A 72,089-nucleotide genomic window follows, 5' to 3' on the forward strand; every position below is an offset into this window, starting at 1 on the left:
ATCAACTGAACTGCTCTGTAATAGGCCTGCACGTCAGGCAACGCAATGCCTCCATCGTACCAACTCCTTGTGAACTTCTTGGTAGCTATATGTGCAGGGGCTGTGTCCCAGAGCACGAAAATAAGAGACAGGGATGGGGTAGAGTGTGTTCTGGAGAGCATCCAAAAAGCGAGGCAGAACCATCATTTTAAATAAGGCTGCCCTGCCTAGCAATGACAGTGGAAGGGAGTGCCAACGTTCCACATCTTTCTGTAGGCATATCAGATGGGGTGTCAACTTGTGGGCTCTAATTGCACACAGGTCAATAGTGACATAGCTGCCTAAGTATCGGAACCCCTCTGTGACTACTTGGGTGCAGCTTCCGTCCGGCAGGCTCAGAGCCACTGCACTCCGCAGAGAAGGTAGATAAGAGACTTATCCCAATTAAGGGTGTAACCTGAATAGTGGCTGTATTGCGTTAGGGCATGGAGTATTCTGTCAAGTGTACATGTGGGGTCCGCTACATACAGTAAAATGTCCTTCTCATATAGGGATATCCTGTCCTCCCAGTCCTCTGTCCATTTCAAGCCTCAGATCAGGGGGTCACCAAGTATCTAGACCATGAGAGGTTCCAGAGCCAGGGGGAAGATCAGGGGGGATAGTGGGCAACCCTGTCTCGTGCCCCACTGTAGTCAGAATGGTGTTGATGTACTTCTATTCATAGTTACTTGAGCCAGGGGCTCTGTGTATAGGGTGTGCACCCACTCCATAAAACGTGCCCCAAAGCCATCCTTGCATCGAAAGAAAAGACTAGGGTGTCTTCACAGATTCGAGGCACCAGACACCGGACACCATAAAATCGTCTCAAGCTAAGAGCTGTGCTTCGTCCTGGTGTAATGCCGACTGGTCTGGGTGGACCAGAGAGGGGATCACCTTGACCAGGATTTGCACTTTAGCGTTGAGGAGCAAGATTGGTCTATATGAAGTACATAACTCAGGCGGTTAGCCATCTTTAAGTATTACCGCTATGATAGCCAGCCTCTGATCTCTGTGTAGAAGTCCTTTGTTGCGGCTTTCAAGGAACATCATCAGGAGATGTGGGGCAATCATGGTAGCTGTGAGTTTGAATATTTCGATGGGCAGGCCATTAGGCCCCGGTGCCTTGCCAGGAGACAAGTCACCTGTAGCTTGGGTTATTTCATCTGCTGTTATCTCCTGGTCCAGTAAAGTATTGTCTGGTTTAGACAGGACTAGGAGTTTGACATCTGCCAACAATTTCCGAGCCTCGAATGCTGTAGCCGACAAAGCAGGGGAATATATTTGCATGTAGTGGGCTGCAAATGTGTCTCTAATCTGCCGCCCTCCTTTCACACGGTCCCCACTGTCAGTTGCGATTTTTGGTACCCATTGATTTGCCCTTTCCTTGCCGTCTAACCAGGCCAGTAACTTTCCAGCCCTGTCACCTATGTATAGGCGTCTTTGTTGTGCTATGTATTGTGAGCGGGCCGTGTCTGTCGCGACATCCCTAAACTCTTTCTCTTTCAAGGCCATTTGATGGCACACTGTTTCCGGTCCAGACCCTGTGTGTCTGGCCTCTAGGTCTAGAATCTCCTCCTCCAATGCCTCTAGGCATGACCTCTTATATTTCTTGTGACCTGCAATCAGTGAGATCCCCTGACCATTTATTACTGCTTGTAGGCCTCCCATAGTGTCTGTGCTGACTCTACTGAGCCTATGTTTTCCTCGAAGTAGTGCTTTGCTGTTATTGTCAGACCTTTACAAATAATTGGAATTTGGAGGTACCAGGGGTTGATCACCAGACGGCGCTGCTCCGAGACAGGTGGGCCCCCAAATATCAGGCAGATCGGAGAGTGATCTGATATGCCTCTCAGCAAGTGGTCAATCTTTTTGATACAAGGGGTCATGTGTGGAAGGACAAGGACATAGTCAATTTGTGACATGCTTCCGTGGGCCCCGGAATGTAATGTGTTTTGCAGCTCATGTGGATGGCAGGTGCACCACATGTCTACCAGCCACATGGCCCCCAGAAACTCTGACAAGGAGTGGCAATAAGAATCTGGCCCCCGGGAGGGCCAGCGGTCCTTAATCTCACAGTATGTCTGATTAAGGTCCCCTCCCAGCAACAGTTCCCCTTCCAGGAGTTTGAGTATGAGGGTGCTCAGTGTGGTAAAGGCAGTGTCATGTAGCCTTGGAGGGATATAAATCGAGACTACATTGAATGTAGTGTTCTCCCATTGTCCCAAAGCTGCTGTATACCTCCCATACTGGTCCTCCCAAGTGTTCTGAACCCAAAAGGGTGAGGTCTTTCGCATCAGAATGCCTACTCCCCAGGAACCTGAGGTGTGTCCCGCATGTGCTATCAGTTTGATTCCCCAAAGATCGGCTCAATAGGTGTTAACTTGGAAGTGTGTCTCCTGTAAGAGCACAGCATCTGGGACATGTCTTTTTAGATATTGGAGTAACACTCCTCGCTTTAGCTTGTCAACTAGACCATTTACATTCCAGGAGATTAATTTAATTTCTGGTGTGGACGATGTCATGGGTAAAGATAGAGGAATTCGCCACTCGGGGTATCCAGGCATCATTAGGGGGTAGGTACCCAGCCTCAGTATACCAACCCCTAGGAAGAGCTGTGTGTTGTATCCAATTGATTGTGCTGCTTGCTGAATGTAATGATAACACTTCTGCTAACAAAACTAAACAACATTTGAATCTGACCCCTCTCCCTGCCTCCATGCAAGATGAATCTAAAAGTACCCACCCCCCAAAAACTGCAGAGTGCCTGTCGCCCCAATCCAACATATTCAACTATTGGTGGGAGTTACCAACATTCAGAAGTCCTCAACTTATGCCTCTCATAAGGAAAGCATTGGCCCTGCTTCCACTGCTCCGTGTGTGATAGCAGGATTGTCTAGTCCGGACACTGCCTAGTATCGTCTTGACAAGCAGAGTGCTGCAAAGCTGTTAGGCTCAAGAGGTGCCAAACCTTCCCATATGGGCAGTCTCGTGGGAGACCTCTTGTTTAAAAGTTAAGGTCGTCAAGCATTTCCTGTAGGACTATTTAGGTCTGAGTCTGCTCTGGTGAGTTGCCGTGTTCTCTGGAAACTTCCTGTGCTGTTCGCTGATCAGGTCTGTCTGTTTCTTGTCGCCTTCTCCCTGGGCGTGTCTTCTGTTGCGGCATTCCTACAGTGCGCCATCCCTCCAGCCAGTCAAGAGTGTCTTGTGGTTTCTCAAAGTACCCCGTTTTACCCTCAGCCACCACTTGTAGTTTGGCGGGAAACATCATGGAATATTTCATACCTCGATCTCACAACACCCTCTTTACTTCCAAAAAGTTACGCCGACATTTTTGTACGTGCATGGTGAAGTCTAGAAAAAAGGTTATATGTGTGTTTTCATACTGTACGGGAGTGGCACTGGGGGCTGCCTGCAGAACAGCGTCTCTGTCTCGGAAGTTGAAGTTGAAGATTTGGGCTATCATCGGTCGTGATGGCGCTTCCGGGTGTGGGGCCACTCCTGGAACGCAGAGGGCCCGTTCCACTGAGAAGAACTTTGATAGGCCTCTTGGTTGCTGTTCCTTAAGGATAAAGCCCTCAACAAACAAGTCTACTATTTGCCCGTCTGTGCGTTTAATAATGCGGTTTCTTTGCGACCGTCCTTCATAGTCTTCCAACCAGGCTTGTAAGGTATTAGTCAGGACTTGCAATTCCCCACCTGTGCCTGCAGTGTCTTTGTGCCTCCCAGAGCAACCACGTCCCTTTCTGCCCAAGTCAGCAGCACCTTGATCAACGCCACAGGGGAAACCGGGGGAACCCCGGAGGTCCCTGATCGCCTAGTCTGTCACCCCAGGGCCCATCGCCACCTCCCAGGCCAATCTCCTTCCATGCGACCCAGTGCTTGCTGGCAGGGTGCTCAATCCTCCACTCATGTCCTCCTCAGGAGTCCCCACCTTCCAGTTCTCTCCTGCCCGCAGTTGGTGGATCTCGGCAGCACCCATGATCTGCAGCAACAATCTGTCTCTGGGCCACCACTCCTCTCTTTAGGCTTCTGTCTTGTGGTAGGCCGCGTCAGGCATCCCCCCCTAGCACTGATTTAAAGGCGCACCAGAACAGCTTAGGAGCTCCCCCGGGCTATTCGGACTCGGTTAAGAGAAATTAAAAAAAATGGCATCCTTAGTGCCTGCGTCAAGAAGGTATTGTTATTTGGTGCAAAGCCCTGACTAACAGTTTTGGTAGTTAGGGCTTGACATTAAAAAAAAAACGCATGGGTAGTAGAGTGGGAATGCATGTGTACCAACCATGAGTTGCCTCTTTGCCAAAAAGATCTTGTGCATTACTACAAGGGCTACTTTCCATGTCTGAAAAACACTTTGGCCCTCACTACAACCCTGGCGGCCGGTGCTAAAGCGGTGGTAACACCGCTAACAAGCACGGTGGTAAGAAAAATTTAATCATGACCACGGCGGAAACCGCCAACACATACAGCCACTTTAACACTCCGACCGCCACGGCGGTGGCAACAAACACCTCTGCAGTAACCGCCAACAGCTAGGCGGAAGACAAGTTTCCGGCCACTGTATTACAAGAAGCCTACCCGCCACCTTTTCCGGGGCAGTACCAACGCCATCAAAAGCACAGCGGAAACAGTGTTCTGAAGGGAAACGACTCACCTCTCGACACTCAAGGAAGAACCAGGACGCCATGGAGCCGGAGCTGCAGGTTTTCCCGATGCTGGTGTATCTTCTCATACACCAGGAGCACTAACGCCAGCGATGACGACCACAGTGAGTACTGCACCTAGCACACAAGGAAGGGAGGGAGGAAAAAGAGAGTGACACTCACACACAACATGCAATACCCCCACCCCCAACCCCTCCCCTAACACCATACACACAAACACATGCAACAACATTACATATGCACCCCGTAACCCTCTGGAATAATGCAAGGACAAAGGGAATGGAGTCAAATGAGTGTAATGTTAGAAATACTTAGAAATACGTTCAGAAATCAAAAACAGTATTTACAATATATCCAAAAGGCGGGACAAAAATGTCTGTGGCCCACTGGGCCAAAACACATAGGCCAAGCCCACAATTGACTCCTGCCTCAATACAGAGAGAACACTGCAGGGGCATCAGGTCGAAAACACACAGGCACCTCAGGGGGACAGGGAATGGGGGGGCACCTCAGCCGGATGATGGTACAACGCTACTGCTCCTGGAGGGGGCTCCATGCCCACTGCTTGGTCCTGAGGAGTGCACGACTACAGTCTCTCTAGTGGGTGGTTTGCCCACTGCTTGGTCCTGGGGAGTGCAAGGCCACAGTCCCTCTAGTGGGTGGTTTGCCCACTGCTTGGTCCTGGGGAATGCAAGGCCACAGTCTCTCAAGTGGGTGGTGTGACAACTGCTGGGTCCTGGGGAGTGCAGGGCCACAGTCTCAAGTTCGTGGTTTGCCCACTGCTTGGATGGCTTCTTCCACTGGTTCTGGAGGGGGCTTTGTGCCCAGTGTGCTTCATCCTGGCAAGGAGGGGCTGAGTGGATGCCTTCTTCCACTGGTACTAGAGGGGGCATTGTGCCCAGTGTGCTTCATCCTGGCAAGGAGGGGCTGAGTGGATGGCTTCTTCCACTGGTTCTGGAGGGGGCTTTGTGCTCAGTGTGCTTCATCCTGGCAAGGAGGGGCTGAGTGGACGCCTTCTTCCACTGGATCTGGAGGGGGCAACATGCCCTGTGATGCAGATGTTTTGGAGTGCACGGTCACAGTCTCTCACTTGTGTGTCACAACAACAACATTTGCAGGGGCCAGGACGCACTGCAGCCCATGTAGTCACCACTACACACTGCTCTCCGGCGGTGACGGCTGCTCATTGAATCGCAGTTTCACTGCAGGTGATGGTGCTGGCAGTGATGGTACCCTCCAGGCCTTCACCTGTAGCCTCGGACGGCTGCCACTGGGGCTGCTTGCGGCGGTGCCGGTGGTGGTGCTGGCGGTTGTGGTGGTAGACTCCAGGCCTTTACCTACAGCCTCGGACAGCTGCCCACTGCTGCCAGTGGTGCTGCTTGCAGCGGTGCAGGTGGCGGTGCTTGTGGCGGTGGAGGTGGCGGTGCTGGCTGCGGTGCAGATGGCAGTGCTGGCGGTTATGGTGGTAGCCTCCAGGCCTTCACCTGCAGCCTCAGACGGCTGCCCACTGGGGCTGCTGCTGCTGGCAGTGGTGCTGCTTGCGGCAGTGCAGGTGGCGGTGCTTGCGGCGGTGAAGGTGGCAGTGCTAGCCACGGTGCAGGTGGCGGGCTGGCAGCCTCCAGGCCTTCACCTGCAGCCTCGGATGGCTGAAGTGCCCTGGCTGGTGTTCTGTGCCCCTTCCTGCTCTTGGCAGATGGTGGTGCCCCCTTGCTTCTGCCAGCTAGAGTCTTTGACTTGGCCTTGCTGGCTGGTTGTGCCTCCTTCTCCTTTCTGGATGCTGTCCACTTTTTGCCCTGGCCAGGTGGCAGAACCTTTTTTGCCTTGGCAGGTGTTGGTGGCACTCTGGCTGGGCTTACGGGTGCCTCCTTGGAGCCTGTCATAGCTGCAGAAACCACAGAGGACGTGGACTTGGTGGCTGAGGTGCTGGGCTGGGTTCTGGCCACCCAGGCCCGAGGTGAAGGATGGGGTGAGGGGTAGGGAAGAGGTCAATGGTGGCAAGCAAAAGCTTCTTAAGGACATTGGGGCGGGAAGAGGGTGAAGGTTTGGGAGTGGAGGAAGAGGAAGTGCTTGTAGGAGGTGTCAGTCTGCTGTGTTTGCGTGCAGGTGCATGAGCTGGATGCTGTTGTGAGGTGGATGGTTGTTGGGTGGGTGTGTGTTTGCATTTGTGTACTTTGGGAGAAGGGGTCACAGACACAGTGTCAGAGGACACAGGGGACGTGCGCATGGATGTGGGGGTGGAGACTGCAAGTGAGGGGCGTGTAGTGATAGGCGTGCTGGTGATGAAGGTAGTGGATGAGGATGTAGTGCATGCAGGTGTGAGTGGAGACGCTACTGGGAGGGAGGTGGATGAGGAGAAGGAGGGGGACACAGAGGATGTTGGTGTGTCTGCATGGGGATGGTGCTTGTGTGAGTGCAGGTGAGATGAAGTGTGGTGCTTACGCTTGCCTGAGCCACTTCTATGTGCTGTTTTAGGTGATTGCTGGTCTGAAGGTATGCTTGGGATAGATTGGGGTTGAGGGGATTGGGACTGGGTAGAGGAAGTTGGAGGGGGGAGGCTGGAGACAGGGTCAATGGCTGCCATCAGTGCGGAGGCCAGAGCCTGAAATGCTCTCTGTTGGGCCGCCACGCCAGAGTGAATGCCCTCCAGGTGTACATTTGTTTGTTGTAAATGCCTTTTGACACCCTGGATGGCATTCAGTATGGTTGACTGCCCAACAGTGAGGGATCACAGGAGATCAATAGCCTCCTCACTGAGGGCAGCAGGGCTGACTGGGGCAGGGCCTGAGGTGCCTGGGGCGAAGGAGATGCCCACCCTCCTGAGTGAGCAGGCACAGGAAATACACTGAGGGGCTGCTGGGAGGGCGGTGCTGGTACAGGGGGTGGCGACTGTACCAGTTGTTGGGGTGGACACAGAGGAGTCCGCCACCGCCACGGATCTTCCATCGGAGGAGGAGTCGCTGTCGGTAGTGTCCCCTCTTGTCTCCGTCATGGTGCTCCCCTCGCCCTCCGTCCCACTGCTGCCCTCACTGTTGATGGATTCGGCATCTCCGCCCATGTGGGATGCAGCTCCCTCTGTCAGCGGTGCCTCTTCTCCTCCGCCAGATGATGCTAATGCACACAAGGACAGGGTGACAAAACAAGAAGTGGGGGAGAGACAGAGGATACACTTGGTCAATGCCAGCAACAATACTACTGTTAGTGTACACAACACACAGGGATCAGACCTATGCACTAGGCCATGCACTACCAGTGACAAAGCTAGTCACCAGCCCATGGGGTACATTGCCCAACACCATTAGCTGCACACCTGAAACCAACAGGACCCTGCCCAGTAGTAGATGCCCACTAACACTATTGGGGTTGGAGTGCTTCAGAGGCTGCCCATCAAGGGACCTACCCTGCCAGTTCGCCCTGGCCTACGAGCACCCACAGCCCACATCCCCAACCCAGGTAAAACCTTAACGCACGCAAAGTCATGATTCTGAATCTGTACTCACCCCCTTGTGGCTGCTGTGATGCCTTCAAGCGCCCATCCCACTCCAGATAGGCCACCGCCAGGATGTGGAACATCAGAGGAGTCAGGGCATGACGGGCACCCCTTCCTCGTTGGGACGCCAGCCCCAGCTGGGCCTCTGCCATCTTCCCTGCCCAGCGGCACAGGTCCACCCACCGTTTGCGGCAGTGGGTGCTAAGCCTGTCAAAGAACTCCAGTGTGTGCACCTCCTGGCAATGGCACGCCAAATACCCTTTTTCTGATGGGTGCTGACCTGCAGGAAAATATGCATAATAAAAAGGGATTACTCATACCGTCCGAACTTTTACACTCATGGCCCACAATATCCCTCCGTTCCCCTTACACACAGAGATTGACCACCAGGCATGCAGCACTCTGTCCAGGACCCCTCAGCCCCCCCAACACAAGGCTTACACACACAGCAATCCATACATTCATGGCCCATGCATCATGCTCACAGTGTACTCACCTGCTTGTCTGAAGGACCATAGAGTAAAGTGTACTGGGGTAGGACCCCATCCACCAGTCTCTCCAACTCCTCCGTAGTGAAGGCGGGGGCCCTTTCCCCCCGACACTCTAGCCATTGTCGCTTCCAGACACAGGTCACAGCAGCACTTGCAATGTAGGTCCTCTCCTGTTGAAGGTCAGGTAGCAAGTGAGTGAACAGATAGAAAATGGTGGTCACGTCCGCGCCAGTGGTACTGTCACCGCCGGCGTACATCGCCATTGGCTCCTGGAACCCGTAGGGCCCAAGGTTAACCAATGCGAAGTTGCGTAACGATCATCGATCGTCGGCCGAGACGGCGCAAAACGCCAGCAGAATTACCTCATTTCCACTAGTCTCTCCTCACAGGTCAGGCAGCTGCCATTTCAGGGTGGCTCAGGCCATGGCACCTAACTGCGTCACAGCAGACATTGGCACATCAACTGACTCTCAAATTCACATACTGTTTCTGTAAAGGAAAAAATGCATTTTTAATTTCACATATGTGTGAATATGACCCTCTACTCACCGTTTTCCACCCTAGAGGTCAACCGCTGAGGATGAATAGGAGATGGAGACATCCCCCGTGTACAGACCCCTGGTGGACCTGGCGACAATGGAGGACAGACACATTATCCTTACCTACAGACTTCATAGGCCACAATCCAAGAACTGTGTGCCCAATTGGAGCCAGACCTGATTTCAGCTATCCGCAGGTCCACAGGTATCCCCCCTCTAGTGCCGGTCCTGTCAGTGCTCCATATCATGGCAAGCGGTTCCTACCAAGCAACAGTGGCCATAGCATCAGAGATGTCTCAGCCAATATTCTCCAACGTGCTGACCAGCCCAGCGTGTTGTCTGCCCTGCCATCATTGGTGCCATTGATAGTACACATATCGCATTTGTCCCCCCCAGAGAAATGAACAAGTGTTCAAGATTAGAAAACACTTTCACTCTCTGAATGTGCAGATGGTGTGTTTGGTGGACCAGTACATCTCCCATGTGAATGCCAAGTATCTTGGCTCTGTGCATGATGCCTTTATCTTGAGGAATAGCAGCATTCATATGTGATGTCTCAACTCCAGAGGTCCCCACCCAGTTGATGTAGGTATATGGGTGTGGGGTTGGTCCTAAGGGTGAGTGTGTGACTAACAGGTATCCCTCGATATTTGCAGGTGACTCTGGTTACCCCAACCTCTCATGGCTATTGACCCCAGTGCAGAATGCCAGGACAGAGGAACGTTACATTGAGACACATGGGCGAACAAGGAGGATAATTGAGAGAACCTTTGGCCTCCTGAAGGTCAGATTCCGGTGCCTCCATCTTACAGGTGGATCCCTGTACTACTCACCCAAGAAGGTGTGCCAGACCATGTTGCATAACCTGGCCTTGAGACAACAAGTTCCTTTTCTGCAGGAGGATGAGCCTGGAGATGGTCTTGTGGCAGCGGTGGAGCCTATGCACAGTGACAAAGAGGAGGCAGAGGAAGAAGATGTGGACAACAAAAGTTCACTCATTCAACAGTACTTCCAGTGACACACAGGTAAGAAACTGTAACTTCACTTTCATTGCAGTTTTGTGTTAGACATTGAGCATGGCAGCCTGATTTTCCTATGTCTCTGGCCACTTACTGTACCCTTTGGCATCTCCATTTTCAGATCTCTGTGCCTCAATCTGGCTCCTGGTGTGTTTACCACTACAGGTCATACCTATGTATATATAACTGTACATTTGAATTTCAATGTTTACAGCTTGTTAAACTAATACATATTTCAATCAATTGACAGACTCCATACTTGTATTTTTTAAATGGTGTTTATAAATGTGTTAATATGTGTAGTGGGTATTGCAATGGGCTGGGTTGCGGATGGAGGAAAGTCCAGGGTAGAGTCCAGTCCATTTGTATCACAGGTGCATTGTCCAAGGGGGCATATGAAAGGGAGCAATGTCAGTTGAAGACGGACAGGGTGACAGAGTGGGACACAAGGGTGACAATCAGGATAGTCTTATTTCCTGGCGTGGGTCTTGGCTATGTTCTCTGGCTTCTGCCTGGATCGCAGGGACAGTTTGCGGGTGGGTCTCCTTCTGCAGGGGTGGGTGCTGGTGGCCTGCTGGTCCTGTGGCGGGGCCTCCTGTCCATTAGCGCCGGCGGATGTGGAGGGCTGTTCATCAGTGTGGCTAGTGTCAGGGGCCCGTTTGTGTGCCACTGCCTCCCTCATGATGTTGCCCATGTCTGCCAGCACCCCTGCAATGGTGACCAAGGTGGTGTGGATGTCTTTCAGGTCCTCCCTGATCCCCAGGTACTGTTCCTCCTGCAGCCGCTGGGTCTCCTGCAAGTTGTACAGTATATGACCCATGGTCTCCAGGGAATGGTGGTATGCTCCCAGGATCCCTGCACTCTCCTTGTGGAGAGTGGGTTCCCTGGGCCTGTCCTCCCCCTGTCGCACAGCAGTCCGCCCAGCTTCCCTGCTGACCTGTGCCTCTGTCCCCCTGAACCATGTGTCCACTGCCACTGACCCAATGTCTCTGATTGTCTTGGGTTTGTGGAGTTGCCTGGGGCCCCTGTAGTGGTGGACACACTGCTGATTAACATTTCCTGGGGACAGGGGCATGGGCCCGCTGGGTGGGTGCTGTGCTGGTGTTTCCTGAGGTGGGAGGATCTATGGTGGGTTGGGACTGTGGCAGGGTAACCGACTGTTCAGGGGTCCCTGATGAGCCAGGTTGGTCATCGTGATCCAGGCGTGCAGAGCTGCTGTCATCACTCTGGGCATCTTCTGGGGGGGGGGGCTAGATGTTGGTGGCACCTCCTCTCCTGTGACGTTGAGTGGGGATCCTGTGCAGTGTTATTGTATCTGCATGTGCCATCTTGTGCATGGATATGTTTCCCTCTATGGTGGTTATTAGCAAGGCACCTTTGGATTGTGTGATATGTTATTGGTTTGGCTAAGTGATTGTCACTAGTTTGCATGCTGTGGTAATGGGTGTCCATGCAGGTCTGTGATGGGTGTCCATGCATTGGTGTTGCATGCAGGGCTTGGTATTGGGATGGGTGGGTTGTGATAGTGGGGTATATGTGAGGTGGTGGAGTGATAGGGGTGAGGGTAGGGTAAGGAGCTTGTGATTGCATGCAGGTAGGGTGGGGGATTTAGTAGTAAAGATTTGACTTACCAGAGTCCAGTCCTCCTGCTACTCCTGCGAGGCCCTCAGGATGCATGATCGCCAAGACTTGCTCCTCCCATGTTGTCAGTTGTGGGGGAGGAGATGGGGGTCCACCGCCAGTCCTCTGTATGGCTACCTGGTGTCTTGCTACCACGGAACGCACCTTCCCCTGTAGTTCGTTCCACCTCTTCCTGATGTCATCCCTTGTTCTGGGGTGCTATCCCATGGAGTTGACCCTGTCCATGACTCTGCACCATAGCTCCATCTTCCTAGCAATGGATGTCTGCTGCACCTGTGATCCGAATAGCTGTGACTCTACCTGGATGATTTCCTCCACCATGACCCTTCACTCCTCCTCTGAGAACCTGGAGTGTCTTTGTGGTGCCATGGGTGTAGTGTGAGTGGTATGTGTGAGGGTGTGTGGGGTGATGTATTGGTGTGTGTGCTGTGAGGTGAGTGGATGGTGTATGGGTGAAGGTGTTATGTGTCTCTGATTCAGTGGGTGCTCCTGGCTTGTCTCTCCCTCTCAGTTGGCAATATTTTTTTTTGTTGTAATAGGTTGTGGGTATTGTGGGGGTGTGTTTTATATTGGATTGGGTGTGTGGGTGCGGTTTGTGTATGTGTGTCAGGTATGTGTAGTTTGAATTGTCCAATGTGGTGTAGTTTTGTTAGTGTGTGTGTATTTTTAGCGCAGCAGTGTGTACCGCCAATGGTTTACCGTGGTTTAATGACCGCCGCGGTGGTTCATGGGTCATGATGCTGTGGGCGTATTTCTCTTGGTGTAACGTTGTAGATTTTGGTACCGCCAATTTATCATTGACCTTTTGGGCTGGTGGACTTGTGTGGGTGTCTGTATAGTGGCGGATTTCTCTGTGTGGGTCATAATATCCGTAACGGTATACCGCCGCAGTCACAGTATGTTGGCAGCTGTCAGCACGGAGGTCGGCGGCATTCACCACCAGGGTTGTAATGAGAGCCTTTGTGTCAGACAGTAAATACTTTATCAAAACATTGTGCAGGTTTGTGTCACTTTGAACCAGCATACAATCTTGATTAATCTGTCCCATTGTCTTCAATTACAAGTTTCCCAGAATAACAGAATAATTATTATTAAACCCTTGCTCTACCATTACCATTACTGCGGGTCCTGGTAATTTCCAGGGTGTAGAAACCAGGATTATGAGATAATAGAGAATAACATGTAGGAATCAGTGTTTCTATTCTGATTCCTGCACGTCTCCCCACTGTTTGTTGGCTTTTAGTAGCAAAACTCTCCATGTGACATACCACGGCTTCTTATTTCCTGGGCTGGATAACTCTAGATAACTGTTAGACTTTTCATCTTTGGTGTAGTCTTCCCTAACTTTTTGCCTCATTTTCCCAGGTTGTTGATGTGTGCTGGACTCTGTTTTTGCTGTTTTTGTTACTCTGGGCACTTTACCACTGCTATCTAGTGCTAACGTGCAAGTGCTCCTATACAAAATGTGTATGTAATTGGTTCATCCATGAGTGGCCTATTTGATTTACTGGTAAATCCCTAGTACAGTGCACTAGAGATGCCCAGGGCCTGTAAATCAAATGCTACTAGTGGGCTTGCAGTACTGGTTGTGCCACCCACAGTAGTAGCTCTGTAAACTTGGCTCAGACTTGCCACTGCAGTGACTGTGTGTGCAGTTTTAAACTGCCAATTCAACTTGGCAAGTTTACCCACTTGCCAGGCCTAAATCTTCCCTTTTCTTACATGTAAGACACCCCTAATGTAGGCCCTATGTAGCCCCATGGGCAGGGTGCAGTGTATATTTAAGGTAGGACATATACTAATGTGTTTTATATGTCCTAACATTGAAATACTGTCAAATTTGGTTTTCACTGTTGAATGGCCTATCCCTCTCATAGGTTAACATGGGGGCTGCCTTTAAATATGATTAAAGTGTAGATTCCCTTTGGGTGCGGATAGACATGTGAAGTTTGGGGTCTCTGAGCTCACCATTTAAAAATACATGTTTTAGTAAAGTTGATTTTAAGATTGTATGTTTGAAAATGCCACTTGTAGAAAGTGAGCATTTCCTTGCTTAAACCATTCTGTGACTCTGCCCGTTTGTGGATTCCCTCTCTGGGTCAGTTTGACAGTTGGGATGGTTGCACCTCTCTCTAGACAGTGGCAAAAAGGGAGCTGGACTGTAGCCTGCATATCCTGATGAGCCATTTGGCCATTTGTGCTAGGAAGGAGGGGAGGAGTGGTCACTCACACCTGAAAGGGCTGTGCCTGCCCTCATGCAATGCAGTCTCCAAGGCAGGATTTCACAAACAAGAGAGACTTTTCTTTGAAGTAAGCCTAGTTCAAATGGCAAAATGGGTATAAGAAGTGCACCCAAAACCACAGATTTTAGATCACTTCTGGAAACCAAGAGGAACCTCTGTCTGGAGAGGAGTTGAAGAGCTGAGGAAGAAGTGCTGCCCTGCCTGTCACTGTGCTTTGTGGAGCTATCCTTCAGTTGTTGATTCTGCCTGTGCAAGAGGACAAAGACTGGACTTTGTGTGCCTTCCTGCTTGTGAAGAACTCTCCAAGGGCTTGAAACTGAGCCTGCCTCCTGTTGTTGAAGTATGAGGGACAGCAAAGACTTCTATCTGTCAGCACCTGAAACCTCTGCTGAGACTCCTGCCCTGCCAAGTGGTGCCCTATCCAGTTCCTGGGGCCTTGACAGGTGAAGCTGGTGGACCAAGGTTGGAAATCCTCACACAGCTCGCCGTGCGGGGAAATTTCAGATGCAACCTCCGAGAGCGGCTAAAGAAACGACACACCACCTGCTCCGCCTCTGAAATCGATACAGCGCTTGCAGCGTGGTTGTGAAACCGACGCATGCGGCTGTAGAAACAACGCTCGGCATCACTGACGGAGGCTGCAACAATGCAATATCGCTGGGTGCAGAAAAACAACGCAAGCCTTCCTGGAGTCGAGGTGGTTTGTACGGATCAATGCATCTCTCTCCTCCGGAGAAAGAAAGGACGCACGCCGATCGGACCGGAGAAGGAGAAACAATGCACGGGCTCGCTTGTGGTGAGAAATCGACACACTGCTTTCCTTTTTCGACGCACACCCGCCCGTGCGAGTTATTTTGACTCAACCCAGGTGCATTTTCAAGCTGGCAGCATTAGCGTTGTGTTTAAAAGAACATGAAGACTCTTTTGGCATTTTAATTAATAACTTGACCTGTGTATAATGGACTTTTGTCGTTTTAATCTTGTTTTGTTTAGATACATATTTTCTATGTATCTAAACCTGTGTTGTGTCATTTTGTAGTGTTTTCATCAAGTTACTGTGTGTGTTGGTACAAATACTTTACAACTAGCACTCTGAAGTTAAGCCTGCCTGCTCATGCCAAGCTACCAAGGGGGTTAGTGGGGGTTAGCTGAAGGTGATTCTCTTTTGCCCTGACTAGAGTGAGGGTCCTTGCTTGGAGAGGGGGTAACCTGACTGCCAAACAAAGACCCCATTTCTAACACTAACTGTCTACTCATAATCGAGGTCGCAGAACTTGATTTATCCTGTTTCCCCTGCTCTGTGTCTCAGCCACATAGCAAGGTTAGAATTGCCCCAACACATGCAAGGAAAAACCTCTCACACATTATAATTTTCGGCAGTAAAATATAGCCATTATTGCAGTGTCACGTCCCCCCCATGTGCAAGCCCCTTTGCAACTGTATCTGCTCCAATAATGGTAGATACTGCATGCTTTCTCTCTTCCGTGTGTCTGTCACCTACCCCTGGATGTCTTCCTCTTTTTTTTCAGTATCTCATGTCACCTGGGACTGTGTAACCTGTGTTCCTTTTTCACTCTTTATGTTGCCTCTTTCTTACCTGTATCCTTACCACCTGTCTCTCTGAAGTAGCCTTTTCCCCTGCCTTTTCGTCTCTTTCTGTGCCCTCTCAAGGTAGCATCTCTGTTTTCTTGAGTCTTTCTCTGCTCATCTACTCACTTTCACACAGTGGTAGTGGAGCAATTTTCAGAGTGGGGGTGTTGCCATCTATGTTACATCATTGAAATTATAGTGATTGTGAAAAAGTCGTGTTACACAAAGCATAAACATAGCAGATGGGCCACAATCATTCAGCAGGAGAGTGATAAGGGTGTGGAATATAGCAGTTATGCATTTTTGGAGGTCTGCTTTTGAACAGATTTCTGTTAATTCTGACTTCTGAACCCTCAGATATAATTCTTATTTAAATTAGCATTGCCATTGATCCATAAGTTTCTATGCCATTGACCAAATGATCACAAAAAGGACCATATTCTTCAATGGTTTCCATTTTAAGTTGTTTCAGTTGAATAAAATCAATCTAATTAATGCTATGCATATTGTTGGTGAACAATGTTGATCCAAACCCTTTAATGCTTGTGAAAAGACATCATCATCACCTATATTATATTTCACTGTTTTCTTCAATCAGTTATAAACTTTTAGGCCTTCTGTGTAGACGCAATCTTTTCTCCTCCTCAGGAAACAAAGTAGTTTATTTATCTTCTATCATACCTATATAATTTAGGAAATATTATTTCCACTCAAACAATTACAAAGCGATTGGACAAGGTACCGAAAGGCATTCCCTTGGTTGATTTAAATTGATGTGTTGAATTGACATTTTAAAATTTTAGACTCACGAACTAGTTGAAAAACATTTTGTGTATTCATGAGTAAAAATTAAGAAGGAATAATAATAATAATAATAATAATAAGTCCAATAAGCGTGGGATTGTACCTTATTGTCATACAGGTATATAATAGCAGCAAACAGTATCACTTTCTGGCACCACAACAAGTTCTGTATTATAGTTTGTAGCTGCTCAGAAACAATTCTGTATCATAGTGTTCAGTGTGGGTTGATTCCTTTTTGTGCAAAGGCTTCAAATGTGTGAACTTGCACTGTATAGCTGCTGGTAAAATGGTGTAAACATGTGTAAAGGAGAGTGCACTGTAGCTTTCAGTGTACTTTCTTTTTCTCTGTATCCAGTATGAGCTGAGCAGAATAATTTGTGCGTAGAATAGATGAGGCGTCGCTAAGTCTGTAATGATGGCTGCACAACATTGAAGCTTCAGTTACCTTGTATATGAACAGCCATATGCAGATTATCCCCCTCCTTCTGTCTGTCTCTGGCCACCATCAAGCACTGTCTTCTCGTGCCTTTTAGAATCCTGCCTCTCACAAGCACCCATAATGATACATGCATGCCAATTTCTTTTCCAATCCAGTGCAAACAGACACTGCACAGACCTGAGACAACTGAAATAAAATGATGCTGCTAATCCCGTTGGTGAAATCTTTTTCTTGTACATGCATGAGATGCTCAAATAACAAGAACTAATCTAGTTGGTGACAAGTTAGGTTAAGGGAAGACAGAGAATGTAGTCTATCCCTTCCATAAAAAAGAGAACCACATCTGGACTTCCTGAAAAAAATAATTTATATTTTTTAAACAATTCTAGTAAAACAGGATGTTGAGTTGACTCACCATGAGAATAACCATTAAAAGTTAAACTCATGAGATTAGTCACTTAAAATTAAAATCAGAGTCTTTAATTAACCCGAAATTAACAAAAAGAACCCAGATATCAAACTAAAATTGACTTAACAATAAATCCCTGCTAGAGTTCTAGATACATCTCACTAACAGTAGTAGTTGTAGGCCCCTTCCTTTGTATTCAGTGTGTATAGATGGTGAAGGTGACATTTTGTAAGCCATTTTATACTATTATTGAAGATACAACATGTTCCGTGTTTATTTCATACTAAGATTTGGTTTCGGTGACAAAAGTCAATTTGCTTTGTTGCATTTTTAAAAGGTCTCCAAAACCACAACGTTCTTAATGTATTCATTTTCATTTTTATATAGAAGGATACTTCAGGGTGTAGTAGCACATTCATTTTTTTACTTAGCAGTTGCTATGTTTATTTACATAGCAGGAGATCTTTAACTTTATTCATTTATCTAATTGACTGGGTGGAAGTTTGGGGGCAAAGGAGCTGCCACCCCGATTTCCACAGATTTTTTGTTGCAATAACTTTACCAGCTGTGCTCCATGCTTTAGTGCATCTAAGCGTGTCCCACCATTATTGGACAACTTCCTTGTGGTCGAGTTTCATTCATGGGTTCATTCATTATCTGGTGGGTGCACAAGAATTGAAAGTAGCGCAACTCACTAAGAAGCAAAACACTCTGATTAGCTTCATTCAAATTGTTTGTTGATACAGGCCAGTTAAAATGCATCTTCTAGAGCATGTTCAAAGGGTGTTAAATTGCCTTAACTATTGTACATAGCAGTAACGCTCACCACTTATATCACTTAGAAACAACTATAATACAGTTTATATTGTGCATAGCATATGTAGATTATATTTATTGAATATATGAATACACAAAATGGCATTCCTTTCAATGAAAAACACATCTTTTTTTTTGCTGAGCATGAAACAATTCACTGGAAACTGTTCAAGTTTTTTTTATTATGAAAACAAGAAAATATATAATCCTTCTGAGTTTTATATTGCACATTTTCAATACACAATGATGAAGACTAAATAAGAAGATTAAAAAGTGATTTCAAAACTAATCTTCAAATCTCTCTACCAAAAGATTTCAGACTTCAATTAGTAGCTCTAGAAATATAAATTGTTCCTTGAGCATGCAAAGATTTACGTTATTGATTGTTTTGCTAAATAAAGTGGGTGCACTTTCGAAATTTTAAAGCTTTTGTGAAGACTGTGATTGCATAAAGTAAGTAGGAAGAGAAATCGGATAAAAAATATTCACCCATTTGTGAATTTAAATTGATGTGTTGAACTGACATTTTGAATGTAAGAGTAACTAAATAGTTGAGGAACAATTTGTGTATTCATTAGTAAAAAAGAAAGAAGGAAAATAATAATAATGATAATAATAATAATCATAATAATCGTAATAATAGTAATAAGTCCAATAAATGTCGAATCGTATTTTATTGTCATACAGGTATATAGTAGCAGCAAACAGTATCACTTTTTGGCACCACAACAAGTTCTGTATTATAGTTTGTAGCTACTCAGAGGTACAATTCAGTATCACAGTGTTCAGTGTGGATTGATTCCTGGTTGTGCAAAGGCTTCAAATGTGTGAACTTGGACTGTATAGCTGCTGGTAGAATGGTGAAAACATGTGTAAAGCAGAGTGTGCTGTAGTTAATAGTTGCCTTGTACCTGTAGGGAAGTAGGCTCCTGGCTGAGTGACAGCACTACTTGCATGCTGACGTATAGTTGTTCCCTGAGACGCAATGAAGAGCGCATTGTGGAGCATGTAAAAAAAGCTGACTGTTAATAGTAACTAATAACAGTCAGCTGCTGGACCTCTGCTTGAATCCTCAACTTAAAAGGATCATGTGCAGAGTCTGCACTTTCAGCGTACTTTCTTTTTCTCTGTATCCAGTATGAGTTGAGCAGAAGAATGTGTGCGTAGAATAGATGCGGTGACAGCAAATAAAATGTTACACAGTCAGCACGCACAACAAATTATTATAAGGAAATTCTTAAAGAAGAGATTGAGAGGTGACAGAATGGAACTTTTTTCCAGTGGTGACTACTGCCAATCAAAAGTGGTGAGGTGGGAGGGGTGTCGGAGGTGGGTGTCGAGGTGGTGTAAAAATAAAAATAAAAAAAACTTGTCTGCTGCTGCTCCTCCTGATCCCGCTGCTCCTTCTACTCCTGGCAGTCACCACAAAAGCACAGATTCTCAATCCAGACTCATGCTATACCAAGCATAAAAGCAGCACTAAGATTGGTCTGAGCGGGCTGGTTTGATACTCGCTCAGGCACCGTGATCCTGTGCCATTTCTCCATCGGAGCTGTGCAACACAGTTGGGTTGGAGAAATGTAAGTTTGCATGTTGGTTTGGCCAGCCTAAGACGGCCGGCGAAACTGACAGGCACATTTTACACTGTCTACCACTCCTCCCTTTTCACCCACCCCACCTATTCAACGGCTGTCAAAGAGACAGCAAAAAATAAAATTATAACAACATTTTTTATTATCATTTTATTTGTCACTGCCTGTCTAAGTCTGAGCAGGGGGGCAACACTCCTCTGCTATTATGGAGAGGCCGACCCTGTTTTTTCCATTAAAAAGATTTAAATAATGCCCTGTATGTATGCCTGGCTTTCTGTGCAAGATTACACACTTTGCATGCAATTCAGGAAAGCATGCTGTGCTGTGCTGCAGAAGGGGGAAAACTGCACAGAGCTATATCTACAACGATTAGCATCCTGCTGGTTTCTTATTTTTTCGCTGGAGCACAAAGCCTTCTATGTGAAATGTACAGCGTTGCACTGTGGTGCAGAAATGAGTGTGCACTGTTTAGCATAGGCTTTAAAGTTTACCCATCCAGTGCAAATTCTTAGATTAGACAAACTCAGAAGAATCACACATATTGATTGTGTGCTATGCACTGCAAAATACATGCATTGAGAACAAAGCACGAAATCCATACGTTAATGCCTGCTTTAAGAAAGAGATAGTTTTTTACCAAATCTCGGCCTGGCTATCTCATTAAATTGGGCTTTGTGTCAAATCCTATGGGTATTGGCATTGCCCAGTAATACCCCTTGCTGCTAATTTTGCTGAATGGATAGGTTTGTAAGAATTTGGGCCTCTTTACGAGTGTGGGGGTTCGAGGACCACCACACTCGTGTTGACGGTTGGAGCGCTGCCCTCTGGGTGGTCTGACCACCCAATTGCAACTGTGGTGTGTGGACCTGCCAGGGGACCACCTTCCCTGCCAGAAACATGGTTCCTGATGGCATGACAATGGTCAGAGTTGTACTCAGCCAGGGTGGCGCTGAACTCAGCGCCACCTGGATAATTTCATTGCCCCTCACCGAAAGCCTTTCAATGGAGGTTTCACCAACAGGCTGGAGGTGAGGGTGTGTTGGGGGCACAGGTGGGCACCTGCTGTGCCATGCCCATGGCATGAGCAGTGCAGGGGCCTCCATGCCCAGCATCATCAAAATGCCCACTCTCCTTTGCAGGCAGTGAGTGCGCATTCCGAGGGTGCTGGTTGGACAGCCCGCTACGAGATGGCATTCCGCTCTTTTAAGGGAGCTGAGTGCTATCTCATAGCAGTGTTCTTGCCGGTCTGACCAGCTGGAATGCTCTATTGCAATGTTTGCCACCACCAACATGGCAATGGCATTTTCCTCGCGGCTTTGGCAGTCCCGTTGTGGAACCACCAAAGTCGAAATGAGGTAATTTGTGTCATTTTGCATCACTTTGTACAGTTTTGCGCCAATGCAAATCCTTAGTACATCTGGGTGTCTATCTTTTGTTTTAAAAGTGTTTGTTTAGTATCAGTAAATGACTAGCCAGTCATGGTTGTGTTAATTTGTGCTAATTTGTGATTCTGTGTTTTTGGATTGTACCGTGTTTTCTTTTCCAAATGCCCCAGCAATTGCTAATAGGGTTAGCATTCTTGTTCGAGCACATCTTTACTACCCTCTGGAATCAGTTAAAAGTAGTACTGGGCTATTTGCCCCAGGTATAGTAATGCATTTTCTGCACTTTACCTTCTATCACTCCTGGTGGCATGAGATGGCTGCTGCATTTTGTCTTGTCAGCCTGGCACAGCTGCAAGTTCAAAAGACTGAAGTCTCAAATAAATGTGCTTCACTGGAGCAGCCTGTTTGGGCCTGATGGGTCCTTAAGGCACATGTAAATGGGCTACTGCCTATTTTGGTCATTGTGGCTGCGCAGTATAAAACAGAGTAAAATCTGCTGGAGCCACAGAGTATCACACAGAAATCTGGTATAAAAGTTTGCAGTAAATTGTATGTTTGAGAAACACAGCCTTGAACTTAGGAGGAGCCTCGGAAATGAAAAGAACTAGAAAGAGATGTTTTAGTGCTTCAGATGTTTTCACCCAAACAGAGGAGCAATAATGGCATCCAATAAGAGAAATGTGTACCCATTACAGGAAACTGCCTTTATCACGAAGGCTAAAGAACGAGAAGCCTTTACACGGAGCCTTTATACACGAAAATGCCTTCACAACGAAAGGCTTTTTTTTTTTAAGAACGTTTTTTACAGCGAATATGCATTTATAATGGATGCCTTTTACATCGAAAATAGTGAGAAATGTAAGTATATTGCAGTAAGTAAACAGCTTTTAAATATGTTTATGTGTATACATATATTATATATATATATATATATATATATATATATATATATATATATATATATATATATATATATATATATATATATCTATATGTGTGTATATATTGGTTTAAATATATATACATAAATAAATATTCTATTATTTTTAGGGTTTACGGTGGGTATAGGTTTTTGGGTGGTAAGGGTATTTTTAGGTTTTGAGATGGGTATAAGTTTTTGGATGGTAAGGGAATTTTTGGAGTTTATGTTTGGTATAGGTTTTTAGGTAGCAATGGAAATCTTAGGTTTTATGGTGGGTATAGGTTTTTGGGTGGTAAAGGTATTTTTAGGTTTTGAGATGGGTATAGGTTTTTGGATGATAAAGGAATTTTTAGGGTTTGGCATGGGTATGTGTGTTTGGGAGGTAAGGGGATTTTTAGGGTTTCAAAACACTTTATTCGGTTTAAAACTTTTCAACCATAACAACAAATGAATACACAGCACATCACATAGCACTTACAGTAATAATTAGAAAAAGATCACTACCAAGGTTACAGTGGGACAGCTATTCTTCCCAATAAATACTTTTAAACAGAATTAAAAAACAATTGCATTAAACCACCATATTTATCACCTCAAGACTGCAAGTAATTATAACACATTTAAAAATGACATTTGAAATTTCATTGGTCAGTTAATAATTCAATAAAAATAAGAATTTATAAAGGCACTTAAAAATGATCAATACTACTCCACCAGGTTATAGCTCCCTTTAGAAAAGATCCTACCCCCGCCACACCAGCACATCAGAAACCATACGCAGCCACAAAAAAGATGGGTGATATTGCACAAAACCCATAGACCCCAGCAAGGGGAGTAAATAACGTCGCCTAAAGGGTGCATAAAAATCACAGAACAAAGTAAAATGAATCAGGGTCTGTAAGGACACAGCAGCCAAGGGGCACAATTTTATAGAATTACGATCAAACTGGCCTAATGGAAAACACAAATTACTTCTAATTACCCCCAAACTGATTCGCGAAATAAGGGTCCTATCCCTAACATTTCTTATCTCAAAGAGGTACGCCTCCGGGCCCACCCCCATCTTTAACATTATAAAATCCCTCACTAATTTTTTTCTTAAATCCTCCTCGTCCCTCTTGGCCCCTGAAATTTGATGGAAATTCTCCTTTGCCCAATGTTTGCCAGAGCTAGTTAAACCCTCTGGTGCATCAAACATATCTAAACTCCCTAGTGCAATGTCTACTTTTCTTACATATGCTAGCCAGGGGATATCCTTCGCATGATCACATAGCATACAATCCTGCATGATTTCTCTGTTTAAGGAAGTGAACTCATTAGTCCAGATAGAAATCCACATCAAGAAAGGAGCAATCTTGATGGCATCTTCTATAAAGTCCAAGCCCAATTCAGCATGCAAACAGAAACCAGAGGTGTTTTGGCCAACTCCTAACAACATTTTACAGAAACGATTTTCCGCTGTCACGTGGGCCCTATTTTCCGTATAGCCCCAAAGCAGTGCCCCATGCAGCAAAACTGGAGGACATTTACATCTGTATACTTCAAGCAGGGGCTTGATAGGTTTATTTCCCACTCTTGCAGAAAACTCAAACGTGACACCTACTGTGGCATCAAAGAGCCTCCCTCTCCTAGAGATATAGGATTTCCAGGTGCCCATATTATCAAAATGTACCCCTCGATAGGGGAATTCCTGTACCTTGCTGATTATTTGATCATTTATCTTCAACCCTCCCACTCTACTCAATGGTTTGCCATACACCATAAAATGTGATTTGCTGCAATTTTTCTCTAAATCTAGGGCTGACAGAAAAGTTTCAGGCGCTTTGACCGTCTTACGGAGTCCATTCATAGTGTGGGCCTTAAGAACTGCATCATCAGCATAAGTCAATACAGGGACACTCTTCCCATTGATTTTAGGAGCATCTTTACATCTTTCAACTAAAAAGTTGTACAGCCCATTTGTATATAAAAGGAAAAGGGTAGGAGCCAAAACACGACCCTGACGTACACCCCTATTATGCTCAAACGAGTCAGTACACTCCCCATTAGGCCCAACCCTCACATTTGCATTATTCCTAGGTGGAGATAGCGAAGCAGCTCCGCGATTTGGGAATTCATGCCCAACCGGGATAGCCTTTCCCACAGCTTACTCTGATTTACCTTATCAAAGGTGCAGCTGAGATCCATAAAAGCAACATACAAAGTGCCCCTCTTAGCTTGGTGTATTTGCCAATCAGCATGAGCAGATTTAAGCAGTGCTCTTGGGTACCAAGCCCTTCCCTAAAATCATATTGCACCCTGCTCAAAATTGCATTTTCAGACATCCAGTCCTCAATATGCCTTAAGATAATCCGACCCAAAATTATTGCTGAGGAATCAAGAATTTAGATCGGGCGATACGACTTTGGGTCATTTCGATTACCCTTTTTGTAGACGGGTATAATACATGCCGATCTCCAAGTAGTAGGAATTCCTACACCAACTGCTGCGTTGAGAACATTGAGCAAAATAGGAGCCCACAACTGTTTATATAGATTCATTAGGATAGTATTGGGGCCCGGGGCTTTATGGCTAGCACTGCCTTGCAGCGCCTCCCTCACATCTACAAGGGTAAACCTAATAGCTACATTTGGAGGGTGGCCAAATTGTTTACCCATTTTCTCCCCTAGAGGGCCACCCGAAAAAATCCTACAGAAATGGCTCACCCAAACCTCAGGGGCGATATTACAGCCCAAACCTTCAGATGTTTCTGTCTCAATGGAACCCCTATTAACAATCTTCCAGAACAGGCCTGGGATCCTGTAATATGATGTACGCTCCAAATCCTTCCAGGCCTGCTCCTTAAGCTGTTGCTTCCTAGCTCTCATAACGATTTTATAATGACCCCTTGCATCTCTTACATGGGCCTTATCTCTTGAGTGTTCATTTAGTGCCCTCCTCAGAGATTTCTTTGCCTCATAACAGGGCTTGCTGAACCATCCGCCCTGGTACTTGTGAGGGTGCTGGGCAGCTACAGTCATACATTCTTTAAACAATACATTTACTCTGAGCATGGCATTCATGAGTTCCCCTGATTGGGGGATTAAGCCAAGAGAGTTCCTTTAATCAGATTTAGACTGTTACCCACCATCCTCTCTACTATTTGCTGGATATTTACCTGTCTGCAACCAAGTCTTGTGTCCTGATCTTTAGTTCTCACTGAGACTGGCCCTCCCCACATCGGTTTGCATAAGCTCTCAGGGAAGCTAACTGAAATCGTGAGGGGATTATGGTCACTAAAATACTGCTCTACCACCTCACCATGCATAACCACATTTTTTAAAGATGGGGACACAAAGTTGTAGTCAATTATCGTACCAGCCCCTCTGCCTACAAAAGTTGGGGCCCGATGTGTACCTACCGTTTCCAGGTCGCATACATTCAGGAGACCTAAATTCCGTAGGCCCTTGATCAGGTCCCTACCCCTTGGGTCCTGTATTCCCTCAGCTATATATATCTCATAATCCTGCTCAAAAGATTCGCCACAGTACTATGCCACCCTATTTTGGCATTGAAATCCCCTGACACAACAGCACAGAACTATGGCGGTCATTACAACATTGGCGGTAAAAGCCATTTACCGCCGTGCAGAAGACCGCCAACACACCGCTGCGGCCGCGGAATTCCGCCACAGCTATTATGACCCACATCTCGGAATCCGACAAAATTCAGACACCCACACAATTCCGCCACACCAAAGGTCAGTGATAAACTGGCGGAAAAAAATCCTCCACCGTCACGCCAACAGAAATACGCCCACACTATCACGACACACGACTCCACGCGGCGGTCTTTCAACCACGGTATTCCATTGGCGGTACACACTGCAGCGCTCAAAATACACACACATCTACAAAACACAGCCACATTGGACAATTCGAAATACACACACCTGATACACATACACACACCACTCCCACACACCCAATAAAATATAAAACACACACCCACATCACCCACAAACCCCTACGATCACTATTACAAAGAGAAGGCCAGAGAGAGACACCACCATCCACAAACTAGCATCCACAGGCACACAACACCATCACCCACACAACTTCCACGCACAAAACACCACACACCACTACATATCACTACACTTATCACCACACACACCACCCCACACATCACCCACACCACCCCATGGCACGGCAAAGACACCCCAGGTTCTCGGAGGAGGAGCTCAGGGTCATGGTGGAGGAAATCGTCCGGGTAGAGCCACAGCTATTTGGAGCACAGGTGCAGCACACCTCCATTGCAAGGAAGATGGAGCTATGGCGAAGAATAGTCGACAGGGTCAACGCAGTGGGACAACACCCAAGAAATCGGGAGGACATCAGGAAGAGGTGGAACGACCTACGGGGGAAGGTGCGTTCCGTGGTCTCAAGACACCACCAGGCTGTTCAGCGGACTGGTGGCGGACCCCCACCTCCTCACCCACAACTAACAACATGGGAGGAGCAGGTCTTGGCGATTCTGCATCCAGAGGGCCTCGCAGGAGTTGGTGGAGGAATGGACTCTGGTAAGTCAAACCTTTAACTACCATATCCCCCACCCTACCTGCATGCTATCACATACCCCCACCCTCGCCCCCACCCCTATCACTCCAACTCCTCACAAATGTACCAATATCACAAACCACCCATCCCAACACCAAGCCCTGCTTGCAACACCAACGCATGGACACCCATCACTAAAGCATGGCCACTGCACATACCCATACACCCCCTAAACCATCATCACACAAGCCCCCACACAGGAATGCCAGCACTGTGGTACACGCTCACCCACCCATTGCACACCATGCCACACACAGATGCAATAATCATGCCTTTCCACCCCTGCAGGACCACTACCCAACGTCACCAAACAGGAGGGTCCAGACATCTCCACTCCACCCACAGAAGAGGCCCACAGTGATGACAGCACCTCTGTCCACCTGGATCTAGATGACCAGCCCAGACCATCGTGGGCCTTGGGACAGTCGGTTCCCCTCACACAGGCACAGGCCACCACAAACTTTCCCCCCTCTGGAAACACCAGCACAGCACCCACCCAGCGGGCCCATACCTCCGTCCCCAGGACAAGTCAATCAGCTGTGTGTCCACCACTACAGGAAACCCAGGATAACCCACCACCCCAACAACAACAGGGATCTGGGGGCAGTGGCAGTGGGCACACGGTCCAGGGGACGGAGGCCCAGGAACACAGGGGAACTGGGAGGGCTGCTGTAAGACAGGGGGCGGACAGGCCAAGGGAACCCACTCTCCAAGAGGCCCTCCCCTCCATCATGGGAGCCTACCACCACTCCCAGGAGACAATGGCAACGGTACTGGCCAAGTTTCAGGAGACCCAGCGCATGCAGGAGGAACAGTATTTGGGTTCAGGGAGGAACTCAGAACCACCAGCTCTGCCCTAGGCACCATCGTAGGGGTGCTGAAGGAAGTACTCAACACCAGGAGGGACACTGTGGCACTACAAGGGGCCCCTGACACTAGCATGGACGATGAACTGCCCACCACCTCCCCCGGTGCTAGTGGACAGGACGCCCCGCCACAGGACCACCACACCAGCACCCCACCCCCTGCAGACGGAGAACCACCCCACAAACGGTCCCTGAGATCCAGGAACAAGACAGAGCACGATGCCAAGACCCCAGCCAAGAAATGAGACCACCCTGATTGTCATCCCACTGTCCCACTTTGTCACCCTGTCCATATTGAAACTGCCCCAGCTCCACTTCCTATGCCCGTATGGGCAATGCACCTGTGAGACTAATAGACTGGACTCTGCCATGGACATTCCTCCACCATCACCCCTCACCATTTAACTTCACCCTCCAATATTTTGTATTTAAATAAACACACCTAAAGCACCAAAAGATCAGGAGTCTGTCTGTGATTTCGAAATAGTGTATTTGCAATTTCAGTGACAAAATGTTCAGGAAATGGTAATGTCAACATACCTATGTCACACAGCTCTAGTCCATGAGGAATCTAAGCAGATGACACATGTTGGGACCCACACCTGTGAAACTGTAAGGGAAAGTGACAACTCAGTGACCATACACTGGGTGAAATCGACAGACAGGATAGAGGTAGAAGTGTAAAAGTACATGTAGTAGGCAGGATTTCACTGGAAATATTGCTGGATGACTGAATCCAGGTTCTGCATGTCTTCTTCCTCTGCTTCCTCCTCATCACTGTCTACAGGCTCCACAGCTGCCACAACACCGCCATCTGGACCATCCTCCTGCAGAAAAGGCACCTGTCGTCGCAAAGCCAAGTTATGAAGCATACAGCAGCCACGATGATCTTGGACACCTTCTTTGGTGAGTAGAATAGGGATCCACCTGTCATATGGAGGCACCTGAACCTGGCCTTCAGGAGGCCGAAGGTCCGCTCGATCACCCTCCTAGTTCGCCCATGGGCATCATTGTAGCGTTCCTCTGCCCTTGTCCTGGGATTCCTCACCGGGGTCAGTAGCCATGACAGGTTGGGGTAACCAGAGTCACCTAATAGCCACACACGGTGCCTCTGGAGTTGACCCATCACATAAGGGATGCTGCTATTCCGCATGATGTAGGCGTCATGCACTGAGCCAGGGAACATGGCATTCACATGGGAGATGTACTGGTCGGCCAAACATACCATCTGTACCTTCATGGAATGATAACTATCCAGTTCCTGTACACCTGTTCACTCCTGTGGGGGGGTACCAAGGCCACATGTGTCCCATCAATGGCACCTATGATGTTGGGGATATGTCCCAGGGCATAGAAATCACCTTTCACTGTAGGCAAATCCTCCACCTGAGGGAAAACGATGTAGCACCGCATGTGTTTCAGCAGGGCAGACAACACTCTGGACAACACGTTGGAAAACATGGGCTGGGACATCCCTGATGCTATGGCCACTGTTGTTTGAAAAGACCCACTTGCACGGAAATGGAGCACTGACAGCACCTGCACTTGAGGGGGGATTCCTGTGGGATGGCGGATTGCCGACATCAGGTCTGGCTCCAACTGGGTACACAGTTCCTGCATTGTGGCACGGTCAAACCTGTAGGTGATGATCAAATGTCGCTCCTCCATTGTCGACAGGTCCACCAACGGTCGGTACACCGGAGGATTCTGCCATCTCCTCACATGTCCCAGCGGACGGTGCCTATGAAGGACAACAGCGAGCACAGAGTCAAACAACTCAGAGGTATTTACCCACAGTCTACACATAACACCATTCAATCACAAAATGTGGCCTGTATGTGTGTTGATAGTAGGCCTAGGTATGTGTGACGCAGTTGTTAATTAGGCCATGTGGGCCCCTGAAATGGCGGCTGCCTGACCTGTAAAGTGGGACAATGGGATGTGAGATAACTGCGCTGGTGTTGTACACCGTCGCCGTAGGCGGTCGAAGACCACGGCGCAATGCTGCATTGGTTAACATTGGACCCTATGGGTCCCAGGAGCCAATGACGATGTACGCCGGCGCTGATGGTACGCACCGCCGCGGACGTGACCGCCATTTTCTATCTGTTGAATCACTCGATACCTGATCTTCGACAGGAGAGGACCTATACTGCAAGTGCTGCTGTGACCTCGGTCTGGAAGAGACAATGGCTCGTGTGTCTGGGGAAAGGGCTCCTGCCTTCACATCGGAGGAGTTGGAGAAGCTCGTCAATGGGGTCCTCCCCCAGTACACGCTACTCTACGGTCCTCCAGACCAACAGGTAAGTACACAGGGAGCGTGTTGTATGGGCTATGCCTATGTGGAGAGGGCTGGTTGTAAGAAGGAAGGGGGCAGAGTACTGAGTGAATGAAAGATGGTGGGTGCATGTGCCACACGGCAAGGGTAGGGATGGGGGCCACTCACTTTGACGGCGCAGTTGGTAATGACTTCTCTTCTTCCCCTGTACATTTCATGTAGGTCAGCGCCCACCAGAAGAAGGATATTTGGCATGCCATTGCCAAGGACGTCTGGACCCTGGGGGTCCACCACAGACGGAGCACCCACTGCCGGAAAAGATGGGAGGACATTCGCCGCTGGAGCAAGAAGACGGTGGAGGCTCAGCTGGGGATGGCCTCCCAACGTTGGAGGGGTGCCCGTCGAACGATGACCCCCCTGATGTTCCGGATCCTGGCGGTGGCCTACCCGGAGTTGGATGGGCGCTTGAGGGCATCACAGCAGACACAAGGGAGTGAGTACACTCTCATTCATCTGACTTTGCGTGCAGTGGAGGGGTCTGGGTAGGGGAGGAGGGCTGTGGGTTTCCCTAGGCCAGGGCGAGTTCCGTAGGCTAGGCCCCTTCGTAAGGCATGGCCCTCTGGCCCCCCACCCCACCTCTGTAGAGTGCCAACTACAGCTATTCATGCACCTGTGTCATCTATGTGTGCATATGTCGTTCATAGCCTTGTAGGCCATTTCCCAGGAATTGCACTGTAGAGCCCAACAGCGCGATGGAGCGCAGGGGGCTTCTGTGTCTGTCTTATCCACCAACGGTAGCGGTAAGCCATGCACTCAACATGTCTTTCTTCTGTTCCCCCCCCCCTTTTTTGCGGTCTCCCTGTTCTTGTGTGCATTAGCATCATCAGGGGGAGCAGCAGAGGCACCGGAGCACGAGGGAGCTGCATCTCACATGGCCATGGAGGGCCACACTACGGACTCTGAATACACCAGTGAGAAGGAAGGCGAGGGGAGCACCACGGCGGTGACAGGAGCTGAAACCAGCGACACGGACTCGTCCTCTGATGGGAGCTCCCTTGTGGTGGCGGTAACATCTGTGCCCCCCACTTCTACAGCTACAGCCGCCACCCCCCCTACCAGCACCGCCCTACCAGCAGCCCCTCAGCCTTCGCCCCGTGCCCTCTCACCCAGGAGGGTGGGCATCACCTTCGCCCCAGGCACCTCAGCCCCTGCCCCTGTCACCTCTGCTGCCCTCAGTGAGGAGGCCATTGACCTCCTCAGGTCACTCACTGTTGGGCAGTCTACCACTTTGAATGCCATCCAGGGGGTAGAAAGGGAGTTGCAACAAACCAATGCATTCCTGGAGGGCATTCATTCTGGTCAGGCGACCCTTCACAGAACCTTTCAAACTCTGGCCTCAGCACTGATGGCAGCCATTGACCCTGTGTCTAGCCTCCCCCATCCAACTACCTCCACCCAGACCCAATCCCCTGTACCTCTGCCTATCCCAGGCACACCATCAAACCAGCCAGCACACACCTCACAAGGGAAGCTCAGGCAAACATAAGCACCACACATCCCACAGGCACTCACGCAAGCATCACACACATACAGACACACCAACATCCACTGCCTCCACTCTGTCCCCCTCCTCGTCGTCTCCCTCCTCCCTCCCAGTCTCGTCTACACTCACACCTGCATGCACTACCTCTACAGCCACTACGTCCCGCACTAGCACACCCACCAGCACACCCTGCTAACGTGCAGTCACCACCCCAACTACCATTCACACGTCCCCTGTGTCCTCTCCCAGTGTGTCTGTGACGCCCCCTCCAAAGATACACAAACGCAGGCACACACCCACCCAACATACATCCACCTCACAACAGCCTCCAACGCATGCACCTGCACCCAAAACCACAAAACTTACACCTCCTACAACCACCACCTCTTCCTCCACTCTCAAACCCCCTCCAGCTACCCGTTCCAGTGTCTCCAAACAACTTTTCCTGTCCACCCTTAACCTATTTCCCACCCCCCCTCCAACTCATAGGTCCCGAACTAGCACCTCAGCCACAAAATCTACTGGACCAGTGGTGCCTGTTGTCACAGGTATGTGGAGTGCACCGGCCACCAGGACAGCCAGTGTGGCACGTAGCCACAGCACAGCCAGTCTCCCCCCTGTGAATCAACAGAAGTTGGCCAGTGCCTGGTGGGAGAGGGGAAGACTCCAGCCACCCAAGCCGCACCCAGGGGTCCCGGGGGGAGTGTGGACTCAGCTGTGACTCCTCCCAAGGTGGGGGAGGGGCTGAAGAAACCCAGCAAGTCTGGGAGGAGCAGCACTGCGGAGAAGACCGCCATCATCCCCGCTGGCCAGGAGGGCCCCGCCAGCCCCATCGTCGCTGCCCAGGAGGCCACCACCAGCCCCATCCCAGCTGGCCAGGAGGCCACCGCCAGCCCCATCGTCGCTGCCCAGGAGGGCCCCGCCAGCCACTGCCCAGCTGCCCAGGAGGGCCCCACCAGCCACAGCCCAGCTGCCCAGGAGGGCCCCGCCAGCCGCAGCCCAGCTGACCAGGAGGGCCCCGCCAGCCACAGCACAGCTGCCCAATGAAGGACCGCCAGCCCCAGCCCAGCTGGGAAATGAAGGACCGCCAAGTCAAGCACCGCTGAACAGGGCAAGGCCCGCTGAACAGGGCAAGGACCGCCAAGTCAAGCACCACTGAACAGGGCAAGGACTGCCAAGTCAAGCACCGCTGAACAGGGCAAGCACCGCTGAACAGGGCAAGCACCGCTGAACAGGGCAAGGACCGCCACGTCAAACACCGTTGAACAGGGCAAGCACCGCTGAACAGGGCAAGGACCGCCAAGTCAAGCACCGCTAGCCCATGAGGGGCACTGACGCAACAGGAACTGTCACGGGGTGAGTGATGCACTCTGGGCACCAGTCCCCCTCCAGAACCAGTGGAGTATCACATCCACTCCGTCTGTCCTTGGCAGGATGAAGCACTCTGGGCACAAAGCCCCCTCCAGAACCAGTGGAGTATCACATCCACTCCGTCTGTCCTTGGCAGGATGAAGCACTCTGGGCAACAGTCCCCCCCCAGAATCAGTGGAGACTGTTCTCCACTTGAGAGACTGTGGCTTTGCACTCCCCAGGATGCAGCAGTGGGCAAACCACCCAATGGAGAGACTTGAGAGACTGTGGCTTTGTACTCCCCAGGATAATGCAGTGGGCAAACCACCCACTGGAGAGACTTGAGAGACTGTGGCTTTGCACTCCCCAGGATGCAGCAGTGGGCAAACCACCCATTGGAGAGACTTGAGAGACTGTGGCTTTGCACTCCCCAGGATGCAGCAGTGGGCAAACCACCCACTGGAGAGACTTGAGAGACTCTGGCTTTGCACTCCCAGGATAATGCAGTGGGCAAACCACCCACTGGAGAGACTTGAGAGACTGTGGCTTTGCACTCCCAGGATACATCAATGGGCATGGAGCCCCCTCGTGGATCTGGCGTCGTGCACTCATCCGGCTGAGGTGCCCCCCCTTCCCTTCCCCCTGAGGTGCCTGTTGTATTTCTATCTGATGCCCCTGCAGTGTTCTCTCTGTTTAGATCTGGTATCGTGTGTGGGCCTCGCCCATGCATTTTGGGCCCAGTGGTCCACGGACTATGAATGGTGCAATACCTGGACTACTAATCTTGGTTTATATTTTGTTAATAGTGTATATATGTAAATATTTCCATACTGAATTTTGATATATTACAATGGTTACACTAATTTCCTTTTGTCTTTGCATTCTTCCGGGGGGTTCGGGGGTGTAACTGTAATGTTTAGATATGCATTGGTGTGTGTGTTGTAGTGGGTGAGGGTGGGGGTGGGGGTGTTGCGTGTGTGTGTCCCTGTTTTTTGCCTCCCACCTCCCCTGTGTCGTAGGTGCAGTACTCACCGTGGTCTTCGCCGCCGGCGTTGGTTCTCCTGGTACAGGAGCAGGAAGACTATCACAGGAAGAATATGGAGTTCCGGCTCCATGGTGTCCTCCTTCCTCTTGGAGTGTGTAGAGGTGAGCGTTTTCCCTTCAAAAATTCTGTTTCCGCCGTGTTTTTTTCCACGGTGAATCCTGCCCGGAAAAGGTGGCGGATTGGCCTGTCATAATAGTGTGGGCGGTACATTGTCCTCCGCCTGTCTGTTGGCGGTGACCGCCGCGCTGTTTGTTTGTACCGCCGTGGCGGTCGGAGTGTTAAAGTGGCTGTCTTTGTTGGCGCTTTCTGCCACGGTCGTAATTCCAAAATGTTTACCGCCGGCCTGTTGGCGGTCTTACCGCCGCTTTAACACCGTCCGCCAGGGTTGTAATGACCCCCTATATATATTTATTTTCAAAGGATGCCTTTCCACAAAAGATGACTTTATAACAAAAGGCTTTTGCAACAACATTGTCTTTAAAGCGAAAGCCTTTATCAGGTAATGTAAGTATTTTTCAAATAAAAATAAACCCATATATATATATATATATATATGAAAAAGGGTTTATACTTACTTGTTAAATACTTGTACCCCAGCCCGGACACTCATTTCTGATAGATGAAGATCCTCCCAATTCCTTCCCACCATCCTACTAACAGAAGAAATGAACCATGAGATGGGTTTTGGAAGGGGGTAGACTAGGATTGTTCCTTGTTCCTCCTCCTCCAGTCCCCAGTTTCTGATTCCGTCTTTTACAGGTCCTTCATCACTCAGGACTTCTCTATCCAAGAGAAGCATTGAGGGGAAGGAACTGTCTGCGACCCAGCAAGAAATCAGAATATTTTTATTCCTAAGAAAAACTCCACACAGTGGATGTCATGGTAAATGCTACAGTCCCCATATTACCTTCACCTTTCTGTGTTATGGGTGTATTTCTACACCATATATTATGGTCTTATAGGAAATTTTAGTATGCCACTTAGAAAATTGTATATTTTACCATAATTTAGGGGACAGAGCATGTGCAATGGGGTCTGGTTAGTAATGGCCCAGTGAAGAGAGTCAAGGAACCAGTAACATCAGTCCAAACAAAATGAGGTTGACCGTGCACTTTCTCACATTGGCCTTATGCCTGCAGTTGCTTTCCAAATGTTTAAAACGCACAGGACCTAGTTTATCACCTGTGAATACACTTAACCCATAGAAAACCCATAAACGCCTGGTACCCCCATACTGAAGTGAACCAGAGGAACACTCTTGGGATAAGACTTTGACAGATATATTCCTTCATGAAAGAGATTAAAGGAAATTATATTCTGAATAAAAATATTGCTAAAAATGTGACAAAAGTAATGTTCAGAATGTTCTACTGTGAATCAGTCAGGGCAAGGAATGTCTGGCTTTCAGCTACTAAATATAAATCAATGGCAAATCATTTGCTTCCAAGAAATTACTGATCTTATTGTTTTAGATGCTTGTTCATTCAATTCACTGTATTGAGATTTGTAAAAAAGAAAAGACAGGGAATGAATGCCCAAAATAGATTATTTCTGCAAGAAGTCTGGAGAACATCGAAAGTAATAGAAGGATTGCACAAGCACTTTTACACTGGTCTACGTATACTTGGTTAAGATACAATATGGAGACATACAAATAATAAATACATATGATGGAAATGGCACTTTTGGCAGAGTTATCCCCAAACTTTTGCCTTACTCCTCCTATTTTTTCTGATTTATTTTGCTGGTTTATTGTCTCTGTGCACTTTACTACTGCTGATCAGTGCTATAGTACAAGTGTTCCCTATATAAATTGTATTGATTATTGGTATGTGCATGATTGGCATATTTGATCTACTCATAAGTCCCTAGTAAAATGCACTATGGGTGCCCATGGCCTGTAAATCAAATGCTACTAGTGGGCCTGCAGTACTGATTGTGCCACCCACATGAGTAGCCCTGTTAACGTCTCAGGCCTGTCACTCCAGTGCCTGCGTGTGCAGTTGTGCACTGCCAATTTGACCTGGCAAGTGTACCCACTTGCCAGGCCTAAGCTTTCCCTTTTTTAACATGTAAGGCACCCCTAAGTTAGGCAGTAGGTAGCCCCAAGGGCATGATGTAGTGAATGTTAAAGGTGGGACATGTATTGATGTGTTTCACATGTCCTAACAGTGAAATACTGCCAAATTCCATTTTCACTGTTGCAAGGCCTATCTCTCTCATAGATTAACATGGGGGCTGCCTTTAAATATTCTTCCAGTTCTGTTTCCCTTTGGGAGCAGAAGAGCAATGGATTTTGGAGTCTCTGAACTTACAATCTAAAATACATATTTTTGTAAAGTTGGTTTTTCAATTGTCTGTTTGAAAATACCACTTTTAGAAAGTGTGGATTTTCTTGCTTAAACCAATCTGTGCCTCTGCCTGCTTGTGCATTCCACGTCTGGGTCAGACTGACAGTTGGGCTGTTGTGAATTCCCTCTAGACAGTGACACAAAGGGAGCTGGGGTGTAGCCTGCATATCCTGATGGGCCATCTGGGCTAGAGTGGAGGGAGGAGTGGTCACTAGCATCTGAAAGGGTTGTACCTGCCCTCACACATTGTAGTCTCTGACCCCTTGGTGTGTGCCTTGGGCCAGGCCTGGGCAAGGCAGGTTCTTGTCAACACCAGAGACCTTTGTTTGAAGTTTGCCTACTTCAAAGGCAGAACCCAAATCCCTAGACTTTTAGAACACTTCTGGATCAAGAGGAACCTCTGCCAAGAAAAAGAGCTGTAGAGCAGGAGGAGGAGTACTGCCCATTTGCTGTGTGTACTTTGCTGGATTGACCTGCAGTTGCTGCTTCTGCCTTAAAGAGGGCAAAGGCTGGACTTTGTGGTGCATCCTACTTGTAAATTTTCTCCAAGGGCTTGGAGTAAAGCTTGCCTCTTGTTGCAAGTCTCAGGGATATCACGTCCTTCAGCTTCATCTGCCTACAGCACTGGGAATTGTGTGTTGTGATGCAACAAAAGCAAAACCACCACAATGCCAACAACGACACCCTGGCCTGTGACCCAAGGATGCTCCACACTGACGCTCACGCCGCTGCCTGCACCGTGGCCTGGGGACACCACTCATGAGGTACACGAAGCAGTATCCCATAGTGCACCACAGCCCCGGTCCACCGATACCAATGCCGTTGACTCCAGTGTTCAACAGACGTCCCTGTCTGTGTCGCGGCCTGTGGGTGCCCAACGAAGCCCCCCTTGCTGCATCACTATCTTTGGTCTACTGATGTCAGTGTTTCAGCAACAATGATGCCACTGCCTGCACTATGACCTGGAGACACCGCATGTTGCACCCCCCAAGTCACCCCTCAGCACTGTCCTCACTGACACTGCAGGACGCCATCAGAGTGCCACTTCCTGCACCGTGACCTGTGGGCACTGCATGTCGCATCGTACCGCTTCGCATCGCAGACCCAACGCCATACATGCCAGCAGTCCTGCCTTCTTCATTAGCCCAGAGTTCTATCTGGAATGCGTGTGACTTCAAGGGCCTGACGGCCCCCATCCTGACATCCGGAACCGACACCTGCGAGGCCAGTGACACTGCGCTCTGGATCTCATCATGAGGACCACAACGCCCTACATTTCCAAGCTACTGTTTGTGGGTCTTCCTGACACTGTAGCTAGCCCGCGATGCTGCGGCTGGCCTGAAATGTTGGATTTGTTGTTCACAATGCTGTGATACCCTCAGATGGAGCTATCTACTTCAAGGAACTGTCTTTTTAAGTTAATTCTTTCAAAATTCCTATTTTTATTACTGTCTGGTGGATTTTTCTCATTTTGGTCTTGTTTTACATGGACAAATATTGGCTATTTTTCTAAAACTGGTGTGGTGTTCTTTTGTAGTGTTTTCACTGTACTACTGTGTGTTATGTGCCAATGCTTTACACATTACTTCTGAGATAAGCCTGACTGCTCATGCCAAGCCACCAGGGGGGTGAGCAGGGGTTATCCCTTATCCTTCCTGGAGTGAGGGTCCCTACTTAGGAAGGGTGCAAACCGACTGACAACTAGAGACCCCATATCTAACAACATTGATACACAAATTACTACCTAGCTACATCCTTTATGCAATGATTTCTCTTTGAACTGGGGAGAAGACCTGGTTGTGTTAATTTGCATCTGTATTGAACAACTATATATGCATTGTGTGCTGTGGTAATATTTGCTTAATGGTGTTCATTTCATGACTGTTAGTAGTAAAAACCATAAGTGCCATAGTACCACAATTGAACTAAAGTGCTACCCCCTAACTCACTGCTGCCAATAACGTATGCTGCTAAATGCGTGTGAAGCAATGTAACAACATTAATTTGTGATCTTTTAGTAGAGTATGTGGTCCGGCTCTGCAGAATAGAGGGCCTCATTTAGCGACATACTGCCCCACAGGAGTGTTATTTGTTTTACGCTCCCGTGGTGCAGTGAGACAGCCCATGTTTCCAATGCCACACGAAGCCACCTTGCGTGATTTTCATGGCCTTGTAAATATGGCACCCTTTCATGCACAGCTTTGCGTGAAAAGGGCATTCCATGGGTGTTTTGTGGGTGTTCCCACGCAACACCAATGGAACCTAAAGGAACCTGATACATTCCCAGATTTACAAGTCTGGGAATGCATTAGACTCCAACACCACCTAGGGGTGGTGTAGGAGTGATGCAACAGGGGGAAATATCTTAATTTCTCCCTGTTTTTTCTATTCCGCAGCACACATAGAAAGAGGAAAACACCTCTTGTGATTGTTTTGGTACAGGAAAGTGTCCATTTCTGCACAAAAACAATCATCTCCTCAGCGCAGGCATCTTTGCACCATGGTACATGGGTGCCCGCGTTGGCTCATGGCAGGAATTTGTGCACCAGCGCAGGTGGAGAAAACAGAAATGCGCTGTATCTTGTAGATATGCAGCATTTCTGACCTTTACTAGTGGCACCCTGTGCCTCAGACCTCGTAAATGAGGTCTATAGTGTTTTAGATTACAAAGGATGTGCATCTAGCTTCCACCAAACCATCTCCCAAAGGCACATATCTACATGGCCTTTTCCGATTTGCTAAAATGGTTTTAATCCCCACAGCTACAGCCAATTAAACAGAAGAATGTGGGATTTGGTCATGCTGTGGTTCATTCATTGGGTGTCCACGGATACAAATATTGTATTTCATGTGAGTTCTGTGAGAAAAGTCTTATGAATTATATTGACTAAATCAGAGTATTGAACGTGACATGAATGTAAACATTAGATGGAAAATGTCATGTAGACATTTTTGACAGTGACAAGAAGTGTCAGAAAAGATAGTCCTAATTTGAACAATTTTAAGAGGGTTCATGTATTTCTAAACCTTCATATATCTCTATCTTGAAGATTTTGGCAATTAAGGTTGATTCCATTTCATTGCCCATTGGGTCTCCATGGGGTATATTGCATTTTTAACAATAATCAGTTGTTCCTATTTCATAACTTTGTTTTACTAATAACAGTACTGGGTTTATTTTAAGTTTAATTTGTAAAATCAGAATCTTTCTGTGCAAGGTATATGCCAATAGAATAGGCAGAAAAAAACAGCATGCACATATTCCAAAAGCCCCATTATTTGATCTAATGAAGAGACAGGATAAAAAGGCAGTTTCTGATACTCAATGAAAGGGCATTCAATACATACATATAGAATGAAATTCAAATTTAAGGTATTGGTGAATGGTCATTCAAACAAAGTTACTCTGAGCAAGATAGGAAATAGTCACTTTCAATGTTAATGTAAAAGAAAAAATATCACCTACATGGGCATTCTCAACAGACATAACCGAAGGTCTTGATGTTTCAAATGCAATTGCAAGAATAAGCTTCATTTTGACTTGTGAAAGCAATATGGTATATCAACTCTAGCTGAATATTGCAGGATGGAGCTTGAGTCCAAGGTTGCACTTGAGCTCTAACTTACTTAAAAACAAAAACATCTCCTGCTATGTTTAAAACAAATCACATGGATATCCGTTGTCAATATTGACTTAGAGGATGTCACAGAGAAAAAGATGAGGACATGTAATTGAATTAATACCCAATCCTCACTCCATAAGACTCTGCTATACTTTGACTATTTTCTAGGTTTCCTCCAATGGGATCCACAAAGCCTAGGCACCTCTAGAATCCTGATAATATTATATAGAAAGGAGTCAAATTTGGCCTGAAGATCTAATAAGTGTGGAAAAACTGGATGATTGCAGAAATCCCCTCACTTTTTGTCCTCTGTTTTAGCTGCTACTGATGTTTTCTGACTCTGACTGTGCCCACTGCACTGCTAACTAGTCCGGGAGCAGTGCTCTGTTTAAAATGGTATTTGCAAATTAGGCCAAATTATAATTGGCCTAGACATTTTACCTATAAGTCCCTAGTACATGGCAGGGCATGTAGGCTTAGTGCCCCAGTATGGTTAGTGCACCCATAGGTACACTGTTGTGGTGTCTAGTGTCATTGTAAATGAAGGCTTGCCTTGCTGCCTGCTTTTAAGCAAATTCAACTTTGGAGTTACAGTACTTCCAAAGTCTAAAACTACCTAATTTTGCATATACATCACCCCTCAGTTCTGCCCTAGGTGTCACAATGGTACAGGTACAAAAGAGCAAACCAGAGCCACCTGTGTCAAGTCCTGCAAGAAGAGCCCAGCTAACCAGTTTCGAGTGGTTATTTGAAGATTTCGAACAGGTGCCTTCTGGGCATTGTGGCCCCAACTCCCAAGAAGCAACTCAGAGCTTCAGGAACCTTAGATCAAGTTTGTGGATACTCCAAGGACCCAGAAAAGTCCTCTGTAAGAAGATCAAGAAGTTTGGCGACGTTTTGAGCAACTTTTGTAAAAAGCTCCATAAGTTGAAGATGTGTATTATGGAAGTTGTAGTCAATCAATCAATCAATCAGTTTTTTGTAAAGTGTGGCTACTCACCTGTGAGGGTCTGAGGGCGCTTGGGGGGGGAGGAGAGGGGCCTCCTGAGCAGTCTTGAGCTTCTTCCTGAAGATGGTGAGCAATGGGCTTTTTCTGCGATGTAGGTGAAGGATCGTCTTCCATCAGTGGTTTTACTAATGTGAGGGATGGTGGCCAGAGCAATCTGGGCAGAGTGGAAGGGATCTGGGGGAGGTGGAAGGAGACACAGTGGTTCAGGTAAGCTGGTCCTGCTATGTACATGGCCTTGTACGTGTGGGTGAGAAGGTTGAAGGTGATTCGTTTCTTGACCGGGAGCCAGTGGAGGGTCCGCAGGTGTTGGTAGATGTGTTCTTGATGTAGAAGTTCCAGGAGTCTGGCGGTGGCGTTCTGGATGAGTTGTAGTTTTTTGATGTTTTTAGTCAAGGTGCTGGCGTAGAGGGTGTGGCCGTAGTCGAGCTTGCTTGTGACTAAGTCGTGGGTGACTGTTCTGCGACAGTCTGCTGGGATTCATCTGAAGATCTACCAAAGATTGCGGAGTGTGTGGCAGCAGGAGTCGGAGTCTGAGTTTACCTGGCTGGTCATGGATAGGGAGGAGTCGAGGATGATGCCTAGGTTGCGGGCATGCTCAATCAGTGCAGGGCGGGTGCTGACGGATATGGGCCACCAGGAGTTGTCCAAAGCTGAGGTGGCTTTTCCGAAGATGATGAGCTTAGTCTTGGCGAAGTTTAGCTTGAGGCAGCTTTCTCTCATCCAGGTGGTGACGGCTTCCATTCCTGAGTGGAAGTTCCTTTTGGCCCTGTCCGGGTGAGGGAAATGATGAGTTGTGTGTCATCGGCATATGACACGATGTTCATACCGTGGCTTCTGACAATGGCTGCGAGAGAGGGGCCATGTATACGTTGAACAGTGTGGGGCTCAGTCAGGGTCCTTGGGGGACTCCGCAGTTGACGCCTGTGGCTCTGGATGTGTAGGGTGGGAGTCTGACCCTCTGCGTCCTCCTGGAAAGGAAGGAGTGGATCCATTCCTGGGCTGTTCTGCAGAATCTGGTGCACAGAGTGCTGTGGGAGACCGTGTCGAAGGCAGCTGAGAGGTCAAGGATTATGAGCACAGCGGTGTGGCCACAGTCTAGGAGTAATTGGATGTTGTCTGTGGCTGCCAGGAGGACTGTCTCCATGCTGTGGTTGCTGCGGAAGCCTGACTGGGAGCTGTCCACGATGAAATTCCATAATTGTGTGTTGATTGCTTTCTCTAGTACTTTGGGGGTTAGGGTAGCAGCGAGATGGGCCAGAAATTCTTTAGTTCTGATGGGTTGGCCGAAGGTTACTTCAGGAGAGGGCGGAATTCTGTGTGTTTCCAGTCCTCAGGGAAGGTGCCAGTGTTGATGGAGCAGTTCATTGTGTTTCAGAACACAGGGTGATGGATGCACAAGCTGCGATCTATATGTGGTGAGAGCAGTGGTCCGTGGGAGCTCCGGAATGGTGCTGTTCATGATGCTGGCTGTTTCCTCCATGGTGAGATTGGACCAGCTGTGGATGGTCTGAGTGGGTTCTGGGTGAGTGGGTCGGTAACAGGTTCTGGTGCAAGGATTCTCTGGGAGGAAGCTCTCATAGATGTCTTGGATCTTGCGGTGGAAAAAGGTGGGGAGTTTGTCACAGAGGTCCTGTGACGGGGATGCTGGTGGCTTCGAAGGGGAAATCTGTGAAATCGTTGATGACTGAGAAGAGTTCCTTAGAGCTGTGTGGAGGCTCTGATGCACTCAAGAGTGTGTCTTTCCTTGCGTTCTTGATTTTTTGGCGGTGGGCCGCAGTTGCAGCTCTGAAGGAGGTGAGGTCTTTGCTGGTTTGGCTGTTCCTCCATTTTTTATCTAAACATCTGCGGGTACGCTTTGATTCTTGGAGTTTGGTGGTAAACCAGCTGGCTTTCTTAGTTACGCATTTGTCTGACGTCAGCCGGAGGGGAGTCAGAGTGTCGGCACATTCGGTGATCCATGAATTGAGATTGTCCACTGCTGTGTGAATGTCATCGGAGGGAGGAAGGAGTGATTTGGTGAGAGATGAGGTGAGTTGCTCATTGGTGATTTCATTCCATTTCCTGTAGGGGGCCCTGTAGGCGTGATTGCGGCTGCTGGGTGTGGTGATTGTGAAGTGAATGTAACGATGGTCGGTCCAGTCTGGGGTGGAGATGGTCTCAATGGTGATCCAGTTGCCTGAGGTGAAGATGGGGTTGAGTGTGTGTCTTGCGATGTGTGTGGGTGCAGAGACCAGCTGTCGGAGGCTGAGGGTGGCGAGATTGTCAAGTAGAGCAGTGGTGTTTAGATTGGCGCAGTCCTCGAGGTAGAAATTCAGGCCGCAGAGGAGGAGATTGTCGTCTGACGCCATGGCCTGGGGATAGCATTGTCTACAATGTCATCTATGAAAGCTGGACGGGGGCCCGGTGGCCTGTACACCAGGGTGCTGCAGATGGAGGAGTTGTGGTTGGAGTGGACCAGGAAGTGAAGGTGTTCCATGGTGGTGCATTGTTATTTTGGGACGGCCTTGACATGTAGTGATGACTTGTGTAAGATGGCATGTCCTCCGCCCAGACAGGAGGGTCAGTTCCTCCTTGGGATGCTGTATCCATCGGGAATGGCGATGACGATGTCTGGTCCCGAGGTGGGGTTGGTCCCGGTAAGGAAGGTGGTGTCTGGTCAGGCGGTGTCGATCAAATCACAGAGTTCAGTGACATGTTTGTGGAGGGAGTGGATGTTCAGGAGCCGGCAGTTGATGGGGTTATGGAGGTTGTTGGTATCTCTGTGTGTGGAGAGTACCTTCAGCTTGTTGAGGCTGGCCCTGAAGTTGCAGTTCCTGCAGGTGAAAGGTCCGTGGGTGTCCTTGGAGGGGATGATTCAGCAATTGCGGAGATATTTGGTGTTGAGGAGGAGAAGGGTCTCGGTGTCGTAACAGAGGCAGGCCAGGGGGTGGTTTAACAGAGATCCAGGGTTCCTGGCACTGGACGTGGTCCAGGCATGGATGGGCACAGACGGGCTTGCTTTTGGTGCACCTTCAGTGCGCCAGTGGCGCGCTCGCTGCATGCCGCCGCCAATAAGAGGGTGAGGGGGTGGGAGGAGAGGTCAGGTGGGAGGCAGGAGGGTGAGAAAGGTGCTTCATGGGGTAGAGGGGAGAGAGGGTCGGGCTGCAGGAGCCGGAGCAGCTCAGGAGGGGGGCAGATCAAAGGAGGGGAGATGGAAAATAAAATAAAAAAAGAGTTAAAAAAGGAAGAAAAATCAAGAGTGAAAGACGGCAGAGGAAAGGAGAAGAGATGGAAAAGAAAAGGAAAAATTAGTGATAGAAGGCAGAAAAAGCAAGAGTGAAATAGAGACAGAGAGAAAATACTTACTTGTGATGGCCACTAGATCATCAGGGATGAGACACAGGAATGATCCTACGGGTGTAGGAGGGCCTCAAACTGAAAGTCAGGAGGATCTCAGTTTGTCCCAGGAAAAAGGCAGAGCCAGCAGCAGCAGCAGCCAGAGGAGCTGGGGAGGGCAGCAGACGCTGACCAGGAAGTCAGTGCAGTTGCCCAGATCCCAGGAGCCAAACCAGAGCCTCTGAACCCTTGGCTGGTGCTGTAGACCACTTTCCTGAATCAAGACACAGTTCTGAAAGTAAGAGCAACAGTGTTACATTGTGGGTGACCTGAACTCTGGACTTTAAAAATTCATATCTCTGTTTCACCACATTGGATATTTGTCATCTTGGTGTCATTTTAAAGATAAAATATTTCCCATTTTTATAAATTGGTGTCAGAATTTTATTCAGTGTTGTGTTTTACTTATTTACTGTTTTGTTGATATTAAATTATTCACACACATGTCTCCTAAGTTAAGCCTAATTGCTTATGGGTCAAGCCACCAAGGGTTGAGCAAGGATTAATTTATTGAGACCTTGACTAGACCTAGTGGGGGTTGTGTGGCCTATTGCTAAGTGTTTGTACCTAACTGCCCATACCAATAACCCACTTTCCAACAATAAGGAACAAATATGAAGGCTTAAGAGGATGCAGTGCAAGACCCTTCTTCCCACAACAGAACTACTACAAATAATACAGCACGTATTTATTAAGTTTCTATTTAGAAATGTTTGGAGATAAATACTTTATGAGGTAAAAGCGTAACTGTACTTTGACTTTATAAATTTTGTGTTACCATTAGGCTTCTTTTATTATCTACAGTAATTCTTAACATGACATTGTGTTACATGACATAACATAACAGTACAACCGAAAGAGGTACAGAACGGCAGCATGTTTTGGCCGAACAATTAAAAAATATCACACTGATCAATAAAGTTGGCCAGCAATCGGTTGTATGTCCTAGACTTGAGTTTTTCAGAGTTTATACAGAAGATGACATCTAAACTGATGAATTAAGCTGAAGAGCCTTACAGCTGCTTCCACTATGCTTAGAAACTAAAGCCTAATAAAGACAAATGATAATGATCTCACAGAATAGCATATAAACGCTCATTATGCTTTATACTTTTTGAACCAATGAACAATAATGCATATTCAGAATATCTTTGTTGTAAGAGCACCTTTAGCAAGGAAAGAAATACTTTTGCCAGCGACGTTAAGGGACAATCAATTGATCCTATCATGGTAATGAAATAAAAAGCACTAAACGGACATAATATTTTTGACAGAACCCTACAGTTTTCACATTTTTATCCCTCAAATTATGAACAGAAGGAGGCACAGCAATACCTAAAGCTAAATTGGTTGTACATAAACAAGATATTCTGAAAGGAATTATCAAGGACATCTCAAATTAATCCTATGCTCATTATTTGTTTTGAATAACCCATAAACAGATGGCCACACATGCAGAGCCCGTCATGAGTGAAATTAAGATTTTTAACTGTTTTACGCAGAAACATTGTGGTTTTAAACCTTGATGGATCTTAAAATAAATCTGATATTTTCAATGCTTTGTTGGTACTAGTATCCTTATGCCATATTTCAGAACCTGGATTGACTAAGGAATAGGATACAATCAAGTTTCTAGCAATTTTCAAATTTATGACTCAAGGGTACTATTATTACTTAACATCCTTCAAACATATCTTGCTGGAACACCTGGTATAGCCACTTCCATGAGGCAGGTGTATATGACTAAGGGCCAGATGTACAACCTTTTGTTTTGCAACTCAGAAGTTGTGATACGTTTGGGAACCACAAATTGCGAGTCACAAAACAAAATGTACAACAGTGTTAAGTACACTGTTTGCAATCCCCAAAGCGATAGCAAATTACGTACCTCATCAATATTCATGAGGTAGGTCACAATTTCTGACCTTATTGGGAATGGCTGCACTCACAGGGATGGTGGCCTGCTGAGGACAGCAGACTGCCTTGTCTGTGACTGCTTTTTAAATAAAGCAGTGTTTTTTTTGTTTGTTTTTTTAAATGCAGCTCATTTTTCTTAAAGGAAAATGGGATGCATTTCGAAAAGAAAATGAAGTGGGACCACTGCCTGCTCTGAAAAAATATTTTCGCTACCATTCACAAATGGTAAGGGGCCACTTGGGGAGCCCTTTCCATTTTCAAATGGGTTAACATCAATTTGAAATTGGTGTTAACTGCAATTGTTTTGCGACCACATTCACAGTCGCAAAACAATCATACATACCATTCAGATTTGTATTTGGAAGGCATGCCCTGAACAAGCCCCTTCCGAATACCGAATCACAAAACCCAAACTGCGATTCAATAACAAGTTACCAAATCGCAATATGGGATTTGTACATCCAAAAAAAACCATTTTTCTAGCCACAAACAGGCCAATTCTCTGAATCTGCCCATTTGCGACTAAAAAAATGCTTTGTACATGTGGCCCTTAGAGTCTTTTCACTGCAATACAACACTAGCACAAGAAAGTAATGACCAAACAGGGAGGGAAGTTGGAGAGAATAGCGACCAAGAGCATTTTCCCAGCCATCAAAAAAGGTACATTGTATGAAATGTCTATGTTGTCTCCAGGATTTGGAAGATAAAGAGCACAAGAAAATCGAGCAGAGGAAAATATAACATTAGGGGGACATTTCTGTTTTGTTTGAATGGGCCATTCATAACACGCCACCGTAACAGCAATATTTGTTGAATGCTGTAATCTTCTAATAAAGCTATTTGTCATAGCATGCAGTTTTTGAAGCTCAAAACCAATGCCTATCTGTAGCGTACTGAAGGCTGGCAAGGACCCCAGTGCAAGTAAGAAAAATGGGCTCCTACCTTCCTTGATAAGTATTAACAAAACAACCAAAACTGGGATGCCGTAGACCCCTCACACACCAGTTCTATTGCATCTGTTTCACTAAGGAAAGGTATGTTCCAAAAACCTCTTCAGTCCCGAATTCCATGCATCCTTCCTAAATAACTTCACTCACTTTCTCTCTTGCTTATACTTCATATCTGCTTCCACCCATCTTTCACTCTTCCCCATTCATCTTTTATCTCTCCTCTTTCTAGTCCTTTTCCATTCTCCATCGATGTTTTCATTTATGTCTGTATCCTTCCTTGTGTATCTTCACATTTGCAAACTTTGTATCTCACCAGTTTTCAACTTTCACTCTCCTCATACCCTTCTTTATATGTCTATACTTTCCCCTGCCCCTCACTCTATTTCCATTGGTGTTTCCCTTCTACATTGTATTTAGCTCCCCTTTTTTTATTCCTACATCACTCAAGACAATTTTATTCACCAATCCTCCCCCTTTCTCTTCACGTTCTCCTTCTTTCCAGCAAGTTCCCTACATATCCACATCCGTCTGTAACAAGATACCTTCCACCATTCACTCTCCCCCAAATTCCCGCTATAGCTATAGGCTTGTATTCTCTTATCGGTTTTCTGTATCCCTACAACCTTCTCTGCATAACCCACTGCTACCCTCCTCTTCCTTTATCTGTATATTGCTTTCTATCTGTCTCTCTACTCTCCCCTTTATCTTTCCTTTCTTCTTCCCCTCTTGCTATCCTCGTTGCTATCTTTCTATTATACTGTTCTTCTCTTACCTCTGTCTTTTATTCTATATTTTATCACTTGAGGACCACTTTCTATTCTTTTTTTATCTCTACCGTGTACCTTTCATTTTTCCCATTTATCAAGCCAGCTTCCTTTCTGCACCCGAGTCCCTATGCTTCTCTTTGCTCTCACATGTATCTCTCCATTCCCCACTTTATCTGTGTTCTAATCTATTACTTTCGCTCCTGTGTCTTTTCACTCTTCTTCAGTTGCTCTCAGCTCTCTGTGGCATCTCCCCATTGTATCATGTATCCATCTGGTCTGTCCTTTATCTTTAGATTCTCCCCATCCTTCATTGTATCTCTTTAACCTTCTCTTTTCTCAGTCCCTGTACCCCCCACCCATTTATTCCCCAATATCTGTCCATTCACTCCCTTATACTTTTTGCTCTCGTTTCTACCACCTATCTCTCCATCCCTCAATCTTTACATACTCTGTATCTCTCCATCCCCATCCATTAACTACAGCTCATAAGTCTCTATTACAATATCTATTCACTCCTCCATCTCTCAATTGTTCTCTTTACCTCTTTCCTTGCTCATTTCTACTACCAGTGAATGTTGTTTCTGAGAATGAGTCTGAGTTGCTACACAATGTAATGGTGCATGAGTACTTCGAATTATTTTGTTTGCAGCTGTGACAGCTCACAAGTGTCAGGATTGATAAATTGATCAACATGCTTTTAAGAGACTCTCCAACTGACCTTTCTAAAGCAGAGCTAATTTTGGTTTCCTAGGACTATGCATAGATCATACAGTTGTTTGGCATTGTGGGCCTTGCAGTTCTGTTTATTCTATTATAAAATCGGGATGTCAAAAACCAGAATTCAAAGCAAAGGAGGGGTGGGCAGGGTGGGGTAGAAGGTGACATTGAGAGGGGTGAAATTACAAATAATAATAATTTTGAAAAACGTACCTTTTCAATGCTGGCCACCTCGCTCCTCTTCCCTCTCAATGGTGTTGGTGTCCCAGCAATCCCTGGGACACCAGCACAGGCTTGCCATGCAATCTGGGTGCTTCTCTCATGCTAAACGTAGCATGAGAGCAGCGCCAGGATTGTTCTGAGCACCTTGGTCAGCCGCTCAGACACTACAGGGAAGTCTGTGCAGTTTCTCTCACCCGGTTGTGAAACACAGCCAGGTTGGAGAAACAGTTAAACCATTGCAGAGATTTCCATTCATTCACAACAACACCATAACTGAGCTTTGCATCCCCACCAGAGCCAAGTTTATCATCTCCTTGCAGAGCTACACCCCTTGACCAGGACAACTGTGCTGACATGACTGTCTGCTGAGATTGATACTAGCTGCAAGGTCCTACACACTAAAAACAACACCTTAAATGATTTTCCTGCACCCACCTCTTCACATTGTGTGATCAAAACAACAACTATACTGCTCTGCTGTGTGTTAATGCTAATGGTAGAGAATGCTGTTTTGGTAGGTGAAGGGTCAGATTGTACCGAGGAAAAAACTCCTCTCCCCACAGATGTTGCGCTACCTAGAAATGTAATGTACTTTAATTGACTTAATGTACTAAGAATGAGAGGAATTGAGGCGAGGAATAGGAAGTGGGGTAGAGAGAACAATAAAGGAAGAAGCAGAGGAGAGAAAAGGACAAAGAGGGACAGGGAGAGAGGTGGGAACAGAAGTGAGAGGTACAGGGACAGAAAAGAAAAGAAGAGGTACAGCAACACAGAGTAACAAGTATAAAATCACAGAAAAGGAGAGGGAGAAAGAGCTAAAGGGTTAGAAGGGAGCTAGGCTGGAAGCCGAGACAGGAAGGGTAAGAGAGATGGCCTGAGTGCCATCAATATAGGGGCTGATAGGCAAGTCTAACTAGATATATAGATAGAAAGATAGGTATAGTTAGATCAATATAGAGAAACTAATAGATAAATAGATAGATATAGTTATAGACAGACAAATCAGATATAAATTAATAGACAGGTTTGCATAGATAGGGACGGTCTAGACAGATAGATAGCTAGCACAGATAAATGGAGAAATATAGATAACTAGAAAGATAGGTGCATATAGGTTGATGTCATTGACAGAATATCTAAAAGTTTACCTGCAAACTGAAAAGCTTCACTAGATCACTACGCTGGTTTTGGATTTTGGATTTTTCTGAAGTGTCTACAGGCAACTGCGTTGGCAGGGTGGCAAATCTGATAGACTCGGATGCGGCTCCGAGTGATTGCTGGTGGCTGAGATTAATTCGAGCATGCCATCCATCACCTTCTTGTTTTTGCATTTGTTGCCACAAGTGTGCCAGGAAAGCCTAGATGTGGATATGGGCTCATTGTGTCATTGGAACCAAGTTATACCTGGCTGAATTTCCCTAATCAGGGCAAAACTGGTCCTGTGTTCCTTGTGATCTGGGTCATTGAAGACTTGGCCCGCAGTTTGGGCTGAACTATTCCAGTGGGGAGCAGGATCAAGACTGATTTGCATATAGCTGGGTCTAAACTGAAGTGGCATGGGGAGCAAAACCAATGGATTGGGAAGTGGTCCTGAATGATCGCCAGTGGCTGAGATTAATTAAAACATTCCAATCATCACCTTGTTGTTTTTGCATTTTCCATCCTGGAGGGAGACATATATATTGCTGTATTCTCAAAGAAGGGCAAAAATCTGTGGTTTCGAGACCATATCAGACAATATTACTGATTATCTTTGACTTTAAATTCTATTCTAAGATTTTGATAAAAAAGACTGGCTGGTTTAATAGATTATGTAAATAATCCAATGCACCATGAATTTACCGAGGCTAGGGGCACAACTGCCTGCACAAATGTGCCATATGCCTTTTTCGATGTTTCAGAAGAATTAGGGCTTGGAGCCAGGATGATGCTACTGGATTCTAAACAAAATGAAGAAACAACAATGGTTTCATGGGTCTCTTTTAAACTATGAATAATCAGAATCAAAAGCAAATCTCTACATCATCCATCAATAATGCTCTTTTTATTTTTGAACAGCCACAAGAATGGTATCATGATCAAGTGGAATGCAGACGGGGCAGTGCTTAAAAAGTGTAATGAGGTGCATTTACAGAGATCCATATACAATATATAAGGATGTTTGAGGATTCTTGGTTTGCCTCTCTTCCGGTTGGTTCTGTCCCCTGAACCAGCTCCTGTCTCTGCCTTGTCCCATGTCCCTGCCTCTCCATCTTGGGGAATTCTCTGCCCTAAAATAATGTTGTCTTCGGGGAAATGCATTTGAAGGTCCTGAGATACTTGTACCTGGTTCCTCCTGTTCATCAGATCTCCTGAATGTTATGGTTTTGCCTGTATTGTACAAACTAAGGGCTTGATTTAGATCTTGGCAGATGAGGTTACTCTGTCACAAAAGTGACGGCTATCCCAGCCACTGTATTACGATTCCATTACATCTTATGGAAATAAAATATGGCGGATGGAATGACCGCCATGTTTGTGACAGAGTAACACATCTGCCAATATCTAAATCAGGCCCTAAGCTGACGTTCTTGGTTCCCTAATCAATTGTAGTAGTCTTTCCTCAGGTATAGCTACACCTTTTCCTTATCATTCTTCAGTGTTTTCTTGCCCAAGTTCATCAAATCAAACCCATCCATACTCTTTTGAAGACTGCCCAGTGCTGCCTTGGCATTCTCAATCACCTGGCTATTATGAACCTTCACTTGTAATTCCTCATTCTGTTTTTTATTATAACCAGTTCTTCCAATGACGTTTCAATGCCTAATATCATCCAATATTTGGGGCAGTTATTGGAGATGGAACTGACATTCTTTCTGAATACCTTATTGTGTAAAAAGATTGTGTACACATTCTTAACCTTTAGGCCCAGTGGAATGATTTCCGCCCTCTGGCATTCAATTAGCAATTTCCCATATGACTCTCTCTTGACTGCTTTAAGTTTCAATTTCTCCAAGTTATCTATGTCTACTCTAACAGTATTCTGAACGGATGTGGCTTTAGGTCCTAACGGAGATAGACTCTCTATAAAGTTAGCAATATAATCTTCCGTGTATAATAGCATTTCCTTGGCAATAACCTATTCCAGGGAAATAAAACACAATCAATGTGATGCACTGCTACTACCTTCTAAATTGTCCTTGCAGACCTATTGGCTGCACACAAAAAATTGTAAAAGCACATGCAACCAACCACTTATGCCCAACCAGAACTGGGATACAATGTACCGAAGAAACAACAATGCCTCTTTGGGTCTCTTTTCAACTCTATATAACCAAAACCAAAATCCATTCACTACATCATCCATCCATAATGCTCCTACTATTTTTGAAAAACCATCAGAATGTTACCATAATCAAGTGAAGTGCAGACATCATACAGAGGAACCTGACCTATTAAAATTACCTTTACAGAGTGCATCAACCTCTCGCTACATATATTCTTTGGCTTGAACGGTTTAATGTCAGATGACATGTTCATCCTGATGAGACCCCTTTGAATTATTACGAGGGTCGAAACATCAACTGTTTTACTACAATTGTCTGATTGCCTATATTGTGCACAATAACCAATGATTGTATCATAGATTGCTTCACTTACTGAGAATCCGCAGACATCCCTTTCTTGTATATGGGTCACTATAAATAATGCACCTCACTGTTTGAGTACTGCACCATCTACACTTCACTTGATTATGATAACAATCATATGGTTGTTCAAAAATAAAAAGACCATTATTGATGGATAAAGTAGAGATTGGATTTTGGTTTTGATTATACATAGGAACCCGCAGAACTATAATTGTTTCTTTGGTATTTTGTACTCCAGGTCTGGTTGGGCATAAGGGGTTGGTCTTGTATACATTTACAATACTGGATTCTGACAAAGCTACCTGGCACTGCCTGTGGTCTACAATGGAAACAATAGGCTTTGGTCCTCAGTTCTTAAAATGACTTAAAATTATTTACAAAGAGCCATTCATCTCAGACTGTCAATATAGGCAGAGTGCTGAATAAGCTGGCCATAACTAGAGGGATTATTCAGGTTTTACCTAGACCCCTTCCTGAGATATTTGAAACAGGAAGTCAATATTCCTTCGATTATTCTAAATGGAACAGGGTGTAAAATTGCCTCTTCTATGCATGATATAGTGATCATTATGTCCAATCCACCCAAGGCTATGATGGCTGTTGAAGGCAACGGCTTAATCATTTTGTAAAGTTTCTGAATATTTCCATAATTGGGAAAAACACAAATCCAATTCACCTACACTATAACCAGACACAATGCTCATTCTGTGTCTTCAGTCACTTATGAAGGTGTAAAAATCTTAGCTAAAACTAAAAAGAAAATAAATTGTAAAAGTGAACTGCGAGCCATTTGTATTGGTCCCCTCTGTATTTCCTTCAAAATGAGGTATGCCGCCTCTTGGATTATAGATTTCTGTATTAATATCCAAATGTTTCTCCTACTCCAGTTTCTATGTCTAATTGAACACTCCTTATACTACTACCAGATGCCTTCTTTTAACTGGTCATGCTATCCTACAGTAGCTCCATTTGGCCATATAAGAAATCCCTCACGGCAATACAATATTTGCAGCTTCTATTACTAAATGACCATTCCCTGCTGAAGCTATTACTAATGGGCAGTATTTGCACTTAGTATGCAACTAGTACATCAGAATGAGTTGGCCATTGTGCAATCTATACAAGGATTTTCCCACCTTCAGTGAACTTTATGAGCTTTCTTACATTTATAAGAAACTTGACTGCTTTCTGCATATTTGGCATCTTTGTCAGTCTTGAAAAGCTAGACATTCCCCACATTATTAAATATTCAACCACCTGGTTTAACATTCTCTATCTGAATATTCAAAGATTCCTTTGTTAGTGACAAAATTCTACTTTTAAATGTGTCTGTCACTGCTTTGAGGAGGGATGTTGCTGTCATTTGAAACACTCACTTCATGTAATGCAGTTCAGAGGTTAATCTTTTTCAAGTACCTAAAATGAGGGAATTTTTCAAGCAATTGCCATCAGATGATGTGCGCTTGACTCCTATTCTTTCAATTGATATACAAGCAGCATCTTCCCGCAAGGGCATGATCAGGTGTCTATTATTCTTTCATGTGTGGTCACCCTAAAACCTTGCAGCATTTGGCAGACAGATGGGCCACTAAATTAGATGAAATTGTAACTCTAGAAGGCATTTTAACAAAGCACAGCTAACAGTCACATAATTCTTAATATTGCTAGTTTCAGGACTCAATAGTACAAACTATTACTAGATTTATACCCCAAAAAGGCTACACCAATGAGCTGTTGAGCTCACCTGCATTGCTTTCGATGTAGGTTGTCGGATGCTGATACAGTACATCTCTTTGACAAATGTGACAACATTTGAGAATACCCAAGGTAGATGTTTGCAGATGTAAATACAATAAGGCGTACAACACTGCTTCCTTTGCCTAAAGTAATTCTTTTAGACTCTCAACTTATGTCTATTTAGCACATTAAAGGGTGGCAAATGTTACTATTGACACAAACATACTTTGCCTTGGAAGGGATGTAGATCCTCCAAATGTCCAATCTTGTTGGCCCCAATTCATGGATATTTGTGACATGAAGATGTCTGCCGAACTTAACCCTAATATCATCAATTGTAATGACACTATATTGGATGTTAATGCTTTCAATTTGTATGGATGTTCAAAATAAACTGTACAGGATTCATCCTAGTACTTGTTAGTAATAGATGTGTATAATGTCTAAAAAATCAAATCACATGTCTAAGAAGTCACATATATTCCAGTGCTGATTTTGTAGACCTTCCATAATTTAATTAAATAGAATTATTTTGTTTCATATATCGTAGACAAAAAATAGCTTATACTGCATTCAGTACAGCCATGAAGTTGGTTCACTTTACATAATATAGCCTGCATATGTTCGCATGTGTCCAAGAATAAGTAAGAACGAGTTTAGACAAATATTCAAGAGCATTTTTATATGGGGAGAAAGTAAATTTAATACTTAATAATTTATGATTTCACTGTTGAATGAGCAAATGTGATAATTTTATTATGAAATAGTTATTGGAGGCAGAGCCACCTGAAGAGACAGATGGCGCTGAGACCGGCCTGTGTGGGGGAGTTGAAGGGACACTGGGGGGCCTGGATGTCCACTATCATGCCCCCGGAAGGGGGCAGCTAAGTCTGCTGTGGTGAACAGTTAAAAAATCTCCTGGGTCTACAGAGATGTGCAACTCACAATGACATGAGGCCCATTGGCCCAATCCTGTGCTACCAGCAGCCGCACAGAGCCAAAAGCAGCGCAACTTCACCTGAACTATGAGTGTCGAGTTTACTATGCATGGGGCAAGGCAGAAGGCACAATACCCATGGTACACTCACAGAAGTCAATCTCCAACACCACCTGCATTCAAATTTGCCCTTCTGCATTCTGGAACAAGATCACTAGAGGTTTCCAGGCTTGGTGTTATATATACATAAAAATAGAGGGATGTGCGAGGCCAGGAAAACAGCTATTATTTTTCAGTCTCTCTAGAGCGCCTAGTTCAATGCACCTAAAGCTACTGAATCCACAGCAGACAGACCACACAGCATGTCAAGGCAGTTAGACTGGCTTTCTTTAATTATGTGAGTCCACTTACAGACTGCTTGTTCCACACGTAGACCATTCATAAAGACAATCCTTACAGGAGTGTGATTTTCTACCATCTTCTTGGCATAAATGAGCTCTAAAACTACTGCAAAATATCACTGAACACCCCTAATGTTAAAAAATGCATCCAAAAGGATGAAAGGGTCCAAGCGGGATATCTTCCTGTGTGAGATGCCTTTATTCTGAGCTGTGGGAGCTTGGACCGGAGGACATGGACCCAGGTCCTCCCTTAGTAAACAACACTACTGTAACTGGTAGGTTCCCACACTAGAAATATAGTGTTAATAGTGAGATTCCAAATAGGAAAAGAACAGACTGAGGGGGTCATTCTGACCCTGGCGGTCCACGAATGACGGAAGCACCGCCAACAGGCTGGCGGTGCTTCCTAGCCCATTCTGACCGCGGCGGTAAAGCTGCGGTCAGAAAACGGGGGCCGGCGGTTTCCCGCCGATTTTGCCCCGGCTGAGCTAATCCGCCATTCCCGCCAGCCTGTTTCTGGCGGTTGTCACCGCCAGGAAGAGGCTGGCGGGAACGGGTGTCTTGGGGCCCCTGGGGGCCCCTGCACTGCCCACGCCACTGGCCTAGCAGACAGTGAAATGCGTGACAGGTGCAACTGCACCCGTCGCACGGCCGCAACACCGCCGGCTCCATTCGGAGCCGGCTTCTATGTTGCAGCCCTCCTTCCCGCTGGGCCAGCGGGCGCTAACATAGTTAGCACCCGCAGGCCCAGCAGGAAGGTCAGAATGCCGGCAGCGGTCTTTTGACCACGTAGCGGCCAAATGGCTGTTCCCGCCTGGCGGGCGGCAACCGCCGCCTGCCAGAGTCGGAATGACCACCTGAGTCTCTTAAGTCCAAATCAATGCACTTTAATCAGTGAAACAGTAATATGTTCCCATATTTAGGTTTGAGAGTTCAGCATAGATTCGGGTTAAATTCAACTTGTCGAATGGTGCACTTAAGTTTTGAGGGAGAAATGATACGTTCCAAAGGAGAAGTTGAAAGTTCAAATTAAATTGCTGCTGAAGTTCAGTAGAGTATCAGCCAACAGGTGTTTCGCCCTGTGTTGCGTGTACGCCAGGGTTTTCTCAAGGCAAGGTAAAATAAGAGCAAAGTTTCTTCAGGCACAAATGCCACTGTGGATATAGCAGTGCTCGTTCGAAAAACGGGCAAAAGTTCAAAGGTCCGATGCGTCCATCTTCTAATCTTCGAGCATTAGAATATGGAAACATGTGTTGGCTGATACTCTACTGAACTTCGGCAGCAATTTCATTTGAACTTTCAACTTCTCCTTTGGAACGTATCATTTCTCCCTCAAAACTTAAGTGCACCATTCGACAAGTTGAATTTAAGCCGAATCTATGCTGAACTCTCAAACCTAAATATGGGAACATATTACTGTTTCACTGATTAAAGTGCATTGATTTGGACTTAAGAGACTCAGGGGGTCATTCTGACCCTGGCGGTCACCGCCAACAGGCTGGCGGTGCTTCCTTGTGTATTCCGACCGCGGCTGTGAAGCCGCGGTCGCCCAGCCGGGTCCGGCGGTCTCCACCGGATTACCCTCGGCTGGGAGAATCCTCCATGGCGGCGCTGCTTGCAGCGCCGCCATGGGGATTCCGACCCCCTTCCCGCCAGCCTGTCTCTGGCGGTTTTCACCGCCAGAACCAGGATGGCAGGAATGGGTGTCGTGGGGCCCATGGGGGCCCCCGCACTGCCCATGCCATTGGCATGGGCAGTGCAGGGGCCCCCTAACAGGGCCCCAGAAAGATTTTCACTGTCTGCATTGCAGACAGTGAAAATCGAGACGGGTGCAACTGCACCCGTCGCACCCCTGCAACTCCGCCGGCTCCATTCGGAGCCGGCTTCATTGTTGTAGGGCCTTTCCCGCTGGGCCGGCGGGCGCTCCTTTGGCGGGGCCTTTCCCGACGGCCCAGCGGGAAAGCCAGAATGGCCTCCGCGGTCTTTTGACCGCGGAGCGGCCAAGTGGCGGTTCCCGTTTGGCTGGCGGCTACCGCCGCCAGCCAAACTCGGAATGAGGGCCTCAGTCTGTTCTATTCCTATTTGGAATCTCACTATTAACACTATATTTCAAGTGTGGGAACCTACCAGTTACAGTAGTGTTACACCCCTAATGTTGTTGTCCCAGAGGACGCAAGGAATCATTCCTCTCATAAACACATTAAGCCACTACATCTGATTGGGAACTGTCAAATTCCTTCTGTGACCCTTGCGACAGGAGTAGGAGGACTTGTGAGCACTGAAATTTACATTAATAATTTTTACATGTATTCCTATATTTGACTTAACAAATGCATTACTCTGTCATACTTACAGCTAAATATTATGAACTTAGCTTAAGCTAACTGAAAAGGCCTCAAGGTTCAACAAGGTCATGGTCAAATTGAACATCTGTCAAAGCATTGTAAGTTGTTACGTTGAGAGAACGATCTCATGTCCGCTGTATAACAAGTTTTTGTCTGAATCTCAAACTTGTTTATGGTTTGTATTAATAACATGTATTTCTTTTTCGAGTAAATGTTGTATAACCCAAGAATGTTTCTACATCACTGTAACTGTTGATTCAAAGCGTATTTGGGAATGGAGAAGAACAATGGACTCTCTGGTAATGAACAGAAGGTTCCACAGTTTGATTCTTATTGTATCGACTGGATGTACATAGACGGAGAAGAACCAATCATTGATGTATGGATGCCTGTCTAGCATGTTTTTCTGATATGTAGTAAATCTGTAATTGGACGATCTTCATCGCAAGATGTTTCTGACCAATAGAGAACGTGGGACACTTTTGTCTGAACCATCCTGCACTTGGAGTACAGGGCTATTGCCTTTGCGATTGCCTTTACCATTATTGCCTTTGTCATTCTTTCTTTGCCGATGTGCAGAGCCACTTCTTCACTGATCTCCGGGTCACTTTGACTCTTGCCAGCCTGTCTACTGGTGTTCTGGTACTTTATTATCTTGAGTTATTTTCTCATGCTACATGCAATAATACTGCTACTTACTTTAGCGCTCAATGCTTAGAGCCTATAGTGCTTTCTGCCTGCCTTAAATAACTATCCTGATGGTCTTGAGAACTTTGAGTCCCAATTTCTGAAATGTCCCCTCTTTTCCCAGAATCCCCTCTGTCCTGGTGCTGATGTCCTCCTGATGACGTTTATGATGTTTGCTGATCCATAAGGATAGGTAATATGAAAGTTGTTTATTGTTGTTTTGTCTTTTGTTGTCCAGGTATCAACTGCTGTTTTTGATAGAACCATAGCTAGATATCTTTAAAATTTGTTTACTAAAACATTTGCATGAAGCCCAACATGCTAATGCTAATCTAAGGTTAGTGAGGTGTTTTCCTCTAATTCATATGCTTTAACAACGAACTGAAAACATTAATTTGCTGATCAAATGTATGTTATCACCCTTGCTCAATTATTATTACTATCACTATTGAAATCATAGTTGTTGTAGCTCTGATAAAGTTAAGATTCTTTAGGCGTTTTGGACAGCCTGTGTTGTTTTTATATTTTTATCACATGGTTTTGAGACTAATTTACGTGATCTTAGCATTGTTAATATAGGGAAATAAATATTTTAACCAATATCAAAAGGTGAGGTTATTTGTGGCCAAATTGGTCATGGTGCGGTCTTACTGGCTCTCTAATGATTTGTATTTTTAAATCGATGTGTATTTTATGTGCTAACTAGGGTATGATCATCTGAAACGAGTCAAGAGGTTCTTCGACCTTAAGGATGGGTCTGCTTATTAGTTACTATAACTAAAAAGATGAGCCTGTGCACGCTCACAGTTTTTGGTACCGGAGTTTGATGGTTATGTCTCTTTAAGAGCATATCCTACATAGTTTTGATTAGAGATTTTTTTATTTCAATGATGCAAAATAGAGAGAAGATGTGTCCCTAAACGCCCAAGGTGACTTTCCCTGGTTCTTGGAGTTTACCTATGTTTGTTAGAAGTGATCTCAGCATTCTTTTGAGGGAGAGAACAAAGCTGATTATGCTTTTGCACAGCGTTTGGAAATTGCAGTTGAATTGAGTTGTTTGTGAGAGTTTAGGGAGTTTGTGTACTCCAAATGATGTTGTAGAAGGAGTGTGTGTACTCCGAAGTATGAGAGTAGGGAAGTTGGTGAACTTCACATGTGTGGTGCTTTGTGCTCAAATATTGTCCAAGTGGTTGTTGGTATGCAGGCCCTGCAAAGTCTAAGACTCCGGAGTATATTTAAAAGTGTATGAGACACTTGTTTTTTTGTTGTAATCTGTCAGTGTGATAGGCCAATCAGGCGCGATAGGCTAGTCGAAGTTGTGTGTCGAAGTGAGTGAAAGAACTTTTCAACTGAGTTTTGGCAAGTTCTATGTGCACTAGGAAAGACCCATTGATCAGACTGAGAGTAAAATTTGCGGGTCAAATTTTGCTTGTGAATCTGGGGAACTGAGAAAGAAAGAACAGCTGCTAGAGTGAAAGCCATCAGTGAAAAATCTGTAAAGTTCCTGAAGCAATTGTGATTCCCCTACCTATAGTAAACAGGTAGATGTGTTTTATTGGTTTTGTTGAAGTGCTCACAAAACTTTTGCATTAGTGTGCTGTGAATCTGAGTTTAGGAGGACAAGCCGGAAGACTTTGTTAGCCGCTGTGTGCAAGTGTGACATCATTTGAGCCGTGCTGGGATAGGTTGGTTAGTAGAAGGGTCGGGCACGGATTGGTGGACAGTTGTAAAGTGTGATTGGATGAGAAGGTAGACAAGGATTGTGGAATTAAAAGTCATTTCCTGACTATTGATTTTTGACATAAATTTGTGAAAATGAAGTTTTTCAAAGATCTAAAAAGTGCACTTAGGGGAGATGAATATGTTCCTGCTAGGGTTGGAAAAGTTTGCCCACCAGAAAGTACTCCGGCCTATCTCGTAATTGAGGCGAAAGGTACTGGAGCATGCCTTTGGTTAAAACATTGGTGCAAAATCACAGAAAAAGAAGGGAGTTTAGCGTTCCCTGAAAAAGGAACCTTTAATTTGAGAATTTTAGATAATTTGAGACAAGTAATGTATGGTTTAAAATCTCTGCTGAGACCAGCTCAGTTTGAAGCCTTAGCATTCAGGAAGCTATTAGCCAGACAACAACAAGTGTTGAAATTTGAAATAAAAATGAGAAGAGCAGAGAAATCACTAGCAGAAACTAGGTGGGATAATGAGCAGAGACATTGAAGATTAGATACCCTTCAGGGAACTAGAACGTTTCCTGCAATTTCACAGGACAGTGAGAAGGAGGCAAAGAAAGCTTCTAGAAAATCAAACAGAAGCTCATCTGAGGATGGAGAGCAGAAATCAAAGGAGACCCGGAAGTCTTTAACTCGTGAAGAGTCAGATGATGATGAGTTTATTTTACAGTCATTGAGAAACCGTCCAACACCATGTGTGGCACAAGAACATGGTCCAAGCACTGGTGTGAATCCCACTGCACCGACATGGGTTAACATGTCACAGAGTTCTATACAGAGTAATCTTAACATGACTGAGAGTTCCATACAGGTTAATCCTAACATGACACAGAGCTAATTACAGACTAGTCCTCAGTTAGTGGAGGTACCAATAGAGAGCAGTTTTAACCTGCCTACTGTGTCTGCAGTACAAAATCAGATGCCTCAGCTGATCATCCTAGGATTTACCCAGATGTGCCTATTGTAAATGTAGCAACAAATCTAACAATGCCAACAGGACAGGTTTATCAGAACCCAGTGTTGGTTCAGCCAGAGTTAACTCCACACTTACTGCCTCAGATGCAGCCACAAGTGATTCTGAAATGCATTCTTATAACAGGGACAGAAACTGATGTGTCTGTATTGATGAGTCAGAATACAGGAGTGATGCACCCTCAAAGCACAAGTGCTAGACTGAGTCCAGACACTGTGTCTGTACCTGTCACTGTTGGTCAAGTGATACCATTGTTTGCTCAAGGAGACGATGGCACATATGTCAGGGAATCCTGAGTCAGAGTCGAGTGGGAGGAGTATTTAATGATAATGCCAGAATAGTCTCTCTGGTGGGACAGACCTTTGATGGAACAGGGACATTATTAGATTTGAGTCATTTCAGCGCTTCTCTGAATACCAAAGCAGGGTCACATATTGGTCCGAACTTGAAGTTAATGACACCTCAACTTCCGAACTTCACTGTGCAACAGCTTCCAGGCACTCATCCTAATACCATTTCACTACAAGGTTTGACAGCTCAGCAATTGACCGAATGGTTAGATAAGCTGAAAAGCACACAATGTGCTTCCAGGAGAGAGGAACTATACTAGGCTTTCAATGGAAGCAGGTGAACTTGTTGAAGGTACCATGGGTGTAAACCGCCTTGAGTCCTATACAGAAGGAGAATTATGATACTTGTGTCCGAAGATTACAACAGAAGCAGGTGAGGTACATCAACAGTTAGCAGATGTAGCAGACAAACATGGGATAGACCTTTCAAAAATGAAATGTTTGAAAAGAAGTTACAGGTTAGATTTCTAGGCAAAAGACTTTGAACACATGAGATCCTGAGGAATGAAAACACACCTTAAAGAATTGCTTGAAAGTGTTCAAATATGGAGCGCATTAGAAAAATAGGAAGGTAGATAGGTGAAGAAAAGGGACAAGCCGAAAAAAGGACCTGCTACTTCTCCTCCAGAAGTACCACAGGATAAGGAAGCAGCAGTGAAAGTTCTACCAATGAGAGAGATTTCAGGAGGGAATTTTGTACATGTTCCCTGGAACAGAAGTGACATTTTGTCATTTACAAATGATTACCCCAGGCTGAGGAAGAAACCTATAGAATGGTATCAGCAGACAGATAGGTTTGTGAAACTTGCAAAATGCCTGTGGGAGGATTTAAATACTATTTTAGAGATAGTTGTGCCAGCAGACTTATGGACTGAATGTAAAAGTAGCATAGATTGGCGAACAAGGGAGCCACCAAGAGATTGAGTAACAGGTGCCCCGTCTCCTGAAGTAATTGAATATTACTATAAAGTGACTGAATTTTTGAAAAAGAGAATTTTGCCCAAGAACATTGATCTGCAGTGCATAGATAGGACAGCTCAGGAAGCAAAAGAGTCAATTCATGAATTCTATGAGAGATTGTTGTAGGCATTTAAGCATTACAGTGTACAGAAACAATTGAGCCGAAAGACATGATTCATTTTGTGTTGAGATTTGTTGAACGATGAGACCAGAAATTAGCCAGACGATTAAGAGCCATTTGAATTGCTGGCAAGCAGAGCCAATTAATGAAGTGTTGCAGTATGCAAAATACTGTAGTGATGAGAGTGAGTTGAAACACAGAAAGTTGAAGGAAAAGGCGATGGTGATGCAGATCAAGGCTGAACACACAGGGATTCAAGGAAGTTTTCAGCCTCAGCAGCAACAGGGAAACACGCCGTTTCAGAACGTAGGCAGAGGTAGGGGTTATGTTGGAATGGGAAGTGTAAATTGTGGTCCTGATTTGAATACAGTGGTGGAGCAAGGTGAAGCACCAAGGATGAAAAGAATGTTGCCATGTCATGCTTGCGGAGGCCTCGGACATTGTGAAAGGGAGTGTCCGATGATAAGTCAGGGAGGGGTAGTTCAGCAAGCAAATGATGTCAATTCTTTCCAGAACACATGAGGGCCAAGAATGAGAGGTCCAAATCCACATTTTCTGAATAATGTGAATCCCATGCAATGTTTCCACCCCATGTAACCCGTATAGCCATTGCAGGTACAAGTGCCCCAGAAACAGCAGATGCAACCCCAGATGCAAATGGTGCCTCAACAACAAATTCAAATACCTCAAGTCCCTATGGACCAGCATCAGGTGATGCTTTCTTAGATGGTCACAGGTCAAAAATGGAACTAGATTAAAAATACTGTACATCAATACCCTGTACACAGTAAGAATAAAATACATGGGTGAGTGAGAGTTTGATGAGAAAGAATGTGTGTTGGCTGCTTCATAAGCAGTAGATCAGAAAGTTCCTCATGTTAAAGTAAAGGTGAATGGTCACAGAGTCTCATTTATGGTTGACATTGGAGCCACATGCTCTACAGTGAGAACTGCTGAAGTTCCAGACCTGCCTTTATCAGGGAAGACAGTACAGATTGTAGGAGTTGCAAACCAATATTTGACAACCCCAATTACAGAACCAGTTTGGCTTAAAAGTGGCAATTTTAAAGGTTTGCACAGATTCGTAGTATGTGATTCAGGTCCTGTGTCCTTACTAGGAAGAGATTTATTGTGCAAACAAAATGTTTCATTTCATGTTCAAACAACGGTATTGAAATGCAGACAAAAACTGTGATGATGATGATGACCTGATACTTGATGTTGACAATGATACAGTGATTGAGCAATTTCCTCTGATCAGTTTCCTTCCAGTTTTTGCTGTGAGAGATTTTCCCTCTGATTTACAGAAATCTGTTGTGTCAAAAGTATGGGATCTTTCAGGGAAAGACATTGGTTTAATAAAATGGGTTGAGACAGTCAGAGTCGCAGTTAAGCCTAATACAGTTTTCCCTCAGATTCTGCAATACCACATTCCAAAAGATGCAATTGAGAGTGTGAAACCAATAATAGCAGAGTTTGTGGAAAAAGGAATTTTAAAAGAAGTGTTGAGCAGCCCCTGTAATTCACCAATAATGGGACAGCGCAAGCCCTGTGGAAAAATTCAAGTTGTTCAGGATTTGAGAAAAATAAATTACATTGTGGCCAAATGTTGCCCAGTAGTGCCAAATTCAGCTGTGATTATGTTTCAGATCCCATGTGATGCTGAATGGTTCACTGTAGTGGACCTGTGTCAGGCATTCTTTTCGGTGCCTCTTCATGTGGACAGCAGATATCTCTTCAGTATCAAATTCTTAAACAGGGTCTACTGTTGATGTAGAATTCCACAAGAGTTCCCAGAGGCACCCTCCATTTTCAACCAGATCTTAAAAAAGAATTAGTGATGCCTTATCAGTCAACATTGGTGCAGTATATTGATGATCTACTGATCACGTCCAAAACGAGAGAAGGTTGTAAATACGATACAATTGCATTGTTGAACTGTTTGGGAGACAATGGTCATAAAGTATCCCCGGCTAAATTGCAGTATTCTCAAAAAGAAATACATTTGATTGAGAAAGGAATCAGGAAAATCTCAAGAGAGAGGGTTGCAACCATATTGCAGATGTCAGCCCCAGGTACCCAGAAAGGTGAGAGGATGTTTTTGGGAATGGTGAGCTACTGTCACCATTGAAACTTGAATTTTTCAGTCATTTCAAAGCCTTTGCAGAAACTGACTCACAAGGATGTTTATGATCCTTTAGTGCTAGACCAGGACTGTATGAAAGCTTTTACCGATTTGAAAGAGATTTTGTGCCAAGCTCCAGCTTTAGGTATGCCTGAATACACAAAACCCTTTCTGTTGTTTTATGATGAATGAGATGCATGTTCTTTGTCTGTTTTGACTTCAACACATGGAGGTGTGAATCGCCGAGAAGCATATTTTTGCAGGACCTGGTTGCAGGAGCCTTATCACGTTGTTTGCAATCCGTTGCAGCAGTTGAGCAGACCCTCGCTCAGAGCGAGAGCATTGTGATGGGTTATCTCCTCACTATCATGGTTCCTCATTCTATAGAAGATTTGCTTACGAGGTCTAAAACACAGGACTTAACCAGTGTTAGACTTACTAGGTATGAGGCCGCAATCCTGGGATCACCTAATGTGACAATTAAGAGATGCACAGTGCTTAACCCAGCAACTTTACTTCCAAATGAGAATGTTAACATTGATAAAATTAATGACATTGAGCATGATTGTCTATAAATTACTGAATTGTGCACAAAACCAAGAGCCAATATTAAAGATACCTGTTTGAAAGAAAATGACCAAATTATCTTTGATAATGGTTCCTGTCTGATAGATAATATGGGTACATTGAGAGCAGGATACACAGTATGTACCATCTCTGGCATACTGGAAGCTTCATGGCTTCAAGAAGTGTTTTCTCCACAAGTGGCAGAATTGGTGGCTCTTATTAGAGCATGCCATATTTCAACCAATCTGAGAGTTACCATTTAGACAGATAGCCAATATGGATTTGTCATTGTGCACAAATTTGGCTAGTTGTGGGCACAATGAGGGTTCCTGACATCATCTGGCTCCCCAGTAAGAAACGGTGAAAGAATACATGAACTGCTACAAGCTATTCAGTTGCCTTAAAAAGTTGCTATAGTGAAATGTAGTGCACATCAGAGATCACAGGATTATGGCGGTCATTCTGAACGCGGCGGGCGGCGGTCGCCGCCCGCCATGCAGTCAGCACCAAAAGACCGTACCGCGGTCAAATGACCGCGGCGGTCATTCTGACTTTCCCGCTGGGCCGGCGGGCGACCGCCAGAAGGCCGCCCGCCGGCCCAGCGGGAAAGCCCCTTCAACAATGAAGCCGGCTCCGAATGGAGCTGGCGGAGTTGAAGGGGTGCGACGGGTGCAGTGGCACCCATCGCGATTTTCAGTGTCTGCACAGCAGACACTGAAAATCTTTATGGGGCCCTGTTAGGGGGCCCTGCACTGCCGATGCCTGTGGCATGGGCAGTGCAGGGGCCCCCAGGGGCCCCACGACACCCGTTCCCGCCATCCTGTTCCTGGCGGTATTTACCGCCAGGACCAGGATGGCGGGAAGGGGGTCGGAATCCCCATGGCGGATTCCTTGGGCCAGGGGTAAACCGGCGGGAAACCGCCGGTTGCCCTTTTCTGACCGCGGCTTTACAGCCGCGGTCAGAATGGCCCTGGAAGCACCGCCAGCCTGTTGGCGGTGCTTCCGCGGTCCCCGGCCCTGGCGGTCATGGACCACCAGGGTCGGAATGACCCCCTATGTGTCATTGGGAAATGAATATGCGGATCAAGTTGCAAGGTTTTGCACCTTGAATGGTATGTCTGAATTAGGAATTGTTACCTGAGAATGATGAGATTAATGCAAACTATGCGATGCATATTACTGACACATTAGAAGAGTTACAAACTTCACAGGATAATGTGTCAAAGGAAGAGCTTAGAGTTTGGCATAAACCGAACTGCATGTAAAGAGATGATGATGATTGGATATCTAGTGAAGGGAACGTGGTGTTGCCTAACATCCTGTTGACTCAAATGGCTAGATAGTATCGTGGTCAGACTCATGTTGGAAGGGATGCGATGGTCTGAACTTTCAAACAGATCTGGTTAATGCCAAATGTAGACAGATTGCCGAAGCAATTTGCCACAGGTGCGTCATCTGCTAGCAGATGAACATGGGAAGAGGAACATTGGTCAATATGGGACATATTGGCATGGCTGGACGACCATTTAACAGAATGCAAATGGATTTCATTGAGATGCCTGCGTGTGGAGGTTTGAAGTATGTGCTGGTGATTGTATGCATTTTAGTCACTGGATTGAGGCTTATCCCACACAAAGAAATGACAGTCTCACAGAGGCAACGTTACTACTTAGAGAATTAATTCCACGTTTCGGTTTTCCAGTCTCTTTAGAATCAGATAGGGGAAGCCACTTCAACAATGAAGTGATCAAATTGCTATGTTCAGCTTTTAAACATAGAGCAGAAACTGCATTGTAGTTACCACCCTGAAATCTCAGGTCTTGTAGAACAGATGAATGGTCCCTTGAAATCAAGAATAGTGAAAATGTGTGCATCCACAAATCTGAAATTGCATGATGCGTTACTGCAAGTTTTGATGTCAATGAGAAGTACACCTAACAAGAAGACAGGATTGTTACCTCATGAAATCCTCATGGGAAGAGCCATGAGATTGCCAGCTGCTCCTGCAAATGCTCTTGTGAACATTACAGATGATATGGTATTGAACTACTGCAAAGGTCTGGCTGATGTGGTTCGCTCTTTCCCTCATCAGGTGAAGGCTACCACATTGCAACCATCTCAAGACCAAGGACATAGTCTGAGAGCAGGTGACTTGGTTGTTATCCAAAGGCACATGAGAAAATTGTGTTATTCAGTCTCGGTGGAAAGTCCTTACTAGGTGGTAAGAATTACTACCACAGCTGCGAAGTGTGCAGGATTTCCAAACTGGAACCATGCCAGCCACACTCCGAAAGTAACAAATCCTACAGAGCAAGAAGAAGAGTTGGTGAGTGTACCAACAATGTCTGGATAAACTCCAGGCTTGGAAAAGAGAGGAACCGAACTGGAAACAGTGCCTCAGCACTCTTCAACTGACTTGCCCACTCCTGTGAGAGACGGAGTGGAAGATATACAGGAGGATGAAAATGAACCAACTTCAACTGGAAGATTAGGAAAGCCTGATCAGAGAAGGTCTTTCCCAGAAGCAGGCGATCTTCAAAGACTGACCAAAGAAACGACTGACCCCAGCTGGAAAGGAGTTAAGGAATATCAAATCCAAAGTGATTTGACTCCTCCTGAACCGGTTGCAGGAACGTCAAAAGAATGAAACTCGAAAGAAGAAAAACTCAGTACCACCAATTCAGTAAGAAGTTGACACCACCAGAAAAGAAGATCTGACTGATGGTGAATTAAGTGAAGAATGAAAGTTTTTTTTTTGATCGAGACATTCCAGGTCATTACTTTGGCACATGAAGAGAACTGATGAACTGATCTGTTGAGAAACCGCAAATTAAGAAAGTGCAATGGAAGAAACTGTTGAAAATGTTTACTGCAAAAAGACTTTGATAACCTGATTTTGACAAGCTGCTAAACTGATTTTGGAAAATGTAACCGATTTTGGACAAAAGGATCCTGAAAGTAAGACTGAGAGCTTTAAAGAATTGCTGAAGATTGAAGATTGTTTTTGACTTTTGTTGCATAGCTATATATACATTTATTTGCTTTTACTTTCTGATTCTACACAAATCATGAGCAACATTAACCAGCAGAGTGGAAAGAATAAGTGTGGTTGAAACATAGGTATTGGTTTGGCGATTGTATGTGTAATAATATGCCTGATATTGATTGTGTGTGTAACTGTTCTCAATAAGAATGAGGCCAACCATACCACAGCTATAAAGACAATTACTATGCTTTCAGAGCTAGATAGGTTTAGGTTAGATGAAAAATATCTGCACATAGACAACACACAGTGAGAACTTTCTCCTAATGTTTTCTATTGCTTATTGCATAAGTATGTTGACACAATAGATGTGAAAGAATGTTATGTTTGTACTCACATTCCAGCCTCTGTTGAGGAGAGAGTAACATATCATAGTTTGCCTTTAACCTATGGCATAAGCTGTAGTCTTTTACTGACAAGGTTTTATAACCAGGAGTATATCCAAAATGTATACTTTAACTATGCCATAGGCTAATGTCATACCGCCATCAGGCCACCTGTGCGGCCTCTCTGGCTTCCCCGCTGGGACAGTGTTTCCGCCCACTGGCCACAATGTGACGGTGCAGCGGGTGCAGCAGCACCTGTTGCACATTCCACTGCCCCTAAGTCGGGCTGTGGAATGCGCGATAGGACTGTGCATGGGTGCTCCTGCACTGCCTATGCCAAGGGCTTGGGAACTGCAGGGGCCTCCAGGGGGCCCCGAGTTCCCCGTTCGACCACCCTTTCCATGGCAGTGTTTACCACCATGGACAGGCTGGCAGATAGGGACTCATAATCCCCCGGCTTGCAACGCTGCGGATTACAACCGCCAGGACCGCCGTGACCGCCAGGCTGCAGGCTGGCGGCAGCCTGGCAGTTGCACCATGGCGGCTCCACCACGGTCATAATGTCGCAGTCGGACTGCCACTTTGGCGGCAGTCTGACTCCGACCGTGACCCTGGCAGTCTAGTGCCCGGCAAAGTCATATTGACCCCCATAGTGTTTTCTTTTGTTCCTATAATTAAGTACCTGAGTAGGGTAGCTAAAGAAAATAACATAGTAATAGTAAGAGGGTACTTTGAGCCTACATTAACATTGGGGACGGCATATGTGCACAGGAATAATTTGACATGCTTAATTAAACCAGTAGAAAATAGTTTTTTAGATCACACAGAAGATAGGAGAAGATCATTAAAGGCAAAAAAAGAATAGTTTTACGAAAACCTGGGAATTACTATGCATTTACTGACATCACTAAGCAAGGGAGATTAGCTTTAGATGCACCACATGTAGGTAAGATTTGTATACATAGGCCACAATGTTATATGGAACGAGGGAATGCAGGCATGTGTTTTTGTTTCATAATAAATGGGTGTTCATGTGGAATGGTCAAGATCCAGCAGTGCCTGGCATCTATCACATCTGTGGGACAAATGGATATTTCCGTCTTGCTAGAGGATGGTATGGCATACGTTATTTGGGAATAGTCTTCCGGAAAATGTAGCAGCTTGATGACTTGAGTAAATTTCCTAAAATGACTGAATTACAACACAATAGACAAGAGAGAATCAGTTTCTGGCAATTTTGGAGACATATTTAGAGCAATAATTCCTTCAGTGGGAGTTGTTCTGAATTCTATTAAATTCAACAGTTGTCTACTGTTGTGGATAACATACTGACAAGTTTTTCAGGAGCCGTTGTCCTCATGGACACTGAATTGGCTGCGGTAAAAACTATGACTCTTAAGAACCGCCTTGCGTTAGACATAGCGAAAGAGGGCAGAGTTTGTAAATTGCTTAGTCTGCAAACTTGTTGTTCGTATATACCGGACTACAGTAAAGCAGTTAGAGGCTTTATTAACAATGTAACCAGAGATAAAATTGGTTTGAAAGAACTAACAGAACCCATTATTTGGGAAAAAGCTGGCAAACAATTTTTTTCTGTGGGGAATTGGCTTGGCATCCTGGGGAAAGGAATCTTAATAAAACCATACAAGGGATTTTGATTATTCTGATTCGTCTTATTGGAATTTGGGGAATACATAAATTGTATAATGTGATTTAAATGAATAGATTGAAAAAGAATAAGAGGAGGGTAGAAATCAGAATGGAAAAATGATTTAGGGAAAATTCAACAGGAAAAAGAATAAATAAAAATGTGTGAGAGACAAAATCTTAGAAAATAATTGTGTAGCAAAATAAATAATTTTATTTGAAATATAGGTGTTATGACATATATAGTCATCAGAGGAGGGATTGTGAGCGATGAAATTAACGTTAATAATTTTTACATATATTCCTAATTAGCACAGAAAAATAACGTGTAAGTCATAATGTGCCTACTTGATTGTCCACTATCGTGTATGAGGTTGTTAACTAATAATGTATTAATAGGAATTAAGAGTTTGTATATGCTTGAACATGCATTACTCTGTCATACTTGCAGCTAAATATTATGAACTTTGCTTAAGCTAACTGAAAAGGCCTCAAGTTTTAACAAGGTCATGGTTAAATTGAGTATCTGCCGAAGCACTGTAAGTTGTTATGTTAATAGAAGGATCTCATGTCCACTGTATAACAAGTTCTTTGTCTGAATCTCAAACTTATTTAGGGTTTGTATTAATAAAATTTATTGCTTTCGAGCAAATGTTGTATAACCCAAGAATGTTTCTACATCACTGTAACTGTTGATTCGAAGTGTATTTGGGAATGGAGAAGAACAATGAACTCTGTTATAATGAACGGAAGGTTCCACAAGTTGATTCTTATTGTATCGACTGAATGTACGCAAAGAGAGAAGAACCAATCATTGATGTATGGATGTCTGTTTAACATATTTTTCTGATATGTCGTAAATCTGTAATTGGACAATTTTTGTTGCAAGATGTTTCTGACCAATGGAAAATATGGGACAGTTTTGTCTTAACCATCCTGCACTTGGAGTGGGGGGCTATTGTCATTGCGATAGCCTCTGCCATTATTGCCTTTGTCATTCTTTCTTTTCCGATGTGCAGAGCCACTTCTTTACTGATTTACAGGTCACTTTGACTCTTGCCAGCCAGTCTACTGACATTCTGGTACTTTATTATCTTGAGTTATTTTCTCATGCTCATGCAATACTGCTGGTGCTTACTTTAGCTCACAGTGCTTAGAGCCCATGGCGCTGGCTGCCTGCCTTAGATAATTAACCTGACGGTCTGGAGAACTTAGAGTGCCAATTTCTGAACTGTCCCCCCTTTTCCCAAAATCCCCTCTGTCCTGATGCTGATGTCCTCCTGATGAAGTTTATGCTGTTTGCTGATCCCTAAGGATAGTTAATATGAAAGTTGTTTATTGTTGTTTTGTCTTTTGTTTCCCAGATACCAACTGTTGGTTTTGAGGCATAGCTAGATGTTTTCTAAATTCGTGTTACTAAAACATTTGCATGAAGCCCAACATGCCAATGCTAATCTAAGGTTAGTGAGGTGTTTTCCTCTAATTCATATGCTTTGACAACGAACTGAGAACATTAATTTGCTTATCAATTGTATATTATTTCCCTTGCTCATTTATTATCACTATTGATCTGTACTATCGCTATTGAAATCATAGTTGTTGTAGCTCTGACAAAGTTAAGATTCTTTAGGCCTTTTGGACAGCCTGTGTTGTTTTTATATTTTTAGCACATGGTTTTGAGACAAATTTACGTGATCTTATCATTATTAATATAGGGAAATAAACATTTTAACCAATATCAAAAGGTGTGGTTAGTTGTGGCCAAATGGGTCATGGTGCAGTCTTACTGACTCTCTAATGATTTGTATTGTTAAATCGATGGTTATTTTATGTGCTACCTAGAGTAT

This window comes from Pleurodeles waltl, chromosome 10, assembly GCF_031143425.1.
Source record: "Pleurodeles waltl isolate 20211129_DDA chromosome 10, aPleWal1.hap1.20221129, whole genome shotgun sequence".
Lineage (NCBI taxonomy): Eukaryota > Metazoa > Chordata > Amphibia > Caudata > Salamandridae > Pleurodeles > Pleurodeles waltl.